At 35.0% G+C, this 63,923-nt stretch overlaps 2 protein-coding genes across 2 annotated transcripts; one reads left to right on the forward strand and one right to left on the reverse strand.

Moving 5' to 3' along the window:
• Positions 1-11,703: 11,703 nt before the first annotated feature.
• On the forward strand, positions 11,704-45,663 carry LOC110101648 (serine/threonine protein phosphatase 2A 55 kDa regulatory subunit B beta isoform). Its single transcript, XM_020829635.2, has 14 exons — positions 11,704-12,151; positions 17,410-17,513; positions 17,614-17,709; positions 17,792-17,911; positions 22,483-22,689; positions 23,320-23,411; positions 28,293-28,411; positions 38,053-38,176; positions 38,327-38,450; positions 40,791-40,859; positions 40,965-41,056; positions 41,148-41,225; positions 44,572-44,639; positions 44,992-45,663. The coding sequence occupies exons 1-14, from the start codon at positions 12,031-12,033 to the stop codon at positions 45,126-45,128; spliced, it is 1,551 nt and encodes a 516-aa protein (XP_020685294.1). The 5' UTR covers positions 11,704-12,030; the 3' UTR covers positions 45,129-45,663.
• Positions 45,664-49,315: 3,652 nt separating this feature from the next.
• Positions 49,316-57,746, reverse strand: LOC110101649. The gene is made up of 7 exons (XM_020829637.2): positions 57,421-57,746; positions 57,228-57,338; positions 57,064-57,132; positions 50,793-50,924; positions 50,294-50,371; positions 50,086-50,205; positions 49,316-49,977 (listed from the first exon to the last, which is right to left on the reverse strand). Exons 1-7 carry the CDS (start codon positions 57,634-57,636, stop codon positions 49,792-49,794), a joined length of 912 nt encoding a protein of 303 aa, XP_020685296.1. The 5' UTR covers positions 57,637-57,746; the 3' UTR covers positions 49,316-49,791.
• Between the last annotated feature and the right edge of the window lie 6,177 nt (positions 57,747-63,923).

Genomic DNA, 63,923 nt, shown 5'->3' on the forward strand with positions numbered 1-63,923 from the left:
CACACAAATATATATATATATATATATATATATATATATATATATATATTGTTGCGTCTTAGAGTATTCACGGCGGTAGAAAAATATAAAATTTAACGTCTTAACTTTATACGAAAATCCATCACACAATCATATAAGAGAGAGAGTGTAGTATTCACTAGAGACACCAAGATTTTTATGTGGAAAACCCTTAAAAAAAGGGCAAAAACCACGAGGTCTAGCCTAGTTTGAATGAATCCACTAGTATTTCAGTTGATTACAAATGAGGCCTTTCCTTAGGGGAAGGCCTTTGCTTGATGTACATCTTATAGAGTACATTACATGATGTGAATACAAGGAGTCATTGTTGCTGTGTTTGTTTGGTCGGGAGGATCATAATCTGGTGACAGAGGTTAGAAAAATCGTAGTCGGCGGGTGACAAAGGTCGCAAAGACCGTTGTTTGGCGACAAATGTCAAAAGGACTATAATCGGTAGGCGACATAAGTTAGGAGGACCGTAGTCGGCAGGCGATGAAGGTCGGAAGGACTGTAGTCGGTGAGCGACGTAAATTAGGAGGACCGTAGTTGGTAGGCAACGAAGGTCGAAAGGACTGTAGTCGGTGGGCGACGTAAGTCAGGAGGACCGTAGTCGGCGGGTGACCGAGGTCGGAAGGACTGTAGTCGGTGGGCGACATAAGTCAGGAGGACCATAGTTGGACAGCGACAGGGTCGAAAGAATTGTAGTGTGTGGGTGACATAAGTCAGGAGGACTGTAGTCGGCGAGCGACGGAGGTCATAAGGACTGTAGTCGGTGGGCGACATAAGTCAGGAGGATCGTAGTCGACGGGCGATAGATGTTGGAAGGATTGTAGGTTGTGGGTGGCATAAGTTAGGAGGACTGTAGTCAGTGGTCGACATAGGTCAGAAGGACTGTAGTCGGTGGGCGACGCAACTTATGAGGACCATAGTTGGTGGGTGACAGGGTCGGAAGAACTGTAGTTGGTGGGTGACGTAAGTCACAAAGACTATTGTCTGGAAACGAAGGACATAAGGACTATAGTCGGCGGGCGACGTAAGTCAAGGGGACTATAGTCAGCGAGTGATGGAGGTCAAAGGACTGTAGTCAGTGGGCAACATAAGTCATGAAGACCATAGTCGGCGGGTGAAAGAGGTCGGAAGGACTGTAGTTGGTGGGCGACGTAAGTCAGGAGGATCGTAGTCCGCGGGCGACGGAGGTCGGAAGGACTGTAGTTAGGGCGATGTAAGTTAGGAGGATCATAGTCGGCAGGTGATGGGGCTCGGAAGGACTGTTGTCTAACAACTGAGGTTATAAGTACGACGTCAGATAGAAGTCCAATAATTGATAGAAATCCGATATCAGATAGATGTTTGAAGAAAATCCAACAATATACAGAAGTTTGATGTTAGGTAGAAACCTGGCGATGAGTGGAGGTTCGCCGGGCAGAATTTTGGCATCACTTGGGTGTCGGACAGAACTCCAACGTCACTTAGGCGTCCCCTAAAAAGGGGGAAAAATCACTAGGCCTTGCCTAGTTTAAATGAATCCATTAGTATTACAATTGATTACAAATGAGGCATTTTCTTGAGGGAAGACCTTTGCTTGATGTACATCTTATAGAATACATTACATGATGTAAATACAAAGAGTCAGTGTTGACATATTCTTTTGATCGAGAGGACCATAGTCTGGTGACGGAGGTCAGAAAAATAGTAATCAGTGGGTGGCAGAGGTCACAAAGACTGTTGTTTGGTGACGAAGGTCAGAAGGACTATAATCGATGGGCGACGTAAGTCAGGATGACAGTAATCGACGGACGATGAAGGTCGGAAGGATTGTAGTCGGTGGGTGACGTAATTCAGTAGGACCATAGTTGGCTAATGACGGAGGTCGGAAGGACTGTAGTCGGTGGGAAACGTAAGTCAGGAGGAACATAGTCGACAGGCGATGGGGTTAGAAGAACTATAGTCGGTGGGCGACGTAAGTCTCAAAGACCGTTGTATAGTGATGAAGGTCAGAAGGACTATAGTCGGTGTGCGACATAAGTCAGGAGGACCGTAATCGGCGAGCGACGGAGGTTGGAAGGACTGTAGTCAGTGGGTGACATAAGTTAGGAGGACCGTAGTCGGCAAGCGACGGAGGTCGGAAGGATTGTAGTCGGTGGGCGATATAAGTCAGGAGGGTGGTAGTCGGCAGGCGACGGAGGTTGGAAGGACTGTAGTCGGTGGGCAACGTATGTCAAGAGTGTCACGACCCAACCCGACCGGGACGGATCCCGCTCGTGACGATCTGATTCTGATTTCCATACGAGTCTATCTGATTTGATCTTTAATCTGTTCTGTTCTGATGTGATTCGTTCTGTTCTGCTCTGTCAGTTCTGTATTATGATTTCTGTTCGAATTTCTGTTTGATGTGTGAGATGTGGACTCTGTGAATTTTGATTGGAGGTTTGATGTCTTGCTGAGCTATTGTAGCTCATCCTTGTTTTCTGCGTGGTTTTCAGGTTCTAGGAAAAGGAAGGAAGTTCAGGAGTAGAAGTTCAGAGTCTGATCTGTTTTAGGTATTTTGCTCTTTTGATTTTTATACAGTCATGGCTTTTCTATTCTGTCTTTCTTTCTGTCTGAAAGCCATGAGCTGTATTTGTATATGATTCTTTTGAGGAAGAAAAGATAGATGATTAGTTCGGCTGTGATTTGATATTTTTAGTAGCTCTGTGTGTCTGTGGAACAAATTGTGCACATCAGACGTTTGATCAGATAGCAACAGTCTATAAGCAGATTTTCCAATCCTCTCAAGGATTTCAAAAGATCCAACATACCTTGGACTGAGCTTACTCACTCTGCCAAATCTGCTCACACCCTTCATCGGAATGACTTTGATATACACAAAGTCACCAACTTAAAATTCAACGAATCTATGCTTCTGATTGTAATATTTCTGCTGTCGATCTTGTGCAGCTTTCAACCTTTCTTTAATCAAATCAACTTTCTTAACAGTTTCTTCTACAAAAGTGGCACCCATCTCCTGTCTATCTCCAACCTCAGTCATAGTCAAAGGAGTTCTATATTTCCGGCCATACAGAGCTTCATATGGTGCCATTCCAATACTTAACTGAAAACTGTTATTATAAGCAAACTCTATCAGAGGAATGTGATCTTCCCAGCTTCCTCCAAAATCCAAAACACAAAGCCTCAACAGATATTCCAGTACCTGAATAGTCCTCTCAGACTGTCCGTCAGTCTGCAGATGAAAAGCTGTACTGAAATGCAACTTCGTACCCAAACCTTCCTGAATGCCCTTCTAAAGTCTGGAAGTAAACCGTCCATCTCGATCAGAAACAATCACTTTAGGCACACCGTGTAATCTGACAATCTCTTTCACATATAGCTGTGCCAATCGATCCACCGGATCGGTCTGCCTGATCGGAAGAAAATGAGCAGACTTCGTCAATCTATCCACAATCTCCCAAATGGCATCGTGCCCTTGCCTTGATCGAGGAAATCCCATAGACCAATCCATCGTTATCTCCTCCCACTTCCACTCAGGGATAGGCAACGACTACAAAAGTCCTTCTGGTCGCTGATGCTCTGCCTTCACTAACTGACAGGCTTCGCATCTAGCAACAAAATTTGCTACATCCTTCTTCATTCCTGGCCACCAGAACAAACTCTTCATATCTCCGTACATCTTGCCACTTCCCGGATGAACAGTGTAGCCGGAATGATGAGATTCATACAAAATCTCTTTCCTCAAATCTCCAAACACAGGAATCCACAACATGTTCTTGCAGAAAATGGTACCAGAATCAGAAAATCAGAGTTCAGGCTTCTTACCAGATTCAATCTGAGCAATCAACATCGAATAATCAGAATCCAACTTCTGGGCTTCCTGAATCCTTTCTTCCAAAGAAGACTGAATACTCAGCTGAGCCAAAACTCCAGAATCCAAACCATTGGAGGAAATCACCTCCAACTGCAACCATTCCATATCACGAATCAAGAAATCATCAGAAGTGAGCTGAATACCTGATAGTCCAGAAGATTTCCTGCTCAGAGCATCTGCTACCACATTAACCTTACCAGGTTGATACTGAATCGTCATATCGTAGTCCTTGATCAACTCAAGTCACATCCTTTGCCTCAAATTCAGATCCTTCTGAGTAAAAATGTACTTCAAACTCTTGTGATCCGTGAAAATTTCATATCTGACGCCATACATATAGTGACGCCAAATCTTCAAAGCAAAAACAACTGCAACTAATTCCAAATCATGTGTCGGGTAATTCTTCTCACGTAGTTTTAACTATCTCGAGGCATAAGCAATTACCCTACCATGCTGATGTAGCACACATCCCAAACCTTTCAGTGAAGCATCACTGAACACCTGAAATCCTTCCGTACCTGACGGAAGTGCTAACACTGGAGCTGAGGTCAAACAATCCTTCAATCTCTGAAAACTAGCCTCATACTCCGGTGTCCAAACAAAAGCAACTGACTTCTGAGTCAGTCTCATCAGAGGCATAGCAATCTAAGAAAAACCTTTCACAAACTTCCGATAATATCCAGCCATGCCTAAGAAACTACGTACCTCAAATACCGTAGTAGGCCTTGGCCAACCCGCAACAGCCAGAATCTTCTAGGGATCAATAGAAATACCTTCACCGCTAATCATGTGCCCCTGAAATGCAATGCTCTTCAGCCAGAATTCACACTTGGAGAACTTAGCATACAAATGATGCCGTCTCAGAGTCTCCAACACAATGCTCAAATGTCTGGCATGATCATCCTCAGAAGCAGAATACACCAGAATATCGTCGATAAAGATGATCACAAACTGATCCAGATACTCCTTGAATACTCTGTTCATCAGATCCATGAAAATAGCAGGTGCATTGGTTACCCCAAAAGGCATAACGAAAAACTCGTAGTGCCCGTACTGAGTACTGAAAGCTGTCTTCACCACATCAGCTTCCTTCACCTTCACCTGATAATATCCAGATCTCAAATCAATCTTCGAAAACACAGAAGAACCAGAAAGCTGATCAAACAAGTCATCTATCCGTGGTAAAGGATACTTATTCTTGATCGTGACTTTATTCAAATCTCTGTAGTCAACACACATACGGAGTGTTCCTTCCTTCTTGTTCACAAACAAAACAGGTGCTCCCCAAGGAGAAACAGTAGGATGAATAAATCCTCTATCCACCAACTCCTGAAGCTGAACTTTCAACTCAAAAAGTTATTTCGGTGCCATCATCTACGGAACTTTTGATATCGGAGCTGTACCCGGAAAAACATCAATAGAGAACTCCACTTCTCTATCCGGAGGTAAGCCAACCAACTCCTCAGGAAAAACATCAGTAAACTCCCGTACCAATATCAGAAACAGAACCCACCTCCAGGTTCATATCCCGCACCGAAGCCAAAAATACTGAACAACCCTTCTTCCACATTCTTCGTACTTCCAATTCAGAAATCAGGCAAGAGAGAACACCTCATAAGCCTTGGAATACACATCTCTCTCCTGACATTAGTAAGCTCACTTGCTTCTTTAAATAGTCAATCTGGGCCTCATACAGACTCAGCCAATCCATGCCCAAAATCACGTCATACGAAGAAATCGGCAAAAAAATCAAACTTGATTTCCACTTCTTGCCAGCAATCTCAATCTCACAAAAACAAAACTTCCGAGCAATCAAATTACTTCCAGCCGATAAAATCACAGAAAGAGAAACTGGCAACAAAACTGAATCCATATGCAAAGCATCAAAACAACGCTCGGAAAGAAATGAGTGACTGGCTCCAGAATCAAACAAAATACGACAGGGTTGATCAGAAATATGAATCGTATCTGTCACCACATCCGAAGCATCACGAGCCTCCTGCTGACTCAGACTGTACACTTGTGGCTGAACTGGAGCTGGAGCTGAAGCTACAGAACTACTCTGCTCCCTCTAAACAATAGGTGGTCTTCGTGGTACGGAACTCGAACCACCACCTTTACCAAAAAATTCCTCAGTCATAGGGAGTGGAGGAACAGTCATCGGTCTTCCTGCTGAACCGGCAGGTCTAACAAAGCTCTCAGATTGGAACTCAGATCGTCGATCAAATCCAGCCTGTGGACATTCTGCAATCTGATGTCCTGGCTGTCCACATCTGAAACACTGACCAGTCATCCGGTAGCACTGGCCAAAATGTCTGCGTCCACAGCTCTGGCACACAGGTGCCCCACTAACAGATACAGAGCTAGTCGTACTGGTCGTAGCAGTATCAGACTGTCCACTCCTCCTGGGGTCTCCAGATCCAGAAACAAATCTCCTCTTACCAGAGGAACTACTGCTCACATCACCCCCAAATCTCTTCCAACTCGTAGTCCACCGCTGCTGAGTAGCCATCAGATTGTTCTCTATCAGACGAGCTCTCTCCACAAGCTCAGAAAAATCAGAAATGTGAAATAGTATCAGGGGCTACCTCAGACTATCTCGTAGTCCCCTCAAAAATCGGTAACACTTCTCAGCAGAAGTACTCACCAGCTGCGGAGCATATCGGGCTAAGACAGTAAACTCTGCCTCGTATTGCATCACCATCTTGCTCCCCTGAATAAGCCTAAAAAACTCTCCTGCATCTGCTCCACGGTAAATGGGGGAACAAACCAATCTCAGAATGCCTCAGTAAACTCTTCCCAAGTAATCAAAGAGTTCAGTCTACCCTGAAACTTTGCTTCCTGCTGGCCTACCCACTAATGTTCCGCTTCCCCATCTAGCAGAAAAACAGCCAACGATACTTTCCTGTCTAACGGACACTGCATGCCGTCAAAAGTTTTTTCCAACCTCCTCAGTCACTCCTCAGCTGCTCTGGGCTCAAGAGCGCCCTCAAACCTCGGTGGCTTCAATCTCAAAAACATCTGAAGATGTCTATTAATATCCTCAGATCGAACAGTAGAGGCTCTACTGTGAGTCTCGCTCATCATCTGAGCAACCAGAGTAGCAAACTGAGAAAGTGTATCTGCACCAACCACTGGGGCTGTACTACCCATTGGTGCTGCCTGACTAGCACTCTGACCGTCTGTCATGTCGGGGTCTGGTATATCTATACATAAAATCCAGAAAATCCAGAACACTAATCACAAAAACAACACAATAAAAATCCGGACAAACCAAAACTACCCCAGACAGACTCAGATCACTTCCTATAGCCCTGTCTTACAATCCAACCAAATTTTAAAACCATTGCTCTGATACCACTAAAAAGGCTTTGTCACGACCCAAACCGACCGGGACGGATCCCGCTCGCATCGGGTCGTGGGGCCAGACAGAAACTGACTGAACCGATTCTAGGATCTTGCTTTGAAATTTGTTTCAGAACTTTCTTCCAAATATTACTCACAGAAACAGACACACAGAGCTACTAAAAACATCAAATCACAGCGGAACTGATCATCTATTTTTTCTTCCTCAAAAGAATCATATACAAATACAGCTCATGGTTTTCAGATAGAAAGAAAGACAGAACAGAAAAGCCATGACGGTATAAAAATCAAAAGAGCAAAATACCTAAAATAGATCAGACTCTGAACTTCTACTCCTGGACTTCCTTCCCTTTCTTAGAACCTGAAAACCATGCAGAAAATAAGGATGAGCTACAATAGCTCAGCAAGACATCAAACCTCCAATCAAAATCCTCAGAGTCCACATCTCACACATACAACAGAAATTCGAACAGAAATCAGAATACATAACTGACAGAGCAGAACAGAACGAATCACATCAAAACAGAACAGATTAAAGATCAAATCAGATAGACTCGTATGAAAATCAGAATCAGATCGTATCAAAACAGATTAAACCTTATCAGATCAGAACGGAACAAAAACGTGTCAGAATCGTATCAGAATCATAATCATACAAATCAGATATCGTACGAAAATCAGAAATCATATCAAATTCAGAACATATCAGATTCCCTCACACTGACAGAATCTCAACGGATTCTAGCCCCTTATGCCTCCCTTCCCAGACACTGACAGAATCTCTCGGATTCTGGCCCCTTATGCCTCTCTTCGTGCTCACAGCACCAGAACAGATGTGCTTATAGCACCAGAACAGAATTTATCATCGGATCTGGAACTACTTAGGCGTCCCCTAAAAAGGGGGAAAAATCACTAGGCCTTGCCTAGTTTAAATGAATCCATTAGTATTACAATTGATTACAAATGAGGCATTTTCTTGAGGGAAGGCCTTTGCTTGATGTACATCTTATAGAATACATTACATGATGTAAATACAAAGAGTCAGTGTTGACATATTCTTTTGATCGGGAGGATCATAGTCTGGTGACGGAGGTTAGAAAAACAGTAATCAGTGGGTGACGGGGGTCACAAAGACTGTTGTTTGGTGACGAAGGTCAGAAGGACTATAATCGGTGGGCGACGTAAGTCAGGATGACAGTAATCGACGGGCGATGAAGGTCAGAAGGATTGTAGTCGGTGGGTGACGTAATTCAGTAGGACCATAGTTGGCCAGTGACGGAGGTCGGAAGGACTGTAGTCGGTGGGAAACGTAAGTCAGGAGGACCATAGTCGACATGCGATGGGGTTAGAAGAACTATAGTCGGTGGGCGACGTAAGTCTCAAAGACCGTTGTATAGCGATGAAGGTCAGAAGGACTATAGTCGGTGTGTGACGTAAGTCAGGAGGACCGTAATCGGCGAGCGACGGAGGTCGGAAGGACTGTAGTCAGTGGGTGACATAAGTTAGGAGGACCGTAGTTGGCAGGCGATGGAGGTCGGAAGGATTGTAGTCGGTGGGCGATATAAGTCAGGAGGGTGGTAGTCGGCGGGCGACGGAGGTTGGAAGGATTGTAGTCGGTGGGCAACGTATGTCAGGAGGACCATAGTCAGTGGGTGACAGGGCTCAGAAGGACTGTTGTCTAACATAGACAACAGAGATTAGAAGGATGACATCCGATAGAAGTCCAACAATTGATATAATTCTAGTATCGGACAGATGTTCGACAAAAATCCAATAATGGGTAGAAGTCTGGTGTCAGTTAGAAATCTGGCGACGAGTGGAGGTCTGTCGGGCAGAATTCTGGCGTCACTTGGGCGTCGGACATAACTCTGACGTCAATTGGGCGTCGGATAGAATTCTGGCTTCACTGGAAAGTTGGGCGGAATTCCGGCATCACTTGAAAGTCGAGTGGAATTCCAGTGTCACTTCGAAAGTCGGGCAGTATTCCGACTGCAATGGTCGAGGAGGAGTTTCTTCCCTCATAATCTTCTCTTCTTCTCTTCTTGCTTGGGCCCTCTCTAATGTGAAATAAGGGGTCTATTTATAGATATTATGGAGTAGCATGGCCCGTAAATAGATAAGAGATTAGGGGCAAATATGGAGTGGTTCAGATGGACGACCGATATTGAATCCTTTGATTATGGATAGTTTATAAGACATTTGAAGGTCTTAATGATGTTGGAATTCAACAATCTTGGGATCGTTGGATTCATCTTGTTGAGCCGCTCGTATCGACTATAAGCACGGTATGTTTCGAAATCGTTTGGTAACTCAAATTGTGATCTAAACTTTCTAACCTCGCTTTGGGTCCTTGATTTGGACTCATTTGGGCTCGGATTGAGTCAAATTTGGTGTCGTTGGGTTCATATTTCTGAGACACTCAGTTTGACTCTAAGTTTGTTGAAATAGGAGTTCAGGTGATCCCATAATTAGTTTTTGAAGTTTCGAGCTTAATTTTTGCCTCGAGATTTGTGCCCAATCAAGCTAATTTGTTGATGTATATATACAAGCATGCTATCACAACTCTATCCTAAGTACAAAAGAATTACTAAAATAAAAATCAATCGTCATATCAATATTAAAATTAGTTGAGAAATCATATAAAACATTAAATCAAAGTAGCAATAAAAATTATCAAAATCATGTCAATGCAGTAAAATTATTTAAAATAATTATATTTGTGTATCTCATATGCTCATAAATATCATATCAATGTCAACTCAGTGTTTAGTACATATGCTCAATGTATATCACGTGATCAACATATCAATAATATTTGAACAGTAGTAGCAACAACATCATTGGTGGAAATAACAGTAAAGTCGTACATTGGTAGTGGTTCAATAACATGTATTTTAATAATCTTATTAAACAAGTAAATGTCCTGGCTACAATTGTGTTTTACAGTGTAATAGTCTAAACTCTTAACTATCGAGGTATTGTTTAATTTGGCTTTAGAGCCTCACGGCTTTATCCTGTTTGTGTAACTTTCTAGTTGGTCACCCATCTAATAATTACTCCGGGATGAACACGCTTAACTGCAGAATTTATTAATGAAATTCTAACCATTATATCAAAAAATGGCCTCATTGTTTACGAGTTTAGTTTTTTTTTTTACTTAAGGGGTTTCATAATCTCACCCACTTAAGTAGCTGACATCTTCGTCAACATCTTTATCCCATAATCATCCACCAGGTAGATAAGATTTTAGGACGCCCTACAAGTTCAAGTGATGGCTCCGTCATGTAGCACATTGTCCCATACAAGATTCAAGAGGTGGATACCATGGTGTATCACTTTATAATGTATGGTGCTTAGTTCCCATACTTATGCTCGTCTATTACCCTAATACTATTTGTAATAATCTAAGATCTTAATTATTGAGATATATTGTTTGCTTTGGTTTAAGAGCCTCACCATTTTGTCATATTGATATAACTTCCCAGTATGTCACCCATCCAATAATTGCTCCAGCATGAGCTGACTTAGCTGCAATGTTTCTTGATGAAATTCCAACTATTACACAAAAAGACGTATCGATGTTTAAGAGTTTAACTTTCCTTTACTTAAGGGGTTTCACATACAATATCAGTGTCAGCATCAGTAACCGGTCGGCTAAATAAACAAATTCGTCACTGTTGACCCGTCGACACAATAATAATCTCCTTATAACTCTCATTCAGTGTATCACATGAGTCACTAGAGGGTAATATCAAACCATAATATTTAAAGGAAAGTCCGTCTGCCCACCATCCTACATAGTTCAATAAGTCTCTAACAAATGTAAGTGAATAACCATTCTTTACTTGTTTCCCTCCACACATTATTATCACAATATTATAACTGTAATAGCGACCAGCTATTACTTAATTACTTATTCATATTTATTTTCAATATATTGCAATAAATAAAACAAAATTGAGTTTAATTCAAAAAGTGTCAAAATGTCCTAAAATTGGGCAAAAAAAAAACCCAACCGAAAAATAATAATAATCATATTTTCAGAATTTCATAAAATTACTAAAGATTGTATATAACAATATTATGAAGCTTTTATTGAATTAAAATATTATTTTTAGATTTAAAAATAAAATTTTAAATACATAATAGCCGTTGTTTTTTCAAAATCATCGAGAATTAAATCTCAAATAAAAATTCAAAACGTTCATAATATCAATCTCTATAATTTATAAAAAGTTACGAGCTGAAAGTTTTACTAAAATAAAATTATTCTCTTTTTTAAAGGACTATATATATATATATATATTTAAAATTGTATTTTATTTTGTTTTTTGTTTAGCGAATATTGTTGAAATATAAAGCTTACTTTCATTCATATAAATGACTAAATACACCCGACAAATCTATTTTTTTCACTCATCTAACCGAAGCAGCACTATGACTCTCAAAATGAAATGGAAACATGAAGACAGTAATAAAGACGAAAAACTGAGAGAAAATAAAGGGAGAAAGAAGTCACGACATCATTTCTTGGTGCGGAAGAGGAGGAAGACAAGGGAGTAGCAATTCTCTGGCCCTTCTGCCGAAACCCTCGTCGGTTCATCTCCGTCTCCCTTTCTCTCTCCTTCACTATCGCTGAGTCGGGCTCGATTCTCCTAACAAACGAGGCGAGCTGCTGCAACGCCTGATCTCCATCGCGGGAATCGCGATCTCGGGAGGGCAGGGATTTTGGATGCACAAGCCGATCTTGAAGCCGAAGCTTTCGCTGGAATTCAGCTTGGAACATGACCGGTAATGGAGGAGGCGAGGACGGCACGGCAGCGTCCTCCTCGGCGTCGCCGCCGCTTGATTGGAAATTCTCTCAGGTCTTTGGCGAGCGAACCGCCGGCGAAGAAGTTCAGGAAGGTATGCCCCTCCGCATCCTTTATTCTGGTCTAGATCTACTACTCACTGGACTCTGGTAGTCGATGTTTATTACGCAGTTTACGATTGGTAGTTCCAGCCGATGAGCACTTAGGATCTGTTAGAAATTTGCTCGAAGTATTGTACTGAAATAGAAGGGGATAGATAACCGAAGACTGTGTTTAAGATAGAGAAGGGAGCTTGTATTCTTTGAATATTCTGCTGGTGAACTGGGATTAGTCAGGTGCTCTCTTTTTTATTTTGTGTTTCTGAGGAGCTCCATTAAGATACGAACTTGAGTTTTCGTGGATATGCACACAACCGACCATTTATCTCCTCGCTTATCTAATTTATTGTTGCTTTAGATGCATCTGTTTAATGTTTTTTCTTGTTATGGAATCAACGAAATTCCTGTTATGGCATTGTAGATGAAAGCATTTCCTTTTACCATGCTACCCTTTCTTTATCCTTGTTTAGTTTATATTTAGATTGATACAGAAGAGTCTTTTTTTTTTAATCTTCTCTGTAATGCTCTTTTTCCATGAATACTGGCTGTTGACTACGGAATTTTCAATATTCTTAAGAAGCATTCAAAAGCAACAGTATGCATGAGCGATAAATTGTGCCGAATCATGAAATATTTTGCTCGCGATTGCTCCCAAAAATGAGCTTTTTAGTAATATTGAAAGGATAATACTGATGATTTGCTCAAATTTGCGTAGTCTACATGAAGAAAGCTTGGAGTTTGATATTCTCAGAATCCTTTTCAAGAAATTTTGATTTACAATGAACACTTAGCTACGAAGGCTAGATGGAAGGCAAATACAGCAAAATATATATCTTATTATGCTTTTGGAGAATAACTAAATATAGAAGTATAGCCCTTGTGCAAAGTGCATGGATCATGTTGTCCAAACAAGATTATTTATGGTTTGAATCATTGTGAAAGCTCGAGAATTTTAACAATTGATTCTGCACGGTCTAACTAAATTGTGCTCGATGCATGTTTATTTATTTATTGGCAATGGTAGATATGTCAGAAAAAAACTCCAGCTTTGTCTATGCTTCTTCTCAAGAGTATTGTTGATGCTTAAAACTTTCAAAGAACGTTTGAGCATGGCCCTATCTAATCTATGCTAAATGCACATTTAGACATGTTTTTTTTGACCATGATAACTGATAAGTATGTCAGCACAAGAATTCCACCTTCGTTTTTAGTTTTCTCTCCACGTGTCAGCCAAAACAACAAAACATTAGTTATAATGGTGGATTGGTTTGGGTAGATAAGAGTTATTGACCCTTATGCGAAACCCTATCAAAAGCATTGTTGCCTTGGGGATGGACATGGATGAAAGAGATTTTAGTGGATGACGTGTTCTATTGATTTATACATTGAAAAGAAGGATTCAATGTATTCATAAGAACCATAAGATTTTCGAATTCAAGCTAGAAATGTCTTCGTTGCTTGATGTTTTGTGTTGGTGGTTTTCTAATGCAAATCTAATATATAGCATTATGAATGCTATGCTAAGCTAATTTTATCCTCAATAAATCTTTTATGAATTTTCTACATAAGATGGAAATAGAAAGTTGAAACAAATTCTAAACCACATTGGACATTGTAAAGATGACTCATGCTAAATCCTTGACTGACAAAATCAAATTCCAAAATGCTTTACATTTCTATTGCTTAAAAAACCATATTTCATTGCTCTAATTTTGTTTGTTTGTTGTGATAGAACTTGAAAAATTTGTAGGACAACAAACTTTCTTGCACAAACAAATATTATCTACTAATAATGAATCAATGGAAAATTGATGAAATTTTTGCATCCACTTCTTATCAAATTGCTAGCAGAGCAGTGTCCTCTGCTGAAATATGAGTCTTCCTCGCTGATTTCTGCTGCGTTTGTTCCCTTCACCTTGCTTATTTTTGCTGTTGGAAGACCATTTTCGTTGTTTTTTGCTGTTTGGAACCTAGATCCAGGTATCTATGACGGGAAGAAACGTAGAAGTGCTGGAAAGGGAGATCAGACAATTGAAATATGATTTTGTAGAAAAGATTTCAGATTTCAAAAAATAATTTTCAGCAATCTATGAGAATATCGATGAGAAATTTGTTATTATGGAGGAGATAATGAAGAAGGTGCTCGAGGCCCAAACCAAACCAACAACATCGGAGGCGAGAGCAGCGTTGATCGGACAAGGAAATTGGAGAAAACCTAATATAAAGATAATGAGGGAGAATCAAGAGTTGGAAAAGAAGAGGAGATGCCACCTTTGGAACCACTTCCAAGGAGGGGAAAGGGTGAAAGAGTGATATTTTTGGTGGAGATGTAGAGTTTGAAAGGAAAAGAAGATGAGAAAAATGATATAAGCAACATACTTGGTTCAACCACTCCTACAACAATATCGAGAGGTGTTCCAGCCAGTTCAGGGGTTACCTCCTCCGCGGGAAAACGAGCATGCTATCATTTTGAAAGGAGTCTCACATATCAGTGTTCGTTCGTACCGTTCTCCCCAACTCCAGAAGGATGAGATCAACCGATTGATCAGGGAGATGCTGGAGCAGGGATCATTCGATCCAGTGATAGTCCATTTATCAATCAAGTGCTATTAGTGAAGTGTTTCAACAATAGTTTCATTCGTTCCACCTTGAGGACAAGATGACACTTTGGGAGGGGAGTGTTAATGGACCGACCGATTTGATTGGGAGGGAATTAGGAAGTTTCATAATCAAGAGGGAACTAATTAGAAATATTTTTAATCAAAGGAGAATTATTTAGAAAGTTTTAATTACAATTGGGATAAAACTATTTACGGAAAGAGATCTAATTTGAATTCAAATATGAAATGGAATTATTTAGGAAAATATGATTGATTTGAGAGGGAATTAGGGGAGCCTATTTAAGATTAACAATAGGCTGATTTCAGATTATGCTTGATTGCTTGTGTTTGCTGAAATTAAAATTTCTTAGGTTGTGAAGGCTCTAGTTGACGAATAGGGATTTGGGAGAGTCGGATCTTTCTCTCCAAATTGAAGATCCACTTGTATCTTGCTATTTCCTTCACAAATCTTTCAATAAAAGTGTCTTGAGTGTTTATATTCCTAGTTTTTCTTGTTTTATGTACGTTGGTTTTATTGAAATCAAACTTCAGCCAAGGGTTTTCTAAATTTCTACATCCACTTCCTATCAATCTACCACTACCTTTCTTAACATAGGCCATATCTAATACATCTACTCTCCTAACAGTATTATCGAACATACGACATTTTATATGACCAAATCATCTAAGGCGACTCTATTATAAAAAAAAAAATATATATTATATATAAATAAAGTTGGTTTACTAAAAAATAGATTAAGGGGATGTTTGCTTGGATGTATTAGGAGTATAAAGTAAATCATTTGCAAGGATTTTTAAATTTTAGGTGCTTGGTTAGAATGAAAATAAATATAAAGTAATTTGTTGAGATATTTGGAGCTCCTCTAATAGCTCATTTTTTGTGTATTTAGAATTTGTCAATTTAGGTGAATTTCGATTACATCGCAAGTGGGGAAATGAAGCATAAATGAAATCACCTACAACCTCCCTCGCACACCTCTGCACTGAGGCCTCACTTGACGCTTTTGCATAGACTCCCTTGAATCACACCTATGTATCGCATACATTGACGCTACCTTGCACCTTCCCTGATGATGACAATTGACATCCACGACAACTTGCACACACCTCAGCTATACCAACACTCGCAATGCATGCCTTTCACACTCGAACCTACAAAACATGCCTTTGTTGTGCCAACACTTTGTGAGGCTTCACGCTGAGGTATGCTACACATGTGTTAGCTTCATGCCCATCGAACTCCTACATGCCACCATCGCTCTGTCACAATTACGATAAACCCCCCAAACTCAGTGCCAACTTATAGAGTTTAATTCATAGCAATCTAAACACACAAAAATAATCATCTGAATTTATTCTACAACAAATAAAATTTAAAAAATTATTTCAAATGCATTAGGTTTACTTTATAATTTATACTGTATTTATAATATGTTTGAATTCGAAATACTTTCAACCAAACAATCCCTTATATAGTTTAGGTCTCTTTCTCTCTTTTATTTATTTATGGGTTTCAAACTTAATGGTAGAGGATGAGCATAAAATGCTAGGTGGAGACAAATCCTCACACTTGGAAGCATTATCATTAGAAAATATATTATTGCCAGCCTCTCTTAGAAAAGAAGGGAATACTTATGAAAGAAAGCTGAAGAAAATAAAATAAGAGCTAAGGAATAGAGCTTTTTTGATAAAGTGCTACACTGTTCTGTTGATGATGAAAAATTTATGACCTCTGTCACTCTCATCCTCCTTATTCTCTCACTCGATTGCCCGTTTACTTACTTCCTTTTGTGCCCTCTCGCTCTATGCCCCTTCTCACTTCTCATTCCATTCCTTATGTTAGGGCTATAAGGCTTACAATGCCTCCTCTTAAATAATGAAAGAATTGCTTTGGTTCAATTTAATTGATTTCGTTTTTTTTTTGGGGGTGTTGCAGGACATCATTGCATGAGGTACTTATTAACAATTTGTAAATTAATACATTGAGCTATGGCGTGGTTGAAGAGTTCAAACAATTTGCTGCATGAGAGACTTAAGCTTAAATCCACCTTAATGTTGTTTTTGCTTATTTTTCTTAGCCATCCGATTAAATGATTTTGAATCCATCTTGATGAGCTTTTAGCAAGTGGATCATGAATAAGTCAAACAATAATGAATCAAGCTAGAATAGAGAAAAATCAAACATTTATGTGCATGCATCAAACACGAACAATAAATAAATTAATAAGTTGAGCTCACATCACACAGAGCTTTGCTCATTTATGTGTTGCTCGTTTACATCCCTAGACATAAGTTGAGATCCTTTTTATGCTGTGATTGCTATATAATATTCACAAGACTTTCCACTGTTGCTCATTGTAGTGTGTAATGTTGTACATTTACTCATTTAGTATTTCCTACATCTTGTAGGTTTCAATGACGCTTAACAATGTTATTACCGTTTCCCTTCTTAATGCTGTCATTTGTCTCCTAGAACCCATTGTTGAAGTTGCAACCTTCCTTTGCCTGTCATTTTGTATTTTTTTCCTATTTGTTGGCATTATTTTTGATGTTCTCACATTTCTACTTCTGCTGCAAGTTGTCCCTCTTCACCTTATTGTTAGTTTTCTTTTGTGAACTAATATCTCTTGCAGTTGACATTATTTCTGCAATTGAATTTGATAAATCTGGAGACCATCTTGCCACTGGAGACAGAGGAGGGCGTGTGGTTTTATTCGAGAGGACAGATCTTAAGGAGGTATTAGGGCTTCCCTGTTTTTTGCTAAAATTTGCCTATTAACATCTTTATTCTTTATTATTTGTACAGTTTTATGAATTTATCTACATCCATTGTGCAGCATGGTTCTAGAAGGGATCTTGAGAGGCAAGATTATGTAATTAGCAGGCATCCTGAATTTCGATACAAAACAGAATTTCAGAGTCATGAACCTGAGGTATTCATCTTGACTAAATTCATTAAAAAGGATTCGCTCAACAGTTCCTTTTCTCCATACAATCCTTTTTTTATGCGTTCAGTTTGACTACCTGAAAAGCTTGGAAATAGAAGAGAAAATCAACAAAATCAGGTGGTGCCAAACTTCTAACAGCGCATTGTTTCTTCTGTCAACTAATGACAAAACTATCAAGTTTTGGAAGGTAAATTTTCACTCCTTTAATTTTCTTCTGCTTTTCTAGGCAATGTTTTCATTCAAACACGTTTCTGCTTCAACTCTATCACTGGGGCATTTTTTGTTAGAGCGCAACAAGAAATAGTCATCTTTTTAGAAACTTAAGGCAACGTGTAGTTATTAGCGGATATTCCTATTTCCTCCATCAGTTGCCAGAATAAATTATTCTATCATATAAAAGATTCTCTTATTGCATCTATTTATGCGTGCATGCAGGGGGGTGGACGGATTTGTACACCCCAACGTTTTTTGTGTTCCATTGTATATTAAGGGAGTTCCTTTCATTAAACAATTTTCTTTATTTAAAAAAAAATCTTTGGTGGTTGCTTTAAATAATAAATTTATAATTGATGTTTATTTTGTTAGTTGCCTTGGAATAAAATTGTTTTCTTGTTTATTTCTTTTCTCTTTTCGTGTGCTTATTTGCTGTTTAAATTTATATGCTCAGTTATTATCAGCGTTACCATTGTTGTCTTAATTATTTACTGGCTATATTTCATTTTTGGTTTCGTTGCTATGCTTCTCCATCTTGAGCATTACTAGTTGTCTTATTGATGCTCAGGTTCTAATTTAGTTATTAAATGTTTGAACTTTATGCTTTTGATTCATGTAGGAGATATCTTGATGCCCCATTGTTGAGTTGGTTGTTTCCTTAACATTTACTCTGAAGTGTACAATAAGCATAGAGCTGATAATTAAATTTTAATTTAAAATTTATGATACTCGAGTTTTAACTGCCTTGAATTAAATTCAATTTACTGTTACCTGTGACGACTCGCTACAAACTAGTTTGATTCAGCTTAAAATAAACTCAATACACACATGTATTTGTGTGTCTCAACACAATCTATAAACTATCTCTTTCTCTCTCTTTCTTTTTCTCTCTCTCTGTTACACACACAAACATACACTCACATATATATATATATATATTAATATTATACACACAAATCAATTTGAGTCAACTGTTATGTTTTGTAGCTACTATTTTATTTTATTTTTCCGAACTTCTATTCGAGAATATAAATAATCTCAAATATAAATTAAGAAAAAAATTAGAACTTGGAGGCTCAAATTAGCTCAAAAGTTGACTTAAAATTAATCTTTTTTTGCTCAACTCTAGTTTGACTTGAGTCATGACTGAAACATTTGATTTCAAGCTACGAATAACTTGCTTGAGCTCAGTTCAATATCACCCTGTAAACATATCAGTCTTTTAGCAGATTATTTTGTTAATTTTCATATTTCTCGTACCATTAGCTTGTTAGCTTCTGATATCAATGTGCAATCTCATACGCTTATATTATGAATTCAAATGTAAATTCAAAGTCATAGAACTGTTGGTCTAAAGCTTAAATAACATTTGCATGTTTTTCATTTGTTTTTATGTGAAAGGTTTTGTCAATGCTGTTTAGGATATTGTTTTTTGAAAATATTTTTAAAGCTGACTGCAGCTGTTTACATAACATGCTTGAATCTGGAATGATGTATTTACCTTCAGCCTGTTCTCTTTTCACTCAAACAAGTACTCTCTTTTCGTTATCACTCAGAGTAAACTGTTTTTTAACTAAATACAGTCTGTGATAGTGGGGGACTGCATCTCAAACTAAATAAAAAAAAAAGAATTAGGAATCCTTCCAAGAAGGAGACTTAACGACAAATTTGAGCTGCCTGTTTGGTTGTAGCTTACCACCTCACGTCAAGTGAAAGCAATTGTGTGCGTTTCTCTTTTCCAATTTCATAATTGATATTGCTGTTAAGTCTCCTTCTGGGAAATATTCCCTTTAATTAAATAGCAGCTGTCCTTTTTATGGTAATTTATGATCATGGCCGTGGCAGTTTAACTTGTGTTCATTTATCTCATTTATTTAGAGTCATGTAGGGCAGTAGCACAAGATTGGGCAAGGTTATGCTGATCCTTTTTGCAATGTTCAAAAGATAGTAAATGTCATGTTAGATGCTTGGATGCAAACTAAAATGCTGGAAGAGCAGTTTTTTCGAGCAAGATTTAAAGATAACAAGTTACAAAAATAAGGGGAAAAGTTTTAAAATGCTGTATTTCATGTTATCATCGGATAAATGCTGGGAAATTTTAGATTTCACCAAAATTTTAGAAAATAGGAAAATGAAGAGAGCTCATCTTTGAAATGGTAACAACATGACTTACGATTGTTGTTTCGTAGAACCATTTTTGCAAACTTGAGTTAGCGAGATTCAGGCTGCTGGAAATTCAGATGATTCTAAAAAGTTGAGGGCAAAAGAGCAAATAAATGCTTGCAAAATGTGTTCCATCAAAAGTGGCATGATTTTGTCACCAATAATAGTTCCATGAGATAATATTGATAATATTATCCAATAAATATGCATATCATTTATTTTATGTGAAAGGAGGTGGTGGAAAATGAGAAAAATATAGTGAATGAATTGATGATTCATGACTTAAAGTCAGATTTGATACATTAGAAATTTTAAGTAATACTAGAGTGTCATGGGATTGCTAACTTGTATGCACTCATCATAATTCATTGAATATTTTATTCATTTTTTCTAGATAAGATTTTTAATTTTCATGGTTGTTGACCGTTTCCAATGCTCAGGCAAATTATACATATGAGTAATGAGTTATGCAATAGGATATAACATATCCAATGGTAATGACAAAATAATTATGTGTTTTCAAATGAACACTATTTAGATAATGAGGGCAAAAGATTAAACAATAAATATTTATAAGATTCCACAAAGTCTTCTTTTGAGGATTTGATTCAAATAAGACAAGTATATATTGTGGACAGACCTCTTTAATGAAAAGCCATAATGGTTTAAATAGAGAAAATTGTAATGAGTTAAGAATGTTTTGATTTGATTATGAATATGGAGTTTTAAATTTCACATTTCCTTGAAGGTTGTTATCATGAATAAATTCGAGGGAATGTTCATGTAGTTCAACATGATGAATAATATTCTTTTCATGAATTTGTGAATCAAGAAATCAATATATGTTTGATGTGTCGACATAGGGAATTTTCAATAAATAATTCATTAGGTTTTACATTATCAGATTGCGAAAATAATTTAACGGCAACATTTATGATATATTCAGTTTCAAAGTTAGGAATATATTTACATTCTTATTGAAGGTTGGATTCAAATATGGTTTTATACTCAATTTTAATTTATGTTTTAGATTTTGACTCCTTTTCATTTTTAGGTTTAGGAGTTTGAAGTTAGGTTCTTGTGCAGATTCAGTTTAGGTTTAAATAAAATATCATATTTAGAGTTATTATGTAACTATGAATTTTTCATGCATCGAATTCATTTTTTTAATTATATTCTTGAATTATGATTTTTTTAATAGTATAAATTTAAGTCATTTGGCTATATGTATCATTATTGTTGATTTTTGTTTGCAAAACTTTGGGCTAGATAGAGAAGATTTTTCCTTAAAGAATTTAAGGAGAGGAGTAATAGTTGTAACAGAATGATGAGTAAAATATATTTAAATCACTAAAAGTCTATAGTTAGACTTAGCTTCATCTATTATCTTTGAAGAATTGCAACTTAGTTAATGTATTTTTTTTAAATTCGTCATACAATTTTTCTCTATGATAGAAGAATTGCAATATTTTTTTAAAGATTATGTTTCATGTTAACCCAATTAGGTTTCACTTTATTTGCCACACTTTGCCAAAATGTTTGAGTAAATTCCTCAAAATTTTATTTTAACAAATTCAATTCCTTGAAAATCATGCATATTATACGATTAAAAGAATTTCTTTATCTTATATATATGATTTAAAATTATCTTAGAATTATGTCTCCTATCAAATGTGAGAATATTATTCTTAATTCAATAGTTGTGCTGAAATTATCATGAGTCGTAATTAAGTTTATTTTGTTTAAATTACATTTTTTGTTTATTTTTAGCTAACTCTTCATATTACGCCCTACATCTAGTTGATAGTATACTATCATCTTAAGTTTTGATACCAAAATTGACGAGGTAATTCTAGGATCTAGGGAATGCGGATCTATCAAGCAATATATATTTATATGCAACCAAATACTCAAAAAATGTGTAAGTTTGAGAGAAGCAAGCGATTTATCTTAAAACATTATTTTACTGCCTTTGATGAAAAAAAAGAGAGGATAAATCATGATTTGAATCTCTTTTACATCAACAAATCCTCACTCCCTTGGATGGGCAAATTTTTTTTTTTTTTTGTAGTAGTAGTGTTCATGTAGCCGATCCCATGTAGTGGGCTTGATGTTGTTGTTATTATTGTTGTTGTATTGTTTATGATATATCAAACTTCCAAGTATTTAAAGATTTAGTATTTTTTTGTTTTATGTTACATGCAATTCAAAGGGACTTTATGTTCTTATATATTAGGGTTAAAAATATAGATTTCTGACACTCTAGCATGCACTTATGGGTTGCATTTTAAATAGTTTTTCCTTTGTGAAGACAGCCTCCCTTGTGCTTTACGTTCATTTTATCTCCAACATTATAGTATACCATCTCCTGTTACCATGCAGGTGCAAGAGAAGAAAGTCAAGAGAATTTCTGAGATGAATGTGGATCCTTCACAAGCTGCTGGAAATGGTAACATTTCTAGCTCAAATACATCTAGTCCAAGGGTGTACCTCCCAAATGGTGCGTGTTCTGAAGTTCCATACAAGAATCTGAGCCATGACATCAACATTCCTCCTGGAGGGTTTCCTACATTGCGTCTTCCTGTGGTGGTTGTACTCAGCCCTTCTTAGTGAATAAATGCATTATATTTCAAAATCTATGGCACAGTTTTTTAGTGAATGCAGTGTTAACATTTTATATTACCAACGTACAATTTTTGCTTATAACTCCTGATCATAGTTGATCTTTAAACACTTATTGGCTTTCCAGATTAGCTACTTTTTATAATTGCAGAGGTTTCTATAAGTTTCTACGTGATTTCTGTTTTAGTGTCAGCTAATGAACGGCAGATAAAATTATTATGTCTTCAATTCATCCGGAACTTGTTTATTTCAGAGATTTTAACCTGAGGTTAACTCTTTGCTTGTGTTGCAATAATGCGGATTCCTACCAAATGTGTTAGAGCGAACAAGTAGTCTAGAATTGCATACTCGAAGTTCTATGAAACAAGCAAACGGGTTTAATATGAAATAACTAAAATATTTGTCAAATGAGGTTCTGCTAATAAATAATCAGGAAACTTTAAACCTATGCATGTTGCAGATTGAAAGCTTTTCAGATTCAGTCCATTTTTTTTCTTTTATTTTCATCTATTTACCAGAACATATATTTTTTAAGATTGTCTTTGCTAACTTCATCAATCTCAGAGGCTGACATTTATTGTGTACGTTTTTGTTTAGGTACCTAGCCAAGAAACAAGCCTTCTGGCCAGATGTCGAAGAGTATATACTCATGCTCATGATTATCACATTAATTCTATTTCTAATAACAGGTTCGTTTACTATCTCTATGGTGCTATACTTGATGTGCAATGCATTTGTCATTTTAGGCTTTACTTTTTCTTGGAAAAAATCTTTTTATGTTTTCATATTTGGAAAGTATGAGAATTCTTGCAGATCATGATAATTTGTTCAATGTATCATTCCCTATATAAACGACTTCAGACTTATCTCTTGAATGATAAGAGATGGTGGAAAACTGAATAAAAGTTGGGATAACCTTTGCCAGAATTACAGAAAGCTTAGAAAATGGACTGATAGTTTAGTGAGATGGACCGATATGTCATAGAGCTGAGATCAGAAGGATGATCTGATGGAATGATTTGCATTTGTACTTTAAAAGTCAAGCATCATTGTAGTTGATGAAGTTAATTTGATTCCTTAGGAAAAAGTCAATCCCTTCCTGTAAGCTTCATTGATATGTAAGAGAGGACTCAGAGTAATATTTTTTAAGGCAGGTTAGGTTTATTTTAATCAGATTTCCTCTAACACCAGACCATGATTTATTTTGATTTAGGATTGAGATTTTTTATGGGCAAAAGCTCCCATAATTAATTGTCCCTCATGCCATGGGAGAGTACTCTCAATTAAGGAGGTTTTTGATTGAATGGAAAATGGTTGGGGGAATGGAGATCAAGATTCCATTATTCCATCATCTGAAGTCTACAATATAACCCAGTTTGGCCAATCTACCTGATTAATCAAACCATTATTCCGTCATCTCAATGCATACAATTACTCAAGTTGGTTTAACTTTGATTTTCAATGTAGTGCATATTTTAACTTTCATATTAAGACAATGATTCACTAGGGTCTTATGATCAATTGGAGATAGTAACTTCCAATTCACTAGCGTCTTTGGATCAATTGGAGATAGTAAATTCCAACTTAAATATTTGGCCAATCTGCCTAATTAACCAAACCAGCATTGTGAGTTATAAATTGTGCCTTAGCATAAATATTAACATGGTGGTAAATATGGAAGGATTGATAGGTATTGTTGTAACACTGTTGACAAAAATGCTAGTTGCACGATTTTTGAAAGCTTGCGAATATCATTTATGATCATGCGTGAAAGTACATATATGACATGCAATATGTAATGCTTAGAGAATGTTGTTGTTCGATTATATATATATATATATATCATTAAGATGCACATCATTTGATATATATATTGTTGTTTCCATCATCATATTTTTCATTGCGTATGTCAGTAAATTAGTTTTTGTCATTCCTTATATAATAATTATTTTTTTGCTTTATTTTCTCATGTATATGCATCTGATTGTTTGTATGCTTGGAAACTTCATGGCAGAAGCAACACTTTTCAAGAATCTGATTTTTTTTTTAAATGATAGCGGGCTTTGTAGGGCTTAACTTAAATACTTCATCTTTTTTTTTCTTGCTTGGCCAAGGAAAAAAGAAAATGTAGTATTTTATGATCAGAAGATTGACATTATTAGATTGCACATTTTATGACTAATTGTGAGAAGAGGCAGAAAATTTGCATGTTTTATAACCTTTTGGATATGTCAAAAGATGGTAGGACACATGAGTTATATCTAATGCCTACGAATTATGGCTCTTTGATAGCCATTACTTGCTTCTAAAGTGACAGGATTCAGATTATACTTTTTAGCGTGTTAATGGTTGAAATTTGTGAGCATCATTACAGATTCCTTCATAATATTTACTTCAATTCTTTGTTGAGTGAGTATCTAGATTGAGTTTGACATTAATGCATAACATTTTTTAGTTTTGAAATGCAAAAACTAGCTAGGAAAACAAAATAGCTGAATAACATCTCACCGCCTCCTCCTTAATTGTTTTGCTTGTTTTATTTCCCCAAAATTCCTTCCAGAAACTGAGCCGTTTCATAAGTTTTCTGCACCCCAAATTGCTGCCAGAATTTGACGTGGATGGGAATTTTCTTCTCAGCTTAACAGCCTTAATCCCTCTGATTTCTGCTGGCCGAACTCCCCCATTCCCCTTTTCTTTGATTTTTTTCTCCCCCAACGTCCTCCCGTCTACACACCAAAACCTGAAACTTATTTTAGGTTTTGAGTTGGGCTCTTCTCCCTATAGGATTGCATAAGAGAACTTCTTCCTTGCCATCTATTGTTCAAGAGCATCACCCAGTGAATTCCAGATTTCATTGATCCTATCTGGGAAGAATTGGGATTTGAACATTCGGCTGGCTGAAATCTTCCAAAGTAGCAAACCCTGCCTTTTTCGTTCTACATCACAAACAACTATCATATTGGGGTGTGGCCCTGATTTGTACAATTGAGATGGGAAAATGACAAATGGCATTTGCTAGGTTATACTTGTATTATATCTATTTTGCTTAAGGAGTGGGTTCTCAGAGAGATGGACCCTAAGAACGTGAGGATGGGTTCACAGTTGGAACTCAAGCAATTGGTAAGAGGAGAGCGAACAATGTTAGAGGCATAAGTGACGTTTGTGGTTGAAAGTTGGGATTAATTAGAGTTCATGCCGCAGAGGGAGCAGATGTGGAGGGTTGAAGGTGATTCATGAGGAGAGATAGAACACAATAGAGAGACATTTCCATGGCCAAGTCGAATGAGGGCTGGGTGTTGTGGTGTAGAGAGCAAGTGGGTGAGCAAGGTTGAGAGTGTGAGTGTATTAGGTTTGTGTCGGTGAAGGGGATTGGGGCCAAGAGATCATGAGCGGGAGAGCTGGATCATGGGAAGCATGACCTAAAGGGATCTGCACGGCGGGCTTGCATACAAGCTTCATCGCTGCAGTGGGGATTGTTTCCTTTTGTGCTGAATTAGATTGAAATCTCAAGCAGAATGCATCTTGCGTTTTACGTTTGACATGAAAGTAGAAGATAGACTGGAAGAAGCATAGCAACGTTCTCTTTAGTTTTCATTATTTATCACTAGATTATTTGTATTCATGCATTGTGTTGCCCCATCATGTAAGAACATTGGAGATGATGTAGGGACATGTAATTCAAAACAAGGACTTCGGCGACCAACCATTAGAAAATGAAAACAAGAACTATAAGAGGAAGGGGATATGGAAATGTGTCTTTCTAGTGACAAGACATGTGGCTTTCATCTTCTTTTTAAGCTCTTTTGCCAACCCATTAAATGGCTAATAAATAATTGAGCTGCTTTTTAATTAAACGAAACAGTGATTGAGCTGAATGTATTGCCAACTGCTGTCATAATAATGGCTTCAACAAGTTAACCAGTATGATTTGGGTCCGATTTAACTTTATAGGCACATCAATTCATAGCTTCTTTATTTTAAATCTTTTATGATTATCTTAAAAAAATCCAGCAAAATCAGTCATCCATATCAAACAAAACCTACTTGGCTTTTGTGTTTAAGTTCTTAATTAGGTCGATTAGGTTGACTTAAATAGGCAAGATTATGCTTACTTGTGATAATTAAGGTTCTTATTGACTCAATAAGTCACCCAACTAATTAAACAAAATTAATTGACTCTGATTTTGCGTGAGCAGTTTTTGAGCACTGATGACCAACAGCTGCCATTAACATCACTATCCCCTTAACAAAAGAACCCCTGTCAATATTCCCATTCCCAAGCAAGTCACATTTAAAATTCTTCCGTTCAACATAATGGATAAATTCCAAGTTTTGGGGTTAAAAGAGCACCTCGCAATGGGAAAACACAGTTTTAAGATATTCATAATTTAAACTATCTATAGGCAAACTTGGAAGCTTTATGCTGAAATGCAGATTGACCTATTTTTCATTAAGCTTGAACCTATTTGTACTTGCTGGTTGGATTGGAAATGACTAAGCAGGGGCACATTTTTATATAAAAATGGTTCCTATCTGCACAACTCCTGGCAGGCTTTTTAATATAGCTTGCTTGATCCATCAGGCCTCAAGTATTTTTGTTAGATAGTAACCCTTAAACCAACTTACAGGGACATGCCATTTGAATGCTTCATCATAAGCAAAGTTCTTTTCAATTTTTATGTTCTAGTTGATGTTGAGCCCTTGGCATCTCATAATTTCTAGTATTTTGCATCGACTTGCACAGCCAACATGTTAAAAGAAATAAGAAGCATGTGCTCAATGGCTGATTATCAGCTGCTTCATTCTTCTGGTTTCCATTGGAGTGACTATGGGAGTGGATGTAGCCTAGTAATTTCACTATTATTGGTAATTTTAACAATAAATTTTTTACCATCATTAAAGCTGTAACAGCATTCTGTTGAGATGAATAATGCTTGATTTTATTGTTTATCAGCGCATTTAGCTCACTCTTTGCAGAATGCATAAGCCATTCAAAATTTTGATTGTTTCCCTCTTTTCAAACTGTTTTTTCCTGGGTGCAGCTTTTATTATTTTCTTTCATCCGTTTCCTTTCTTTTTCCTTAATATTTTGGTGTTTCAGGGGTGGGTGGTCATCTGATTTATTGATTAGTGCTGATTTAGTTTTCTATTATCTTGGCCTACCTTCTTGAATTTTGTTTACTCAATTGCGTTTTTCTCCAGTTTCAGCAGTTTTGTTATTGCATTGCTTGTATTCACGTTGATATGTTGTGTGTATTTGATTTACTTATATGTAGCTGTTTTCAGTTTTTAATCATTATTATTACTGGATATTAGTACATGTGATAATTTGATTTATGATGATGTGATGAATTTTCCCCTGCTTTTAATCTACCCTACAATACTTACAATTTTTATGGTGCACCTAATAAAAAAGATTTCTGGGTCATGCTTTTGGTAATGCATGACCTTCTATGTACATGCATGGCTGCACGCTTTATATTCTTTAGATATGCTTTACCCATTTATTTGACTGTTGCGTTTCTTATAATATCGCATTCTCATTATTGTTTTGTTTGCCATGCTTCTAGTGATGGCGAGACATTCATTTCAGCTGATGATTTGCGCATAAATCTTTGGAATCTGGAAATTAGTAACCAGAGTTTTAATATTGTTGATGTCAAGCCTGCAAATATGGAGGATCTAACTGGTACTAGTCTTCATTTTCACGAATGATCACTATAATTTAAGAAGTTCACTTTTTTTTTTCTTTTACCTTTTGATTAGCTTTCTTTCAAGAACATGATCAATCTATGATGCAGAAATGTGTGCTTTCACATGCATAAATCCACACTCTTGTTCTGATCTCCCAGTTATGTTTTTTTTTTTTTTTTTTTTTTTTTCAGCGTTTTTATGGATACAAATGCAGCACATAGCATTACTCCCTTTATGTTTATATTACGGTGTGTTTTGTTTCATTGTATGGTGCTTATCTTGACTAGAAGCCTGGTCACAACTTTTGGGTCCGTAAGGCAGTTCCCTGACATTTTGAACTTGATGAAGGGACTTAACCTTTATACACATGGCATAAACCAAAAGCTAAGGTCAAGGTGGTACACCCCAGCAACTAGACATGATAAAGAGATTTTTAAACTCCACAGACATGGCATAAGCCAAAATTTAAGATCAAGTCATGCAGTTTCTTATTACAAGAAAATAATTCACATAATGTAATGGTATACTAATGACGATAAGCGAACTGAAATACAAATTCGTTCAGGAAAGTGAAATGATTACATATACTATTCAAAATGAGGGAAATGAGTCCTCAAGACTAAAATTTGAATAAATTGTCACTAAAAGGTTTAATTAATACTCATCCCAGAACATGATCAATTGCTGACAATGTTGCTCCCATCGAGGTGTCCAATCAATGAAGTGAGATGGATTTGCTCTATCATGTAACAATGGCTTGCATGGAAAACTTGGTATAGTTCCCCATCTTAAGACATTGAAGGCATGGGGCAGCAAAAACCATTGATATATTTATGGCTAGGGGTGTTAATATTTGACACAACCCGAAAACTTGACTCGAACGTGACCCGAAAATTCCGGGATAAGGTCAACCCAGACCCGAAACGGGTTAGGTTTGGGTTTAGCAAATCGACCCGTTTCAAAAATTGGGTCGGGTTCGGGTTGACCCAGAAACTCGAAATTGACCCGTTTTGAACCGAAAACCCGTTTTGACCCGAATATTAGAGATTGACCCATTTTGACCTGACAACTAGCACTTTTTGGTTCGTCCCGGGTCATTTAGGTCGTGTCGGGTTGACCCAGATCCGAAGCGGGTCGGGTTCGGTCCGAAAAACCGACCTGTTTGTTGAAACGGGTTGGGTTCGGGTTGACCCGAATAGTGTTGGGTCAGTTTCGGGTTCGACCCGTGACTCAAAATTGACACCCCTATTTATGACATTGGTAGTCAACTACACCAACATGAAACATTTATATGATATAAATGTTATAACCAAGATTGTGAAAACCGAACCGAGTATAGAACCAGGAGTAGTTCAAGGTGCAATGGTTCAACCGGGTTGAATCGGGGTTTAACCGGATGACGTAATAAATATTAGAATTATTTAATTATAATTTAAATTTTATAATAAATGAAAATTTTAATATTGAATATATAATTACCTCAATTAAGACTCTTGAACAAGCTCGATTAAAGAGATATCAAGTGTAATAAAAAGCTTGGTTAATCATTAATATGAATATAAATATATGTATATTATAAATATAAATATATTAGCATTAAATATACTTACAAAATTTAGAAAATATATAATACAAATGTAAATATAATTTATAATAAGAATAATATTTAACTTCTCTGTTGCTATTACCGTGGCTTTTAATTGGCTTGCTGCTGTTGGTTTTCCTATGCTGGAAACCGAAAGTCTGCCCTGAGTCCTGTGCTGGATATTTATGGCTGTTTGGGCTGTTTAGTTCCCCTCTATGGCCTATATATATGAGATATTTTGAGAAGGAATGGTTGGTGAATATTTGAGAGCTAAGTGCTTAAAAACCTGAGGGTTTTCTTTGGAAGAGCTTGAGAGCTTTTTCCATTCTCCTTCTCTCCTAGGAAAGCTTGCGAGCTTCTCCTTTTTCGTCTCGGCTTCTAACCCCTTTCTTCTCTACGCAAGTTCCACTCCACCTGTATCTTTCTTCTAGTTCCGTTGGTGAAGTTGTTGGCTGTTTTTGTTGGCTGTTTTTGGATAAGTTGTTGGCTGTTTTTGTTGGCTGTTTTTGGTGAAGTTGTTGGCTGTTTTGGTGAAGTCGTGGGCTGAATTGGTGGCATTTGCTGGAAAGGTTTGAAAGGACTTTGGATCCCTTTTGCTGTGGTGGACCCTTGGTTTGCATATCTAAACCTTATTTTAAAATATATTCCTACAATCGGTGCATGTGAGGAGTCCTCTTGTAGGATGTTCTGAGGATAGTTTTTTTTTTTTTTTTTAAATATTGTTTCTTTATTTGTTTTCTTTTGTTTTGGTCGTTGGAAGTTGCTTCTTTCCTTTTCTGAAGATAGTTGTTTTCTCTAACCTATTTTGTTCTCTAAGTAACGTCTTAAATTTATAAAAGTAAGATTTGATTCTCTTTGTTATTCTCTTTTGTACTTTGCTTTAATTTGTTTACATCAGATCTTCTTTAAACACCTTATTGATGCCGCACTCGTCGAACTTCTGATCTCCCTTGGTTTGATCTCTATTATTATTGATTCTCCTTTATAGCATATACTCATGCATTTGATTATTCATATTTCTATTTTCATGTAGAGGAATGAGTAGTAATCTAAATTAAGGGTTTGTGAACTTGATTTTGAATGTGTGCGCGTGATTTGGTGTATCTTTTTATAAAATTGTATTAGGAAACCCTTGATCCTAAGATATTTTGAATTTGATTTGATAGCAGAGTTTAATGCTGTATTATGGTTTCTAGGGCTAGGATATAATTTTTGGGTCAATGATAAAGAAATAAAATACGCAATTTAAATAAAATCAATTAAACCATGTGATGCAGAGCTCCTTCGCTATGGTTTTCAGTGGTACTCAAGCAATTCCTTTTCTTGACTAGGTTCTATTACCTTATTTCAGGTGAATATGGTTTGGTGGATTGATTGCAATCTTAATTCATTTCAAAACTTTTGCTTCATCAACACCTTATCTATGCCTCACCCGAGTCTTTGCATTGCTTCAATCATTTGTAACATAAGTATCGTAGGTCTTTTACATGTGAGATACTACTAAATGCGACTGCAATCCTATATGTGATTTCTAATTATGGGTTTTTCACAAAATGAGTGGTTTCCTTGTACAAGTCTTATGAGATTTGCAACTTTTGGATTTTTTTGTTGCAGGAAGACTGTTGTTCTCATCCTTTTGTAAGGGGACTATTGACTATGTCTGTTGTAAATTAAATGAAACCTTTTTATTGTACATAAGATATTTTAGCCACATAAAAATAATTCTATTTGTTTTCTATTATGATGGAACAAATTCGTTGCATGATTCATTTCTTGATAGCTCTTTGAAATTTTGAGGAAAACCATCTCCTTTCGACGACGGGAGGTTTAAATTGTTATTTAAGAGATTTATGCATGTGCTATGTAAATTTACACTATGTACAAATCTAACACTTCAAAAAAAAAAAGATCTAGCAAATCCATCAATTTGTGCATGTCGTAATCAAATCATTGGGACTTGGACGGAAGAATGGAGATACAACGGTGCTAACTTTATAAATGGTCAAGATTTTAGAGTACGTATGAAATTGCGTCTTGTTATTTTGGTGATTTTTTCTTTGCTTTTAGTTTCATGCATGGTTGATTATTATTTACAAATCTAGTATAATCTAGCGCGTGCTATGGAAATCTACACTATTAAGAAATCTTGTACACTTAAAAAAAAACAGGATCTAGCAACTCCAATTTGTCCATTTGACGATTTAATTATTGAGAATTTGGTGTAAGAATGGAGATAAGGGTGTGTTAGTTCTATAAATAATCAATATTTATGATTATGCTTGAAATTTCTCCTTGTTGTTTTGGTGATTTTTTTCCTTTGCTTTATTTTTAATTATCTAATTTTATTATTTTTTATTTGATTGATTATTTACAAATTTGGTATAATCTTTTTTTTTTGTTATTGTCGTGATTGATTATTTGCTAGGATTTTGATCTTGTGTACATTTCATCGTAAAATTGCATTGTAAACCGTAGACTCTAATACATTCTGTATCATTACAACAACAACATCAAGCCTTTATCCCACTACATGGGGTCGGCTACATGAATCCTTTTCCTCCATTGTGTCCTATTAAAAGTCAAATTCTCGTTTAAATCTAATAAAGAAAGGTCAATCCTAATATTTTCTAACCAAGTCTTGTTAGGTCTGCCTCTACCTTTCTTAACATAAGTCAAATCTAATACATCTACTCTCCTAACCGGGTCATCGGAAGGCCGCCGTTTTATGTGACCAAACCATCTAAGGCGACTCTCTCTAATCTTATCTTCTACTGGAGCTACTCCAACCATTTCACGTATATGATCATTTCATATCCTATCTCTAAGGGTAAAGCCACTCACCCACCTGAGCATCCTCATCTCTGCCACACTTAACTTAGTATTATGCTTCTCTTTTAATGGCCAACATTCGGCACCATAAAGCATTGCAGGCCTCACCACCATCTTATAGAATTTTCTCTTAAGTTTGAGGGATACTTTTTTATCACACAACAAGCTCGATGCATTCCTCCACTTGAATTCTGTTGATAATATCCCCATCTATTTCATCATCACTCTGAACAATAGATCCAAGATATCTAAAACGTGTACTCTTATTAATGACTTGATCGCCCAAAGTCACAATCACCTCACTAGGTCTATTACTACTAAAATTACACTCCATATATTCCGTTTTAGATCTACTCAAGCGAAAACCTTTAGACTCTAAGTTTGACCTCCATAATTCAAGTTTACCTTCAACTCCCTCTCTAGTCTTATCAACAAGAAGAATATCATCAGTAAAAAGCATACACCAAGGTACATCCTCTTGCAAATGTCTAGTGAGAACATCCATCCATGACTAAAGCACAATGATACATTATGTATCATTGTTCTTTACAAATTCAAGTTTAACTATTATGAGGTTCTTATATTTGATGGGAGGTATGATGTTAGGAAAATTTCAAAATTGATATATAACATGGAAGTTTTTTCCTTAAAGATTGTCTAATTTGCAAGGAGCAAAATTTTATTAAACAAAATTAATTGGGCATGCTTAATTAATTTAATTAATTCTGTGATGTATTTCAATTAAAATAAAATCTATATGAGCTGATGTAAAATATAAACTTAAATAATAATATTTATCATTTAGTGAATATTGGTGCATAATCAATTTAAGAAATTTCATTAAGGTGACCATAGCATGTTTGAAGCTTTATGCAGGATTTAAAGGTTTTATAGCAAAATATTGTTTGTCTAGATTATTAAATTATCATTATTTATTTCATTAAATGTTTTAGGATAAAATATGCTAAAATTCATAAACAATACTACACGAGAATTTATATTGAGTTTTATATATTGATAAATAATACACATATTAGGAGTCTACCATGATTGTTATTTTAAAACTAAATTATTATCATCTCATCTAAAAGCTTGCTAAACATGTTACAACACAAGAATTGTGTATGGTAAAATTTAATCTTATTGATGAAACTATAGTTCATCAATTTTTTTTTCTGCAATATTTGCTAAAGAAGATTTATAAATACAATATGATTTTATTGAATTTGAGTTTGCACTTACATTAGAATGCGGTCATGAGCTTGAAACTTCTAATAGAAATTGAAGCTATTCCTAAATATGAAATTGAACAAATCGTGTTTATTGTGATTGATGCTTAATTGAGCAATTTAATAATTTTACTCGTGATGAATTATATATGAAAAGTACTATTATGATGGATAATCAAATTGATATTGATTTTTGATTCCCTAATTCATGATTTATATATTTATAAATTTTTTTTTTGGGGAAAGTTAAATTACATCAACATTTCAATGGTGAAGATTTTCTTTAAGAAAACTTGAAATTTCAAGTTCCATCAATTCGATCAAATCCAAAGGTATCATATTTATCATGATTAGTCTTTAAACTAATTGAGCTAATTTTCTATGAGGATATTGCTCTTTCATACGATAGATGTGCCATATTCATGTAATTTGATTCTTATGAAAAAAACTTGAGGTAAGTTAATAATATCAATTTTAATGTTTTTTCATCATTTTCCCTTTTAGGGATTTGTTATAGTATCTTTCTTAGTATTCATATGGAATGGTAGTTTTTTTTTTTGCATTATCGTTATGCCCATCACATCATATTGCTTCATTCATTAATTATATGTATGATTTGCATGAGAATATTTATAAGAAACTTACTTTTAACTATGATAATTATAAGTCTACATTGAATTAGAGTTACTAGGAATTCAAATTGGGTGTAAACATGGTTGATTGTATAAATTCTAAAAGGTTTAACCCCCTTAGAAATTAAGGGATATTGTTGCCTTCATAATTGTATAAAGTAATCATTATTTATAGCTATTTTGAAATATTTGTAATTAGTGAAATTTAAAATAGGGGAAAAATTAAAATATATTGATTAAATTTATTTTCATAGGTGATTTGGAGTAACATATTAAGATTGGGCATAGCATATTAGAGTGAAATATTATATAAAGTCAAAATGAGTCAAAAGATAAACTAATCTTTATAGTCAATCTAAATCAAGTTGTTGGTCTACCAATCTGTAACACAAAATACTTCTAAATATCTAGTTTATTTTTGAATTCATCATAAATTGAATTTTAAAATGATCTAAAGTTGTACTTATAATATCTAATGAGTTTAATGCTCTTAAAGCCAAATAATTGGTAAGAAGATTGAAGAGAACAAAAACACGGATTAACCTATGTGATTTAGAGGTGGGGTTGGCCCAAACATTGGTAGCAAAGAGTTTAAGGCAGGTTAGAGAGAGGTACTCACCTTTTCAATATATTATTGGAAGAAAGAAAGCAAGGGAGATCACTAAGCTGCCATCATTGGACTCATAGCTCGTGCACCATGGTAAATGCTGGAAGCCCTATTCGTGAATTGAGGATTAGCTGTGAGTTGATGATATTGACCCTATAAATAGCTCTTTTAGGCTGTGAAATTAATTATAAAAACTAAAATTTAATATATTATTGGCCGGTCTAGTGGAAGCAAGAGCCCCTAGTGTATTTACTATAACTTTGCCATTGCATCGAAGGGAGCCATAAGGAGTGTACATCAACTAGCAATGTCATAATGTGTCAATCTCTCATGGTAACCTTGAATTAATAGGAAAATCATTACCAACCCAACAAATTTTGTTAATCCCTCGTTATAAAGTTTTCATTCTAAATATTATTTCCATTATACTCTGATATTCTCTTGGTAAGCTGCACCAAGTTAGAAAATAAACTTGAGCCGAATCTGGGGAGCTCAGAATGTTGAACTGGCTTAAACCAAGCTAGATTTGCAAGTTTCCTATTAAGAGTTGTCCATAGCCACTAAGTGGCAAGTCAACTTAGAAAAACTTTTTCATGCATGAATCAATCCAAGGTTTTTAGTTGCCGAACTTGGCCAATTGACATTCAAAATTTTTTCTCATTCACCATACAATCAACTAGCAATACTCGCATGAGGCACTCACCCAATGAACTTGTCATTCTCTTTCTCCAAGCAATACTTGTCTTAGGAAGGCATAATAGGGATATGACTACGGGACCTTCACACAACTAACAACAACTTATAAATGTGTATGCTCTTGTAGTGAGCTGAGTCCATTGCAGCTCATCTTGTAGCACTGCCTTGACTCTGACCTACAAATACTGAATCAAATGTTTTGCTTAAGCATGAATGTAATGTTAGGCGCTTAGTCTATCTCTTTATCACCTCCCCCCTTTTGCTATCTACTCTTTATGTTTGTGGTCTCCCTAGGTTCAACCCATTCTTTTCTATGAAGGGCTTAGTTGGGTTCTTTGTAAGAGTTCTACCTATTTTCTTATAAATAGTTTTGGATTTAACATTCTTCTAGGTGTGGTAAGCTTATAAGTATTTTAAATATGGCGGGGAAATATCTCAATTTTTAAATATGTACACAAAGACTAATATACACATTTTTTAGCATTTCTGGATTGAAGATTCCCCGACTATGATATTTTAGAACATCAATTATACACGTCTTTTTTGATGTGTTGGGTAGGCTCAAACCCCTGTTGATGCCTCTTATGTGGGGGAGATGTAGGGAGGGTAAAGTCTTCATAAAATATGAGTGAAATCTCTAAATAATATTTTATTTGCAATCCAATCTACCTTCTGAAAAATGAAAATTTGATCTATAGGAAAAGTCTGTTAACAAAGCAGGGGCACGAGTTTTTAGAGCCCACAAATATTTTATACAACACTCTTACCAGAAACAACCTCCACTTTGGCTCTTTGTTCCCATAGGCGCAATGCTATGATGGAGGTTTGGTAGGTGGAGAAAGCATTGATTGTGGAAGAGGTGACCATCCTTTGACAATTGTGACTCTCCTCTCATTTATATGCCTATCCACATGCCCTATTTGCTATTGGCAGGTAAACAATTTACAAAGTCAAAGCAATCTACTATAAATTAGGTTGTTTCACCTCACTCAAGACTTAGTGTGCGCTGGTTAATCCAATTGGTAAGAGTTTTGGAAGTTATTGCTAAGGTTTTGAGTTTGATACTTGTCTACACCTTGACAATACCCATCCTAAGTGGAAAAAAAAAACTCTCTACTACTCAAATATGGTGGAAATGATTGAAAACCTTTTTTGGGGTTAGCTAAACCCAATAACTTTATGATTGAAGAGGGTTCTTCTATTCAGCAAGCCTCTATTGTTGATGGGGTTTGGGAGATTATATTATGGGAGGAGGTTGCAGTGAGTCAAGGAAGAGAAGATAATAAAGCAATGTAAGAAAATTTCTTGAGGGGCAAGGAGAAACAAATCAAATGGGGGCATTTCAGGTCTTCTACATATTGGCAATGGAGAAATAAACTTTATTAGGATTTGATGTTTTTAAAATACATTTATCTTAAAACTACAGAGCAATTAGAATGCTTCCTAGAAACATAATAATTGTTCCTTTGGATTCAAATCAAATGTATTGATTTTTTTATTTATTGTTGAGATGGATTTCAAATACATTAAGAACTTGTTAGTTTTGAAGTAATATGTGTGTACTGCATTTGGAGTAGATAGGTTTTGAATTTTCAGGTGTTTGGTATGAAGTAAAAAAATTTGAAGTATTATCTAGGAAATTTAAAATGCCTCAACAAAGGCTTATTTTTGATGAATTTGGAATCCGTCCATGAATTTGGAATCCGTCCAAATTGGGCAAACTCCTAATTCATCCTCGCTCACGATCATATCATCGCTAAGCCATCCCCACAACCTTGCGACCTTGCACTCCATGTTTTGAGTCTACGTTGACCTCACAATCTTCATTGATTGTTCTCTATTTTGATACATACTCCACTTTAATGTTAAGTTGGCAACCCTTTGCACGAGATAAATTTCAATCAATGCACTCAATCTCTTCAATTGTTTTTTATTTTTTTAATTTTTTAATTTTGATGGAACTTGATATATTTTTTATCTTTTTTTTTTTTCAAGCCTGAGTTATGGTATGGCCCATAAGTTCTATTTTGATTTGATTCATTATTTTATGCTTCGCAGAGGTTATAACATCAGCTGAGTTTCATCCTATGCAATGTAACACGCTAGCATATAGTAGCTCTAAGGGCTCGATAAGGCTTATTGATTTGAGGCAATCAGCTTTATGTGATAATCACTCCAAGTTGTAAGTGGCCATATTTTATATGTATTTTTACTGTTATATGTTTTTTGGTTCCGTGTGCACTGGTTGGGAAATGAAAGTTCCAACTGATACATGCCCTCTTATACAATGCCATATTGTTTATTTGTTTCCGGTGTAATGATGCAATAACAGGTTTGAGGAGCGTGAGACACCTGGGTCAAGGTCCTTTTTCACCGAGATCATTGCTTCAATTTCTGATATTAAATTTTCAAAATATGGACGACATATTCTGAGCCGTGATTACATGACCCTTAAGGTTATTTTCTATCCATCCAATTTAAATCGATATTTTCTGTTTTGTTTATTAAAGTAGTGTAAGAATACTTCTTTATTCTATGTAGCCCTTGGAGGTTCCACCTATTCAATGATCTGTCAGTGATATATGAGTCTTTTCTGTCAAGTTTTCCGAATTGTTTTTTTTTTTGGTGTGGAAAAGCAGGTTGACAAATGAAACTGATTACCGGAATTGTTTTGAGATGGTTTTAATGTTATAATAGGGATATATCAAGCTTTTAATTGTCAATATTTTTTTTTCTTGCAATGATAAACTAATGCTGTTATGAGTGAGTTTTGTTAATTTGGTAATAATTTAATTTGTGTTAGATTGGTGAGATTGATGCAAAGGTATCCTTACTATACTTATAAGTTTGAGTGGGCAGCCTAAAGCCTGCGGCTGCCATATTGCATTTATAGTATATGGGGTAAGGTTACATTTAACTACTCCTAACAAGTTGCTTCACACGTGCGGATCCAAGTTTGTTAAAAGGGTGTAAAATGCGCACTTGAAATCTAGTTATTTAAATTGTAAATTACATGTCATAAAAATAACCTATTAATTATGATTATTAACCCCATTTTCAACCCATGTTGGTAACCTTGCTCCCCTTTAGTTGCCACTTCACCTCTAGCTTCATCAGTAATCATGCTCCCCTTTGGTTCTTATATTCGTTCCTAACCTGCATTTCTAATGACTCTTATTATTTCTTCTTTGTAATCTCATTCTTAAAACAACCCTCTTAGAAAATCTCTTAAAGTACATTGAATCCTTTCTCTTTCTTGCCTCAACTTCCATTATTGATTTCTCTGTTATAATTAAACTCTCTTTAATTATCATGGCAAACCACTGAAGTCAAATTTGTTCCTCGCGCCCTCTGACTGCTCTCAAATATCACAGCTTGCCACAGGCAATGGTGGTAAGTATTTTTAGTTTTCATACATGATCTTATTCTCAAAAATACTATGCATTAATACTAGAGAGTTTCATTAATTCAAAATAATAAGGAATGTTGCAACTACCCTATCTCCATCATTCATTTTTTGGTTCCCCGTTTTTCTTTTAATGGAAGCAAATTAAACCCAATGACAATTTGTTTGAAAGCCGTCTTCTAAAGAATTGAGTATAAACTATATATTTATAATGCAGTTATTAGTTTTGTGTTTGGTTTTTGTGGTCATTAAGTTCACCGGGGAATGTAAGTTGTAATTTTCTTGACTTGCCCATTCATTATATTTTATTTTGATTTTTTCGTTAGAATTGAACTCTAATATCTTTTGATAGACTTTACCTAAAACACAGTCTGATATGCCAAGGGGGCCCACTTGGCCGGCCCAGACTATCCTTGTTAGACTAGCTTAGCCCCGGCCAAACCAGCCCTTTGGTTCGGCAAAGCCAAGGTTAACAGAGGGGGAGATTTTGGCCCCCCTTGTGGAGCCTAGGGGAGCTATTATTCATTATGTAAGGAGGAATTTAGGGAGTTATTTATGATTGTTTCCTAATTGTGTTTATGCTATTTATGAAGGTTTTGATTGTTTATGAAGATTTCCTATTTGTGTTTATGCTGTTTAGGAAGGTTTCTTAATTTGTTTATACTGTTTAGGAATTTTCCAATTATGTTTAGTATGTGTGAGGGCTATTTAAGGTGGAGTTTTGTCTAGGGTTGGGAGAGGTATATGTGTTGAGTTTATTTTCTAGAGTTTGGTGTGAGTTTTCTAGCGACAGCTTAGGTTTGTGGGAGAGTCGATCCACCTCTCGAAATAGTAGATCAATTGTATCTTTTGTTATTGTTGAAGAAGTAATAAAAAAATCAGCCCCCATATTTGTATTACTGTATTTTTCTTTATCTGTTTTGCTGTTTATACTTCGAAGACGTATCTTCCTATAATGTTTATCACATAGAGGATATACATTTCTCAACTTGGTCATGTATTTAATTTGATGAATGCTGCAGGCTAGATGTACTTCCGAATTGTTCATGTATTCCTCTTTTTTTTAGGTCATTAAAGTTTCTCATTATTATTTACTTCCCCTGATATCTTATTTTTCAGGTAATCCTGGTCCTGCATTTACCCATAATATATGCATTGATATTGTTTTGGTGTCCTTTAAGTTAAACTTTAGCCTAGTTGTATGATCACTAATCAAGTATCTTATCATATAGCGTTATTTTGAACTCATTCATTGGCCTGCTGATTTTGCTGTCATTTGGAATGTCACCACAAGTAAAAGTATTATCTGCTGTTTAGGTCTCCTTGATTTTTTTCTGCCCGCGTTTTGTTTCCTTCTTCTGGCCGTTTTCTTATTTGTCTACATTTTTAGCTGTGGGACATAAACATGGATTCCGGTCCAGTCGCAACTTTCCAGGTCCACGAGTATTTGAGGCCTAAGGTAATTTGATTAGCATTATATGCTATCTGATCAGTAGTTTTCACAATAGTGAATCATTTTTTTTTAAATTTTTTGTTCCTTATATTAGCTCAATATATTGTGCAGCTTTGTGATTTATATGAAAATGATTCGATCTTTGATAAATTTGAGTGCTGCCTGAGTGGAGATGGGCTTCGGTTAGCTACTGGTTCATATAGGTATTCTTTTTTACATTTTTCTGATAATGACTTTATTGACTATTATTAGTTTTCACTTTGATGATTATTTATATTAATTGTGTTAAACCAGCAATCTTTTCCGTGTTTTTGGTTGTGCTTCCGGAAGCACTGAGGCAACAACTTTAGAAGCTTGCAAGAATCCTATGAGGTATGTCTATTTAGGTGGGAATCAATGTATAATTTCTTAGTTGTATGGACATGCTATTTCATATTTTATGGGAATATGTTTGTCTGCATAAAAGCTCATACGCACTCTGCAACACACTCATCACTAGTTAACTTGTTTTTTTTTTTTCACTAGTTAACTTGTTCTAAGTGTTAGTGATAATAGCTGCATTAGAATTGTTAAAAAAAGAAGAAGCCATCTCTCCCAAGGTTCATAGTATTGTTCCTTTAAGAAGTACCATCTTTTCTCTTCTACTTGAACTTTTTAGAGATCCCTTGGCAAGTTGGCAAAAGATGGTTCGTTTGAAGCTCTTTCCTCTTATCTCTTCTTTCTCAAACATCAGTAATTTTCTATGTTGGTGAAGATTTTGGGCTTAGAGTGCTAAAATTCTCAATTTTGACATGCTTTCCAAGACCAATTTCTTGGAAGGAATGCCATAAAGAAGCTCTTCGACCTTTAGGGGATTGGGATTGAATTTCTAAGGCAAATGAATGAGCAACTTGAGGAGATTGTGGAACTATTGAAGATATTCTAATACCATGGGGTGAGGTTGGATTCTTGATAATTCATTTGTAGTTAGGTAATCTGGATCATCGCTCTGCATCTTTGATGGCACTTCTCAGCTCCTATTAATTGGTTAGGGATGCCATTAACTTCATGAGGTTCTCTGCAATGCAACAGAAGGGAGGAAGGAGGGATGTAATGACTGGCCATCAGTGTCAACTATGCTTTTGTTCAAATGTTATTTGCTCACTCCAGAATTATTATGCTTTTTATTTAAAGTTCTTTAGTTGCGCTAGATTCAACTGTTAAAAACAAACCTAAAAGGCAAGAGAAAGATCTACGTTATCATTTTTTGATTTTTGTTTTGCCAAATTTGATAGCATGTGTTAATGCTGACATCTTGGCCATAGGATTTGAACTCCTATGGAGCAAAATACTGCAATAATCTTGTGGGTCCTATGGCCTCATTTTATTTAGTTAGTACGAAATTTTTTGATATTATTTTGAAGATTAAAAAGATGCCAGATGAGTGAAGAATGAGTGTGTTGATTCTTATTTTTAAGAATAAAGGTGACGCACAAGATTGTGTGACTTATAGAGGAATTAAATTAATGTGTCATACTTTAAAACTATGGGAGAGATTTTTGGAGCAAAGCTTGCAGTGGGACACTAATATTTGTCAAAATCAATTTGGATTCATATCAGGTAGGTCTACTATGGAAACTATACATTTATTGAGAGGTTTAACGGAGAAGTATAGAGAGAATAAGGAGGATCTACATATGATTTTTTATTGATTTAGAGAAATCATATGATAAAGTTCCAAGAGAAGTGCTATGGAGAGCTCTTCATAAGAAAGGGATTAATAATGCTTATATTCAAGATATTAAGTATATGTATGCAGGAGTTGTTACTTGTGTCCAAACACAAGGTGGTTTGGCCAAGTATTTTCCTACTTCAGTTGGATTACATCAAGGATCAGCCTTAAGCCCATATCTTTTAAGCTTTAGTCATGGATGTTCTAACTAGACATTTGCAAGAGGTTGTACCATGGTGTATGCTTTTTGCTGATGATATTCTTCTTGTTGATAATACTAGAGAATGAGTTGAAGGTAAACTTGAATTATGGAGGTCAACCTTAGAGTCTAAAGTCTTTCGTTTGAGCATATCTAAAACTAAATATATGGAGTATAATTTTAGTAATAATAGATATCGTGAGGGGATTGTGACTTCGGGCGATCAAGTCATTAATAAGAGTACACGTTTTAAATATCTTGGATCTATTGTTCAGAGTGATGGTGAAATAGATGGGGATATTATTAGTTGAATTCAAGTTGGATGGTTAAAGTCGAGGAATGCATCGGGCTTGTTGTGTAGAAAAGTACCTCTCAAACTTAAGGGGAAATTCTATAAATGGTAGTGAAACCTACGATGCTTTAAGGTGCAGAATGTTGGTCATTAAAAGAGAAGTATAATATTAAGTTAAGTGTTGCAGAGATGAGGATGCTCAGGTGGATGAGTGGCTTTATGCTTAGTGACAGGATATGAAATAAGCATATACGTGGAAAGGTTGGAGTAACTCCTATGGAAGATAAGATTAGAGAGAGCCGCCTTAGATGATTTGGTCACATAACACGACGACCTTCTAATGACCCGGTTAGGTAAGTAGATGTATTAGATTTGACTTATGTTAGTAAAGGTAGAGTTAGACCTAAAAAGACTTGGTTAGAAAATATTAGAAATAACCTTTCTTTAGTAGATTTAGATGAGAATTTGACTCTTAATAGACACAATGAAGAAAAATGATACATGTAACCGACCCCACATTGTGGGATAAAGGCTTGTTGTTGTTGTATTTGCATTTCTAACACAACACTCCATTTAAACTTAAAATCTTCAACTCTATAACTGAACTTGCATTTATTGATTTCTTTCTTTTTTAATATTAATACACCCAAAATACACAAACCTATCTACTTATCACTTGGCCTTTCAATATTGATTTATGACTTTCAATTTTACATTCACTAAAATTTCATATTCTATATTCATTGTATGTTCCCTTAATCCTAAAGGCCTCATCTTTTTTAAAATTTGCTTATTTTTCTTAAGTTTCAATTTACAACTGCTCTTAGCTATCAAAAGTTACCAAATCCATGAACTTATTGACTTCGATGTAATCATAGGGTGACCGGGGCCTCTTTGGTCTTTCCACAACCAACATCTAATGCTAGTTCTCTACTCACTATGTTATGTAAAATAATATTTAGTAACTTCAATATGTCATTGAGACACATTTCTTTCGTAATGACAACAAATTAATTCTTGTGGTATCCAATTGTGCCTTTTCAATATTGTTCATGCCCAAAAATCATCTTCATAGTAATTTTTCTTCCATAAAATATCGAATTGCTTATTTGATACTGGCATAGTTTTTTTTGTTTTAGCATCTCTCTCATTACCCTCTTCATAATATTGTGGTAACGCTCAAATTTATTCCCCTAAAATCATTATCATCTCTTCTTTGTTCTTAATTACTTACCCTGAAATTTGTCCAACTATTTCACATATTTTCTTGAAAATAATTTTTAACAATATTACTCCAATATCTCCCCAAATTCTCGAAACTCGGGAGGTATCTCATCTAGGCTTAAAGCATTTTATTTTATTTTTGAATTAATAAGGTACTTGGGACATATTACAGAAGAGTGTTCTTCTCCACTATGAAGATTTTGATTATATACTGAAATTTTTTTTGAAAGGTTAGTTTTGCAGTCAGAGTTTAGTGTTAGTTTATTTAACCTAATTTAATAATATCATGCAGGAGGCAAGTACAAACACCTGCAAGGCCTGCAAGATCTCTTAGCAGTCTAACTCGCGTTGTTAGAAGAGGTAAATCTATTCACTCACTGTTTGCATCAAAGGAAACCGTAGGAAATCAAATGAAGGCATCGTTTGGGACGGCTTTTTTACTGCTTCTCAAAATAATTTTTTAGTATAAAAATTAAAAATTTTGTACTAAAAAGCTGTTTTAAGAATCAATAAAAAAGCTTTTTCAAACGAAACCGAAATCTCATTATGGATTTGCAATCATTTACAATCATTGATTTAAGCTTTTCACTATTTTTTTTAATTATTTTCTTTCACTGAATTTCTTGGCATCCAAACACTTATTTTTTTAAAAAAGTTGTCAGGATACCCTGCTATATTTTCTCTCACTACATCAGTTTTTCTGTGCCGATAGGAGCCGAAAGCCCCAGTGTTGATGCCAACGGAAACTCCTACGATTTCACTACAAAGCTACTCCATCTAGCTTGGCATCCATCTGAAAATTCAATTGCCTGTGCTGCTGCAAACAGCCTGTACATGTATTATGCATAGCGATGATGGATCTGGATCAACAACAATATATTACATTCGGTCAGAATTTTTTTGTTGGGAAACAAAGTCATTTGCTTCTTCATGTAGCTGCAAGGAGCTGCACGAGGGTTTGTTTCATCATTAGATGTTGACACTTGTTTCATAATGCGGCGGGGCCGGACGAGACTGCCGGAATCCAAGCGGAAGTTTAACCGCCTCTTGTTCCCTGGACGGCGGCGGCTTCATTCTAATTATTCGTTTTCCATTTTCCATTTACCAAGGTGAGAGAGATTGAAAAAAAGAACCAAAATCTTCATTGTGTTTCTTCCTTTAGGTCCCAAGATGTGATTTTAGCTCTTCAAATGCTCTGCTCAGGAAGCTCACCTGACTCTGATGCCCTCCCCGAAGAGGTTGTGCTGTATTTTACCTTCTGAAATTTCTGAATTTGGCTATCATTATTATAATTCATACCTTCAGTTTTATAACTCTTTAATCAAAACTTCAGTGCATCTTTCTTCTTCTTGAATAATTTTGAATTAAATTGCTAATTATAAGACATCTGTATTCTTTTTTATCATCTATTCAGTTCTATCTGCTTTAGCTCACTCTTAAAATAGGTTACCTGATGGTTCCAGCTTAAAAATAGAAGTCAGATTTCTTAGCTTGTGTTAAGGAAGGCGAATTATTGCGTCCAGTCACCGGATGTCCGGACATCTAATTAGGTGACGCCACGTCACCCAAATACATTATGTCCCGGTGCATTTTGGTGACGTGGCGACACCGGATTGATGTCCGGACGAATCCGGACACCAGACGCAATAATTTGCCGTTCCTTAACGAGTAAAGGATAACTGATATGGTAAAGAATTTAGCAGTGTTATATACAATGATTGTTTGCAAAATATTTATTATTTTGTAAAATATTAAGAGTTATCTTGTAATTCAATAAAATATTAAGAGTTATTTTGTAAAATGGTAATATATATATATATATCTCTTTTTAAGAGCCACATTGCATCTTGTGCTAATGTAGTCCTTCACCCTTCTTGTATATTGCGTCTTCTCGGTACTATTATGTATTAGATGATGTGGCGTGCTGTGATTTGTCTTCGAATAGTCTAGAATTTGCACATAATAATTTCTCTTTTTAGTGTCACCGGTTATGCCAATACAGACTTGGAAATGAGAATTATATAGCTTATCCTGAATCATAAAAGAGTTTTGAGTGTAATTTTATGCAACAAAATAATCATTTCTTACAATTGTAAATAAGGATATTGTATTTATGATCAAATATAGTTATTTTGATCATTAATATTTCACTTTAAATATGAAAATATAACAACTTCTGAATTATTTTAAAAAAATTTATAAGAAATTACATCCTGGGAAGTTCTCGTGTTACACCCTTATATTTAAAAAAAAAAAAAGTATCCAGAAGAGACAAATCTGATGAATCCAAGTGCACAATTTCTAGTTTATTAATAAACTTAAATATTTAGAAATTTTTTAAAAATATGAGAATTTATTCATGTTTTCGAATGGATTTTCCCAATTATTTTCCTAATTCTTCTAATGCGCATTTCTAAAATATGTAAATAAACTATATTTCTATAAATTTAAATGAGGATTCTGAGCAGAGTGGAATCTGAAATAAATCATATATCTACCCATTTGGAGAATTCGAAAGTCAACCAACCCTTAGACATGGGCCATACTTAGTTGTTTAGTGACACCGACCGTCAACCAACTATTATCGTTCAGTGGCGGAGCAAAATTTTTTTTATGTGGGGGCACAAATTATCAATATTAAAAAGAATCCTCAACCTTTTTCATCCCACGTTTACGAAATCTATCCTTTTTTTTTATTTTGAAATCCCTTTATGTCAAAGCTATCACCACTTACTTGAGACTATAAGCAATAAGTTGCATCTTCTTTGAATACAAAATTGTGATCAACCTCTCGGCAAACAAAATTTTAATTTATTAAACCCTCTTCTCTAAAATTTATGTCAAAGAGAATAGAGAATACATAAATATAATACACTCACCGGAGAATGATCAAACAAATTAAAAAATTAATTCATATAAAATTAAAATTTACTTGGTGAATAAAAATAAATACAAACTATATGAAAAATTTTTATTTAAAATATCAAAACTATTTAAAAACAAACAAAATTATACCACTTAGTTTAAAAAAAATTAATTTAATTTAACAATTTTTTTTAAAAAATAGAACTAATCAATTTTTTGAAAAGAAAATGATATAAAAATACAAATAGTAGAGAGAGAGCAAAAATTATTTTTTAACATTCTTTTTGGCATTTTCACAACATAGCAGGTAGACAGATGCTAGAGCGAGATGGCCTTTTGCACATACCCGAAAGAGTTAGAGAGAACAAAATAAATTTTTAATATGGTTTGCATAAGCAACTACGAGAGAGAGAGAGAGAAGGGAAATAAATTCAAGAAGCATCTATTGTTTGTAATTGATTGTAAACATCATTTCAGGTAATATTTTCTCCACTTAAATTCTTGTATCTTGTTGTAGTAGATATAATGAAGTCTGTTTTGCTTGAACTCATGTCTATGACTAGCTATTTCTTTAGTTTTGGGCTATTATGATGTGAATGAAGTATGCTATTATTATTATTTTTTATATGTAGACTCTAGTAAATAAAATGCTTTAATGTTGTTTTCAATCACTCCCAATCTTAATTTAGTTCATGCACTAACCATATTTGAATTTAAAACTTAGTATGATTCATTACTTTGACGGAGGAATGATGAAAAAAAATAGGAGAGTTGAAATGAATTCATATCTAGACATAGGATGAATAGGTTTTTGGAATCTATGGAGATATAATCATTGTAATAAGGTGAGAGCGTTACTTTACACTCTTATAAGCTCAACAAAAATCTAAGGGTGTATATGTTTTGATTCACAACATACCTAAGAAGAGTCTACTTAGGAAAACATTGTAACATTCACCATCATAAGTTCAGAACATATTTTACTTTGATTAAATTATCTTTTTAGCAATCGCATTAGTTGCTAGATAACTAATTTCATCACGATTCAGTAGGATAAACTTTGACACTTGTAGTAGATAGTAATAGGGGCATTTGTAGGATATAATTTTTCTCGTAGGATCGATACTCTACTTTTCACTTTATTACTTGATCGACACGTACACTTGTATAACAATTTATAAAGAGCAATAGCATTTTCTCCCATCATTATGCATTTCCAATAGTCAACCTACGACTCATTGCAGCCCATTGCTAGTCACGATCGACACAAATGACATCATCTTCTTCAACTCAATGTCAACCGTCAAATGACACTGACACCTCTCGTCGCTCAAACTTTTGATAATCCTTGTATATCATTATCAAACAGCTGCCAACAATCGACATCTTACGCCTATCTTCTCAATCGTCTGGTCTTCCCTTCTATCAAAAGAAAATTAGACCAACCTCTAACATTTTTTATCGCTCATTGCCTGATGCTTTCCAAAGAGTGATGTTTAACATCTAGTATCCACCAACAATCAATGTTTGTTTTCCTAATCTCTTGGTCGCTTCAATTAGGAAAACATTTCATATTCATTAGCCACCAACATATGATGTTCGTCTTTCTTATAGCATGGTCTTCATTGCCCAGTTTCTAAGGACCACCATCAATCGTCACCCAATACTCATTGCCAGAAAACTCTAACATCTCAAAACTTCTACCACTAACACAATAGGAGACATCTCCGACGACTTTACTCGAAAACATTGTATTTACACTCGCTCTAATTATAGAAAAGGGCATCATTGACACTTAGGAAGGGCATCATTTAGTCCTTCACTTACATTAAGGGAATCATTACAACTAGATAAAACCCCATAATTTTTCCCTTCTCAAGCTTTTCATATAAAAATCTTATAGCTCATGTGTGTTACTTTTTAACTTGTGCATACGAGAGATCTTCATCCTACCCTAAGAAATAAAATTATCTCCATTGCCATGAATTTACTAACATGCAACAGCTACTATTGCCAATCAGCCAAACACATAAATATTATATAACAACAACATTATACTGCAATAAAAGTTAAACTTAAAAGGGTACAATTTTTCCAACAAAATACTTAGAAACAGAGGAACATGAGAAGGGCTTAAAACAACTGATAAAACAATAGAATTAAGACCAGCATCCATAAAACCAACCTATTTAAATACATTTGTCATTTGACATGTTAGATTTAAAAGGAGAAGAGTTACTTTATACGACAAATAGTTTAAGATATGCTAACAACGTGCAGAATTAAGTGGTTGGAGAATCCCTTTTAAGAAAAAATGTACGCAGCTATCAAGTCACCTTCAGACTAGTCTCATATAGGCTAACTGATGGAATTTATTGTAAGAAATGTCTCAATGCTCCTACTCTTTTTATCTAACTACTACAAATGCTTCAAACTAGATAGCTTGCAATATCTAGGAGAAATGGAAAGTATAGGAAAAGCTCAGAATTATAGAGTACTGCCCATCTTTCACAATAATGTAAAAACAAAAATTTACCGCGACGACTTCGTATGTTTAGGTTAGTTAAAGGTTGAAAAAAAAGGAGAACTAAGAAATCTCATCATGAAGGGGATAACATATTGATCACGATAACCTGTTTATTTGAACTCAGAGCTCCTTTTTGCTAGACTTTGAGGATTTGGAAGCTGCTTTCCTTCTCTTCCACCAGTTTCTAATTTTCTTCAAGGCCTTGTTTACATGTCCCTTTATCGTGTTTCTAGTTACTTTAATTCCTCGCAGTATCTTCTCCTTGATATCATACTTTGGAGTAGTTTTCTGACTGAGAGCCTTTTTCTGGAGAACAGAGACAAAACAACGTTAATATCACTAAATAGCAGCAGAAAAATGTTCTTAGATGCCAAATCCAACAAACAAAACAACTTGGCAGGATAAAGTTCATACCAAATTTTTGCCAAAGTCGTCTTCACTATCATCATCATCATCATTATCTTCGTCACCAAATTTGTTGTTCATTAGATCATCTCTAGAATACATCTTCATGCCAGGTGCTCCTGGCATGCCCTGTCATGAAATCAGCTTAAGAGTTGCGGAGCTGTAGATGCATAAAATTGGCTGAATGTTGGGTTTTGAACAAATTATGTAAACGTACCTCCATAGATCTTAAAATCTTTTCCATTTCAGCATCTTTAGTGGGCTTCGCAACAAATGGTTCTCCTGGCACTCTAGCCTGTACACAGTAGGAGAGAGAAGATTACCAATAAAAAGGCCATCTATCAACAAGAATCTATAAGAATATATTAAATCCAGCCATCATTCTTTTGTCATTTATCCATCCATCCATCCATTTAGGTTTTGTTTGGGACGGCTTTCTATGCTTTGTTTGGGACGGCTTTTTAGTACAAAAATTTTTTTTTTACTAAAAAACTGCTTTAAGAAGCAATAAGAAAGTCGTCCCAAACAAAATCTTAATCACATATTTATTCAGCTTTTCCCATGCTTATATGTATATTTTAATTCACAGATATATTTCAACAAGTCATATTTGGAATTATAACAAAATTATAAACTGCAAAGCTTACTAGTTGCTACTTAAAAATCATAGTCCACAAGACAAAAAAATGCCTATAAAGAATGCCGCATGCTAATACCTTTGGAACAGGGGGTGCCTTAACAACACATGCTTTGGAAAGATCATTGCAAAGAAAATTGACCAGTGAATCAAGAGAAGGCTTGGAACTAAATACATACTCAGCAACATCCGTATCAGAGTATCCCAAGATCTGCAAAATTTAAGAAAAAGGTTGAATATGAACGATTAATCAACATTAAAAAACAGTGATAGAATCGAGTCAAATACCATAACAACGAATTTGACAATAGGGAAAGTAGGAAGCACGCGTTAAAGGAATGGGAAAAGGCGTAAACTTCTAACATGATTTGTACTATCATCAACATCTTTTAAATATTCACCAAGTAACACGAGCAAAAATGGAAAGAGGATTTCCGCCATTAATAAGCAGTTTAATTTGATCCCTGAATCAAAGTTGATTTGTTTCAAATATTAATGCATATCTACCATTTACAAGAAGCGACTACCAACCAAATGATTGGATATCTTGAGATAATTTGATTAACAAATTTTTTGATGAAATTTTAATTGCTAAGATTATGAGAAATAACTGAGAAAATAACATTCTACAATTACAATTAACAAAAAGTTGAAAAAATAACACTACAATTACAATTAATAAAAAGATGTATAAGATCTTTGTAATAATAGTAATTCAAACTTATGAGTCATTGAACATAGCATGGGAGAGGTAAAAAAATATAGGCTTAGAAAACTAAATTGGCATAGGAGAATTAATTTGGTTATTAAAAAAAAAAGGTCTACCATGGAAACAATTTTGTGAAAAACTAATAGAGAAGTATAAAGTAAAAAAATGATATTCATATAAATTTTATTGATGTTAAGAAGTTATATCATAGAGTACCATAAAAGATAACATGGGGTATGTTAAAAAAAAAAAAAATCCAAATATTTATTGGTTTACAAAAGTGAATGATAAAAGTATTCAATATTATTACAAGCATTTATGAGCAAACAAAACAATTCTAAATCACATGTTTTATAATATATTATTTACATGACAAGTGAGTTTTGCTGGGAAAAAAGAACATTTGAGAAAATTTCAAAGAAAAGAAGACGTCTAGTGGAATAAAAATAAAAATATATATATATGCACAATTTTCATACATGTATAATTAATAACTATCAATCATCATTGCTACAAGATTAATTGATGCTTAGGTGTGAAAGGTGTAAGTAACTTGAGTGTAAAGAATAAGGCTTTAGATAAGGACATAACTTCTAAGATTTTTTTTGGGATCGAATTAAAGTAAAAGAAAAGAAAAGAAATCCCTATAGTTAGGCTTGTTTATGAATCTATGCCAATTGATTTCATAGAATAAAAAGTGCAGGTATTTATGCTACGATAGAAGAAAAGAATATGATGTAGGATTAGCATGTGAAGACTTACATTATGAAATTAAATATAAGTTAAATTTAAAATCAACAAGCAATTAATCATGGGGATGCTTAAAACAAGCTTCAAACAAGTAATAAAGGCAATCCAAAAATAGCAATTAACCACAACCAAAATTTTGGAATTAAAGAAGGATACATCAAATCAACAACTTAGCTAACATGGGTTGGCAAAAAGATCCAACATTTAACATAGATCAGTTACTACGAGAACCATGCAATCAATGATTTAAGAAGCTAGCGGATTTAAATTAACATGAAAGTGGTGATGCCATAGAGAATTGGACTTCAAAGCTATCTACTTAAATGACTTAGGTATTTGCATCGCTGGGAAGCTTCCTTCGATCGGTTGATCTTCAAATGGTTGCTCCGTAGTGCCTTCCTTGTGTCTTGCTTCACAGTGGAGAAGAAAAGATGATGTCCAAAATTTGGAAGGAGGGAAGCCACGGTTTTTGTTATTTATGGGAGATTAGGAATGGTATGAGGTTAATTAGAGTGGTGGGGCTTAAGGGTGATGGGAGAGAGTGAGATTGGAAAATGAAAAAAAATTTTTGGGAAAGGGAAAATATAAAGTTAACTTTGCAATTAATGGGTCAACTTCCCATTAATTAACTTGAAGAGTTCCAAGAGTGGGCCAACCATGGGGAAAGGGAAGGGGTTGTGGCTTTTTCAATTTCCAACTAGTTTTGAGAATGAAAATAACGAGAGACAATTAATGGGTCAACTTCTCATTAATTAACATGAAGAGTTCCAAGGGACAAGTGGGTTCAAATTGGAATCCCAAAGTCAAAATTTCATATTTGGGAAATTTTGGATTGGGAACTTGGATGGGGAGGTAGTGGTGGTGGGCTTGCCATGGGCGGTGGAAGGGGAAGGGGGTTAACTGGCAGTTAGGGAGGAAGAAGAAGGAGAGAAAGGGGAAGAGATACAAGGGAAAAACCAAGAGCTCACCTTACTGGCCTATTGGGTACTTCATTCACGTTCTCCTAAGGCTTCACCACTCCACCACACTCTCACACAAGAGAAGAGAGCTAAAATCAGAATTTATTCAAAAATAATCATTATCATCTTACAAGAGGGGAGAGAGCCATATATATAGGCTGCACCACATGACAAGAAAAAAGACACAAATGCCCTTGATCTTACAACATAACATTAAGGAAAAGTTCACAAACTAAATTAAATCACATACAACAAGCATAACAACTAATAATATAACGATTCAATCGTGGCCGTCGATCTTCGATCCCTTCTATGATAAACTTTTCATGCATTGATGTCCCCATCATAATATGTTATTTATTAGTGAAATAGTAATCACCCCTAACTCTTTTTTTTTTTCCTAGCTCATTGCAATTAGATGGATTCTCATATTAGTCATTTTCTATTTTGATTGTGATTGTGAGTTGAATGAAAGTGCCGCTCAAGCCACGTCATTTCATGCTATTCGTACATTACTCAATCAGTGTGTGCAACAAGCAACAACTTTGAGGATCTAGGTCTCGGAAGAGATGTGGCATTACAAGCCAATAGAAATAGTATGTAATTAAGCTTCGTACGTTCCCATGCCATATAATACATGCGACTGCCCTAAAAAATAAGTGTGTAGCCATTACGTGCCTGGTGTCATAGATAATAGAACTAATTTCTGATAGAATGGCTAGGAGAGACCGATCTAGTTTGCCTAAGCAGCCCAACACTTAGGCTGGCCCCTTATTTAGAGCAGGCATAAGCCTACTATTTTTCCTCCCCTAGTGTGTTCCGCCTCTCCTGTGGAGCCCACAACTTAACTAGAGAGAGAGAATGAGGGATTAGGAGGGAAAATTTGAATTAAGAGGACTGTTTAGTCTTTTTGGGAGTTATGTTTGTGCGCTTTATGTAGGAGGTTAGAATTAGGGTTAGGGTTATCTTGATTATTGTTGAAGTACTGTGTTTTCTTGGTGTTCTTGGGCTCTAGCGGCATCTAGAGAGTTAGGAGAGAAAGATCCTCCTCTCAAATAGAGGATCAATTGTATATTGTCATTTTCTTTCTGTTTTCATCAATTTCTAATGTAATTGTTGTTTTTCATGAGTTTGATTGGAGATTTGTGGTGAAGTCTCGCTGAGATTCATATTTTTATAAAATTTGCTTGAGATCTACAAGGGTTTCCTATCAATTTCCAATACGAGGGAAATGTATTCATTATTATTATTAGTTCGCTTCATGTTAGAATTTATTGTTGATTTGAATCCTTAAGGATTTCAAGATTTGTCAAGAATGATCCCTATAAATATCTTCTAATTGCAAATTCTATTTTCATGAATTGGTGGACTTGCATTTCAAGATTGATTTTTGGATGAATATATTTAATGTAATAACTAGAGAATACTATGGCTTTCAAATCTACAAGATCGAATTTTGATAGCAAATACCAATATGCTTTTAATTGATTTCAGTTTTATAAGATCAACTGTTATAACATATAATGACATTTCAACAATTTTTAGGGAATTCAAGACTTGCAAATTTGGGATTTGAATGATTATTAATATGGGATTATTGATGTATGTAAATGGGATATTACTTAATTGAACTTTTACACTCCTCCAAAACTAGCATGTTGGTTGCATACAAGCTCTTCGAGTGTTGAGCACGTATTGATAGTTAATTTTTGAAAGAAGTCTCTCCTTATATTCGCATGAGATATAGACCTCTAATTCAATAAATTCTTACATAGTTACGTTTTTGTTTGCATAATTGTTTTCAAACATGATTCATTTCGTTCAAATATATTACAATATAGATTTTATGATTGTGGTGTAAGTCTTGATCAAAGTGCAATTTTTTATCCTAAACTTCTTTTGAAACTTATAATTGAACAATCATTAAGTCATAGTTTGAGATGAATTTTTTGTATTATCTATTTTTGACAACAAATGAATTTTTGCCCGCATTAAAAGTTTATGGATTTAAATTTGATTGTTCGTGAGATTTTATATCTCACGCTAGATATACATTATAAAATCCTAGACCCTAAGACATCCAACATCAAATATAGTGTTAGAGCTTAATGATGGTCAAAATGTCAATTAAAAATGGACCTCAATGTCAATTACAATGAACAAATCATCAAATGGATTTGACAACTTTGCAACATTAATTGGTTGAATTACGGAACAAGTAAAATAAAATGATTGAAGACAGAACGCAAGTGTACAAGCAAATTAATGCTTTGGAAACTAACCGATTAAAAAAGTTGAATCTAATTAAAATAATGGATCTATCTACTTGAATGTTAACACAATTTGGAGACAAGATATTCTTGGCAAGATAAAAAAAATCAAGATGGATATTATAGGGTGTATGTGATGATCTATGTTGCACCGATACACCTATTTATGAAGGCGTGCTGTATCGGATACGAGTCGGACAGGGATACGTGTCTGATACCGCACCGATACATGTCGAATACGTCAAAATCGTATCCAATTAAAATACTATTTAATTTCAAAAGGAAACAAGTATCCGATATGCGTGTCCGTTGAAAGAAGAAAAAAATTCGAAAAAAAGACGTGTCATATTTACTTCCGCGACTGCAAGTAAGGTTCTCTCATTTTCAAACCGGCGAGCCATTTACATTGATGTTAGTTTACCAGAAAATAGGATATTAAGGCATCAAATTATTTTGCATTTGTAATGCTTTGACTTTTGTTTCATGTATTAAAAAAATATTGTTATTGTGGTTTGTATGTCTTCTTAAACGGAAAAAAAAGTTTAGCTCTCATATGTTATTCAGTAAACATGCCACCAAATCATGCAACAACATAATTAGTAGAATCATGCCACAAGATTATTATTAGGCAATGAGTTTTAACTCTTCCCTTGACTCAATGCTAACTTTTATTTTGATATTATAAGCTACAAGGCTACAAATGATATTGCTTTCATTTTTTTTTGTCATTTCAAATATTATGCTTTGATTGTTTTCTTAATTTTTATGTATGATATATAAATTATAATGCCGTGTTCGCACCGTCCTTGTATCCTACATTTTTAAGAATTGATGTGCACTGTATCTATACCGTGTTGTATCCGTGTCGCCGTACCCGTATCAGTGCAACATACGTGATGATTAAGCTTATGGAAATCATAAAAATCCACATTATGACATAGATGATATGACTAAGAAAGTTAAAATTGAAGCATCTACAATGATAGAAAAAAATAACCCTATGTTTATTTACTAGGTAATGGATATGGACAAGTTCTTTGAGAGAGAGATGATGTTAAGGTGAGCGTCACGTAATATTTGCAAAATTTAAATTAATTTAGCGAGCTAAAATGTACTAAATGAGTACGGAAAACAAAGGGAAAGATTTGATAACGTGCCTAGAACTACTTGGGATGAAATGAACTAATTATTAATAGAGAAATATATCCTTGAGTGTTACATGCATCATAAACATTATCTAGTAATTGCATATTTTAAAACAATATTCAATTCAAAATTTTATATTATTCAATTATAAACATGGTTTTGAAATGCAGTTGCAAATTATTTTGTGAATTGATCTTAAGTTGGTCAAATAATTGCTAAGTAGGTTTATAACTGGGCTATTGCCTTGAACCAGCCAGGTTGGCAAGTTGGAGAGGTCGTCCTTATGAATTTCAAACCTGCTCTAAAATGATATTGAGTCAATTAGATGGGTTGACTCTAAATCTACTTTAAACTCGGCTAGAGTGTGAATCAAAATATTAGAATTATAGTTGACGCAGATTCAATTCCAAATCGAAATGATATTGGCGCTAAACAACAAATAGTCGCCAAAGCAGTCTATTCTACACTGAAAAATACAATTTTCTTACAAACAATCGATGAATCAGATGAAATTACCTCTTGACATGCTCGCTCAATTGTTTTGCACTCAGAATTACATTGCCCTTCTACTCCCTGCTCCACAAGCTGCAGCGCAAATCAAAACAAATAAGGAACACAAAAAAACACAATATCTGGATCATAATCAAATTGAAATATCACGATATGTTCCTTTCCTTTACCTCTAATTTATCCCCTTTCTCCACGATGTCGATCTGAAGAATCCAGTCCGCTTCCGCTTTCTTCAGATTACAAACATTCTCCGCTATCTCAATCACCTCGTATTCGGATATCTAGTCACAACCACCATAAGGCAAACAGTCAACAGTCGGATCAGATGAAAGAAGACAGCGAAGAAAACGCATGATCGATAACCTTCTTCGGCGAGATCTTGGATTCCTTTCCCTTAACCTGGTTGTAGATCTGTTGAGCGATCTTCTCACAAACTTGGCACTTGATGTACTGGATGTCCTCCTTCCTTGCCGCAGAGGGGGGCGCCTTCTTCTTGGGAGAAGCTATGGACAAGGGAACGAAGGATGATAAGAAGATCAGAAGAAATAGCGCAGTAAGAACATAGAGTTTCCTCGCCATTTCTCTCCGTCTCTCCGGCCCTCGTGAGCTCGTTGTTCGTTTTGTGCCGACCACCGAAGGCGTGAGGCACAGTCGGGACTAGACTTTTGTACTTCAATGAAGTTAGTCGTGTGCAATGGGTTCGGATTCCGGAATACAATGATATAATAAATAATAAATTATTAAAAATTAATAAAATTAATATAATAATATGATAATTTAATTTTAAATTTAAATATAATTTTATCCTATCATATATATTCCTGTGTGAATTTGTTTGTCTTGAAATAAAATGTTTTAAATTTTGAATAACTTGATTTCAAAATATTAATTAAAATTCCTAATTTAATTTGAATTTTATTCATAATATTTGAAATTTATGATATTTAATATATTTAAAAGATTTAAAATATTTTAATATAATTTGAAAATAATGTTCATAAAACAACAACAAAAACAACAATCCTTTGTCCCACTACGTGGGGTCGGCTAAATATTGTTAATATAAATTTTAAATTACATTGATATAATTTTTTTTTAATATTTTATGAAAGATAAAAAATATTTCAAAGTATATTACTTTAAAATTTTAATATTTTAAATTATTTTTAATCAAATATTAATTAAAAATACTTAATATTTAAAATAATTTAAATTATATTTAATATTTTAAATAAATATTTATTTTAAATTAAAGGATTTAGTTAACTAAGCATTTTGATATATTATAATGTTTTTTATATTTAATTTTTAATAGTTTTTTGAAGCTTTCTATCAATTAATTATAATTAAAACTAATTAAATTGAATTTAGAAGAAAATAGCGGCACGACAGCTGCGGCAAGACACATGGCGAGCTTCCATTCGCTGCTCTAAACTACCAAGCAATGATTGGGTATCACTTATCCATGTCAGTGTGCAATGCTAAGTGTCGGATGCACCGTGGTTTGAAATGAACAGCCCTGATTGAGCCAGATGGAGAGATCAACTGCATGAACAGATCTGCGATTAGTCAAAGATGTGGAGCGACTTGATCTGGACCTTTGATCATGCGTTCAATGGTCCAAAAAATATACATCAAGCATACATTACGAATAAACCCTAGAGTTGGTTTTTGTCCCATTTGCTCGATCGGATGGACCAAATTCAATGAAATTTTAAACTTAGGTTAAGTTAATAAGCATAAAATATGGGGTATACTTTTAACAGCTTGAAAAATCACTTAATAAAAAGCTAATTAAACCTAAATAAAGTAACATAGAGTTTTAAAGGAATTTTACTGTTGGATTTGCAGGCAAATGATTTGGTTGAGATTGTAGGCTGTCCACGCTAAATTCCCTTGAAGAAATAGTAGTTCGAAACACAACGGATCTAGGGATTTAGGCTTTGGACAAAGTATGGCTTTATGTTAGGGCTTTATGTGAAGGAGTCTCTAAAGAGCCCAAAAGAATAGAGTATTCACTTAGAGAGCTAGAATTGAATGATAACTTTTTGGTATTTTTTCCCTATTCAATTATCTCCATGCCAAATGGATGGCTGAGATCAACTAGGGGCCTCCCCTGATGCATGCCATTTGTCATGGGAGTTATTGGAGTAGAGGATTAAAGGACAATAAGGACATGCCATGTGGAAAGCTTATTTTGTTACCTAGTAACCATGTGGGATGGCTAGGGACTGTTGGATCTTGATCCAAGGGCCTGGATGGAGTACAAGAAGGTTCTAGATACTATTTGAATAGTTAGAGTTAAATAAGATTTGGGCTCAAGGAATTTAATCAAAGGTTTAAAGCATTTGGAGGATACTTTGACCCTCCATTGACTGTTTGACCAGTCAATGGGTCAAGGTAGCTGATGTGGGATACAAGGTGGCATCACGCATTAGATGGAATGAAGGTTAATACATGAGGTTGGAGTTTGAGATAATGTATGGGGTTTTAAATGGGTTTGACCAAGTCAAAATGAACCATGGTTTGATTTCAAATGGGTTTGAATATGCTTAAACTTTAGCTTGGAATAAGATTGAGAGTTTGAAGATGTTGGTTTGATCAAATAAAAGGATTTGACCTAAGGATGGAAATTTGACTAAGTTTAAGGTGTTGACTTGGTCAAACGCATATTGATGTGACTCATGCCAGGTTTGAATATATTCAAGATATTTGGTTGAATGATCTTAGGAGTTTAAAAAGTTACTTGAATGGAATTTGATTGTATGTAATAAATGATCCTTACGTTGATAGGATTTGACAAGATAGAGGTTTGGTTAACCAATTCAACTAATGATTGGTTTGTCCAAATCTCTAAGGGAAGTAATAAAGGGGATTTGAATGAGATTTGAATGAGTTTGATCCATATTTAGGGCTTAATTAAAAGTATGAGAGCTTAAGGGATGATCTGGTCAACCCAGTTTGAATTGGTCAGCCATATTGATATAGTGTCTGGGTCTAGGCTCAGTAGGTTTGATTGGATATTTGGAGTCTGGTGGAGGTGGTTTGAAGGGTCAAAATGGTCTAAATGATCAGAATGACTATTTAGACCTTAAATGGCTATTTTGGGTCAACCCTGGTTAACTTGGTCAATCAAGTTGACCCAGGGTCTAGGTCTTGATTCAACAAGTTTGGTTTAATATTTTAAGTCTATTGGAGGTGGTCCCATACACTTTGGAGGCCATTTAGTTTGAAATGACTTTTTAAACCCCTATGGGGTATTTTGGTCATTCTAACCCCTGGTCAACTGGGGGTCAAATTTGGTCCAAAAAATGTAATTTAATATTAATAAGTCATAATCAAGGGTCTAGATCTGATCAGAAGGTTTGGAGAAGGCTCTAAGGTCAAGATCCACTAAGTGGCAGGTCTAGTGGCATATTTTGATTAAAAAAAATATACACACACACACACACACACACATATATATATATATATATATATATAAGGCTCTAAGGTCAAGATCCACTAAGTGGCAGGTCTAGTGGCATATTTTGATTAAAAAAATATATATATATATATAGTTTTGAAAAATATGTAATTATTTTTGGGAAGATTAAATTTTAAATTTTAGTTTTGAAATCTAACACAACATTAGGAACGATATATCATCTCAAACGGGAGAATATCATTCACTAATTGGTTCAAATTTCAAAACTTTAAACTTATCCAAATTATCATAGTCAAACTCAAAATTGTTTGACTATGCTAATTTGGATGAAAGATCATTAATTTCATAATCAAATCCACGATAATAATTGATATGTCTCTCCAAAGAAAGAAGATATCAATCATTATCGATTGTTTGAGAATGACGATAACGATCATTGTACTTTCCCAAAAATAACTAATTAAAGATTTTTGAAAATTAGATCTGGGTTTCTAAATCTCCTACGAGCGCAAGACCTCGTAGTTAATTACATCGCGGGAAAATTAGAATTTTCCTACGAAAACTCTCGATTAAAATAGCGGTATAAAATATTATTTAGGTTTTCAAGGCTCGATATCAAAGGAGGTAAGGATTGGAATTTCAAGAGGGATGGTTCAAGATTGAACACTTATTTTTAGAGTCAAAGGAAGAAGGGTAGGAGATGTTTGAGATTCTGAATTACTTCAGAAAACATCTCAGCCTATCCTAAGTGTTGGGCTCGAATTTGATTGAAAGATATTTAAGTTTGAATTGTCAATTTTATTAGAAAGTTGGGACTTATATTCTCGATCACCAGATCGGGAGAATGCCCAGGAGGTAAGGGTGGAGACTAACCTACCAAGTGGGTATGACGCCCCCGGTCAAGATCCCATGGTTTTCCATTTGAGTTGAATGCCTTTAAGTTTGGTTGATTTTGAGTTTATTTGAATTATTTATGAATTTTTAAAGTTTTGATCATTTATTAGAATTATTTAATTGTCTTAATTAGAGAAGTTTTGATGTTTTGAATTCAATTGAGTTCCAAACTCCTTGTAATCAACTCCAAAGGTCATGAACAACCCAAGGATAGATTCCCAAGTGTTTAGGAATTTTCTGAAATTTTAAATTATTATTAATTAATTAATTTAATTAAATATCAGATTTTAAAGATTATTAAATTATTCTCAAATTTGAAGTCAAATCTGGTTGATTTTAATTTTAATGTGTTAAGGATTCAAATCTGATCAGTTAGAGGGGTTATTCATAATTTTGGATTTAAATGTGATTTATTAAAATTTTAGGAAGGTTTTGAGGTTCAATTAAGGTTTAAACTCAAGAATTTTGATTAAGGAGTTTAAAGGGTTCAAATTTTAGTGATAATTTTCCCTAGAGCAGGGAAGATCACTAAACTTAAGGGATTTGAATTTTAGTGATAATTTTCCCTAGAGCAGGGAAGATCACTAAACTTAAGGGTTTGAATTTTAGTGATAATTTTCCCTAGAGCAGGGAAGATCACTAAATTTAAGGAGTTTGAATTTGAAGTCAATTGGGTTTAACTTTGATCACTTAATAATTATATGTGTTGATTGGGGTTGATTGAAGATCTCGATTGACTTAAGATTGAGATTGATTTGAAGCTTGAATGGGTTTGAAATCAAAATGGATTTGAATCTGGATTGACTTAGATTCAGATTGAACTAAAGTCTAGATTGATCATAAGCTGAAATTATCTTGAGATCTAGATTGATTTAAGTTTTGCAGAAATTGATTTAAAGTATGGGTTGATCTTGAGTATGGATTAATCCTAGGGTCTGGAGTCAAGAAGAATCCTAAGATCTAGGAGAATCCTAAGCTTTGGGTCTAGAGGGATTTAAGAAGTCTAGATAGATCCTAAGACCTGGAGTTTAGAAGAATCTTAGGACCTAGATGGATCCTAAGGTCTAGATTGGTCTGGAAGAATCCTAGGGTCTAGAGTAGATCCTAGGGTCTGGAGTCTAGAAGGATCCTAGGATCTAGAATAGATCCTAAGGTCTAGATTCTAGGAGGATCCTAAAGTCTAGATTCTTCTAGAAATTAAATTGATCTGGGGTCAGGATTGGTCCAAGCGACCTCATACAAAAATGAGGTCAACAAATGGACACCCAATATGTGTAATAGAATGAAGTTCTATTGCACATATTGGCTTTGACCGAATTGAAAGGTCAAGTCTGAAATTTTGATCACAAGGGAATGAAAAGTTCATCCCTAGGGAATCAAGACTTAAATTGATACTAGGGTAGTGCCACAGAGGGCATACTCTACCACTAGCGAGTCGAATCCTAAGGGAAGAAGATATATAACCCTAAAGGAAAGAAATTTCTGGGTGATCGTATAGGAAGGAAGGATTCTTAACTATAGAGGATCAAGTATTGGTTTTGATTCTAAAGGAAAGGGAGCCTAAACTTAGAAGATTGAGTCTGAATTTGATTCTAAGGGAAGGAAAGACCTAGCCCGAGATGATTGAATCTTGAATTTGATACTAGGGTAGTTCCACGAGGGGCGTACTCTACCACTAGTAGATCTAATCCTAAGAAAGGGAAGAACCTAACCTTAAGGAGAAGAAGATTGAATTTGGAATTTGAAGGTGAAATTAAAAATGGGAAGTCTAATCCTAGGGGAAAGAGAGCATTTAACCCTAAGGAGAAGAAGACTGGAAGACCTTGTGGGAAGGAAGCATTGCTTCCCACAGAAGGTTTAATCTGGATTTTAAAACTAGGATGGTGCCACAGAGGGCATGCTCTATCACTAGAAGATCTAATCCTAAGGAGAAAAAGCACGATGACTCACATCTGTCCTTAAGGAATAAAAAACAGGATGATCTTGTGGGAAGGAAGCATTGCTTCCCACAAAAGATCACATCTAGATTTTGAATCTAGGATGATGCCACTGAGGGCTTACTCCACCACTAGAAGATCTAATCCTAAGGAGAGAAAGCACGATGACTCACATCTGTCCTTAAGGAAGAGAAAATTGGATGATCTTGTGGGAAGGAAGCATTACTTCCCACAAATTTATTGGAACGAATAGGAACTGGCTTAAAAACTTTTTCTAAGTCCTATTCGTCCAGGACGAAATTAAATATCATCCAGGACGATCTGATATATGTAAAATTTTCGTCCAGATGAAATAAAATTATCGTACATGACGATTGGTCCTCTGTAAAATTTTCGTCCAGACAAAATTAAAAATCGTCCAGGACGATCTGTTATCTGTAAAAATTTCGTCCAGACGAACCTATTTTCGTCCAGACGATTAACCGACTTAGAACGGTTTTCAGCAGTTTCTAAAACCGACCTAGTAATAACCGTTCGTACTGGACGAACTTAGTTCGTATGGGACGATCAGCGTGTACGAAGACATTTCGTACACATATACAAATAGG

Source organism: Dendrobium catenatum, unplaced genomic scaffold (genome assembly GCF_001605985.2).
Source record: "Dendrobium catenatum unplaced genomic scaffold, ASM160598v2 fragScaff_scaffold_1336, whole genome shotgun sequence".
Lineage (NCBI taxonomy): Eukaryota > Viridiplantae > Streptophyta > Magnoliopsida > Asparagales > Orchidaceae > Dendrobium > Dendrobium catenatum.

What these genes read in the sequence shown, in the direction of transcription:
- LOC110101648 (XM_020829635.2), top strand. Translation starts at nt 12,031, where the DNA reads ATGACCGGTAATGGAGGAGGCGAGGACGGCACGGCAGCGTCCTCCTCG. An exon ending in TTCAGAGTCATGAACCTGAG is followed by an intron (nt 17,710 to 17,791) that starts GTATTCATCTTG and finishes TTATGCGTTCAG; the next exon opens with TTTGACTACCTGAAAAGCTT. An exon ending in ACGAGTATTTGAGGCCTAAG is followed by an intron (nt 40,860 to 40,964) that starts GTAATTTGATTA and finishes TATATTGTGCAG; the next exon opens with CTTTGTGATTTATATGAAAA.
- LOC110101649 (XM_020829637.2), bottom strand. Translation starts at nt 57,636, where the DNA reads ATGGCGAGGAAACTCTATGTTCTTACTGCGCTATTTCTTCTGATCTTC. An exon ending in CCAAGATCTCGCCGAAGAAG is followed by an intron (nt 57,339 to 57,420) that starts GTTATCGATCAT and finishes GGTTGTGACTAG; the next exon opens with ATATCCGAATACGAGGTGAT. An exon ending in ACGACTTTGGCAAAAATTTG is followed by an intron (nt 49,978 to 50,085) that starts GTATGAACTTTA and finishes TCTGTTCTCCAG; the next exon opens with AAAAAGGCTCTCAGTCAGAA.